Source organism: Ambystoma mexicanum, chromosome 13, assembly GCF_040938575.1.
Source record: "Ambystoma mexicanum isolate Mex_15411 chromosome 13, UKY_AmexF1_1, whole genome shotgun sequence".
Lineage (NCBI taxonomy): Eukaryota > Metazoa > Chordata > Amphibia > Caudata > Ambystomatidae > Ambystoma > Ambystoma mexicanum.
Genome location: NC_090938.1, coordinates 494,846,464 through 494,918,552, shown reverse-complemented (window position 1 = coordinate 494,918,552; position 72,089 = coordinate 494,846,464).

The following is a 72,089-nucleotide window of genomic DNA, read 5'->3' as shown; positions in this document are numbered from 1 at the left end:
AGGCCGGCCGGAGAGCTGCAGGGAAGGAGGGAGTGGGTGTGCCAATGAGTAGAATCTCAGTCTTACTGACATTAAGGCAGAGGTTATTGGCGGCACACCACTACTGGATGGCAGACAGACAGTCATAGATGTGGGAAGGAGAGGAGGAGGCCGAGGGTAGCCTGAAGATGAGTTGGGTATCATCTGCATAGCACTAAAAGTTGGGACAGAGAGTGGAGATGCGGTGGGCAAGGAGTGCAAGGTATTGGTTGAACAGCCAGGGAGAGAGGTTAGACCCGTGGGGGACACCACAGGTAGAGAAAAAGATGTCAGAGAGGAAGGACCCAAGTTGGACCTGGGAGGGTCGGTTGGAGAGGAAAGAAGTCAGCCATGCCAGAGCCTGACCAGTGATACCCAGGCTATCACAGAGAGACGGTTGCGCAGGATGGCATGGTTGACAGTGTCAAAGGCAGAGGAGAGATCAAGCAAGATGAGAACGCATGGGGTGTTAGAGTCAAGGTTGGTGAGCAGGTCTTCACGGATGTTCAGGAGAACAGTTTCCGTGCTTCTGGCAGCTCTGAAGCCAGACTAATGGTTATGAAGACAACCAACAGTTCCCAGTCTGCTTGGCTAAATCCAACGGTTTCAAATGGCTCGTTATTTGTATCCTGGCATGATGGTTTGAAAAAAGGACTTCCAGATTGATCAAAGACAGGCAGATACAGCAGTTCCACCATTTTCTTCTGAACAGCCTTTTGGCTCCTGTGCCTGCTAAAGAAGTGGTTGTCGAGGTAGGTAAACATGTTCCGATCCTTCTCAAATGAGCCGTTAACGGAGCATAAGGAAAACTATAAGCATTGAAGGACACTTCAAACTGCTAACAGCAAGTGTCCTTTAAACTCAGAATACTAATGATTGCTGAATTAGTGAACCCAGTCTGTACTGTCACCATATTGAACTAATCTGTTCCCCGACTTATTTTCGATTTAGTGTGTACATCACACTAAAGTGTGAAGGGGCTAATCAACAAGAAGTTCCTAGAGTACACATCCCATCTGCCTTTTAATGCAGCACTTGACAGGTAAACTGTCTTGCCTCTTGCCATGTGTTTCATTTTACTTTTCCATCTGGTGGCATACACGGGGGTGTTGGGTGAAACTTCCAACGCAAAAAAACACCATCCATCTCCAGCACTTATTTACTGCCGGTCTATTGAATTACCCTGATGGATTGGGACGAGAGTCAGACTTGGTTAGAAGGCCGAACTGAAAGACCATTTGTAAATGCTGTGCTGGTCATACCTAGGCATCAAGCAAGCATGATAAAATGGTGCCAACACTGTTCTCCACTGTTATCCATCCAGTACACAATACTGTATCTGACTGCCAACACGGATGACCTTGTAGTAATTGTAGATTTTTTGCAGCACTCCTGCCCCTCAAATCTTAAACAGACCTGTCCGAGTGCAGGCTAGTAAGAGCAGGGACTACCAGGGTCAGTAACTTTGCTGTGGCTGTGCTCCTCATTTGATTTGGCATGCATTGTATACTTTGTTAAAGTAATGGACAATGCCACAGGCACCTCAGAAGCCTGTGCCGAGACTTTCTTCTCTTGAAGATACCAGTGGGTCTCTTATGGCCTCAAAAACCATCCCAACTTTCCCCCCACAAGACCCCTCTAATACACTTAGACAGTAGTTTTAATCCTGTTACTAGTGCATAAAGGCCCAGGTAAATTCAGACTGCTGGAGATCTGCAACTGGCAAACGAGTAGAGCAATTTCTACCCCTCAATGACACCAGATGTAGGCACTGGTCTGTCAATGCACATGCTTTACCATTGCAATCTCCTAATATTTATGGTTAAAAATCAACTCTTCCACTTCAGAGTCCTTCACTAAACGCAGTTTGTGTAAAAGAAATGGTCTAAATTGTATCATTCTGAATGACCAGCTATCAAATTCACTGCAAATGCAGAAGCTGATCTCAGGAAAACCAATAGAATGTGTGTGTACTTAATTGACGGGCTCGTGAAAGCACTTTATTGAGACATGAGAGGACTTCAAAAGGACATGGAAGGTTTCCTTTGCCACGGTTCGCAAAATTCTTTTGGCTGCAGAAGGTAAGCAAACCTAAGCCGCACATCTCCCTTTTTTTCATTCATCATGTAAGGCTTTTGTATGAGATCTGGCAAAGAGGGCTGAAGGACCATTTTAACAGAGATAATTGAGTGAGTCAAAGACTACAACATCAAAGACCTTGTGCTGGGGGAATTGAGTCCCCCTTCCAAACGCTTCTCTGGTAAGGTGGAGCACAGCGCACCCGGGGCATCTGTCGAGGCTGGCACTGGCTTCTTTCTTGAAATCTGATAACTGAGCATAGCATACGTACCCTCCGCCCACATTAAACTTCATGTATTAAACCATTATGGCATACAAAAAAGCCCCTTGCCCTAGTTTCCTACTTCACCTTAAGTGAGGCAAGATTTTTTTGGTATTCTTTTTTTTTACCTGTTAGTGCAACATATGGGCTGTGTTCATGAAAACAAGAGGTTCTTTGCCTTCTTAACACTAGATTTGAAAAGGTTCTCATTTACTTCTTAAGTTACTAAGGTCTTTCAAGGGTGAAGTCAGCAGTTTTTTCAGCCACTTTGTGATCCATTGCATGTTGGATGCTTTCTTGAATACCAAGACACTTAAGGCAAACCCTGCAGCTCATTCTCATTGGGGGAAGGCAGCTACATGTTGCCTTAATGAGGAGCATTAATACAATTTCTGAAATTTGTAAGGTGCCATTTTAGGAAGTCTGGTCAGACCACTTTTTTTTCTCCATTTCTTCTGCTCCCTTTGTTTTCTGTGTTTGGTGCTTATGAATATTAACATCACATAATGATATTTTTGATGCTTGTGAATCTTTTTCGAGTCACATGCTGTGCATAAGGTCCCACATGGTGGTGATCGCTGAGTGTTGCGTCTTTTTTCAGGGATTGAGGAGGACGTCAACATGTGCGTGACTATAACAATGTCCCTGGCATGGCGGGTAGTGTACCCAAGATCCTTCACACGTCACTCCAACCAGATTGTTTTGTTCTGCCTATCTAGTCTGTCCTACAAATGCAGAGCTCATAAGTTAATATTGCTTGATCTAACCTCAAGCGGTTCATACTTACCTTCAAGACGGCTGCTTTGACGTCAGATCCTGCCTTGCAGACTGATTTCCACGTGGCCATGGCCACCTGGGCTTACAGTAGGGAGAGTGGGGTCCTTTTACTGACTTTCTCTCGATAATGTCTCTTATTTGCCCCTCTTCTCTTTCCTTCAGTCTGGTTGCCGTTAGTCTCTGCTATGGAGTGAACCTTTTAAATTCTGCCCCGTTTTGCAACAGCAAATTACTCTGGAAAGATGCCCATCACCAGTGCACGGTGCCTCCCTCGTGACCATGATGAGCGGCGTTGCAAGGCCTGTAAACTTTATCGGCCCCAAACCTTAGAAGACAGGCGCACTAAGTGGTTGACACCCTATGCCATGCAGGCCCTGAGTCACCCCCAACACCGGCACCTTGGAGGAGGAATCTGCCGGCAGCCGTGGCTCCGATTCGGATACCATTGACTTAATAGTGGAAGTGGCCCATTCCTGTGTGTCCATCCCCGATAAGCCTGCCATCGGCAGTGCTGTGTGTAAATCACACCCCGGTGACAAGGGCAAACACACAACACATGCTCCTAAGCACACAACCGCTAGACTTTCCTTGACAGATCCGCTGAGAAAGCCGTTGACACCTTCAAGCCGCCAAACTTCGGCAGGACCTACTGACCCTTTTTTTCAGTGGGTGCTCATGCTAAACCACTGGCCTTTGATGACATGCCGAAGTGGGCCCATTCGTTGGAAACACTCCCGAAGCTTTGGGAGAAGCTTTCTGAAGCCAGTCTACACAGCTCTGACCCCAAGAAGACTCTGCTTTACCTAAAGGCTATTCTCCTGCCCCAATTCCTCTATCTAGGGCCCTGCAGCCAACTGCCCAGCCCTTTCCTCCTGCCCTCTTACTAGTGATTCCAACCTCCAATTCAGTCAATTCAGCCAGGATTGGAGGATCCGCCTTCTCAACCTTGGCACTAACTCACTACCCCCACACATTCGACACACCCAAGACTACATGGCCTTCCGCAAAGCTCTAAAAACCTGTCTCTTTCCGTAAAACTGATTAAGACCATCTGAGGTCGCTGAAACCCTACAACACCATGGACCACGACCTCAATGACATTATACTGGAAAGTAATCGCAGCTTGTGGACAAATGTTTAAGGAGATACCAAGCAATTAAACCACTGAAAGCGAGTAATAAGTCACCAAGACAGAATCAAATGGTTACCATAGATGACAACCTTAGTGTCCTCCAGGCGCCAGATATATGACTGCTGACTATCTGCATCCTGACTCTACTACAGATGCGTAGATGCCTCCTGTGCCATCTCCCTTTGAGTGCAGCTATCGCGAAACGTGTCAATGTAATCCGGAACAGTAGGCTGGTAAGAATAACACATCCCCTCCAGACACTCACCTCTCCTATCACTATGCTCACTCCCTACTCTACATCAACACACAATAGAGTGCAGCTACACTCCTCGATCAATTTCGGCCTAGCTGCTCACATACGAACAATACTCCATTAACACCTCAACATCCTGCTAGAACGAAAAAAAATCGGCCTAGCTGCACACATAAGCGTCCTATACAGACCTAAAGCCACCAGAATGCAGTCTCGGAGACCAACCACTAGACTGCACACATTCAACTGATCTCTCAATATCATCACACCTAATGTTAGGATGCAGCTACCATCAGGCAATCGCATCAGCTGCTCACATATTGAGTGAACCCAAGCACCCTATAATACCCTACTCTCTCGATTAACCTAGACTACAGTCCCGAGGGTGTTCAAATCACAAGCGCTTTGAGGTCATACCAATGAAATATAGAGCGCTATATAAATGCCAAATAACATAACATAACATCACATGCACCAGGACCATCTGGATGGACGATTGGAAACTAAGGCTGCTTCCTCCTGGAACTTCACCTTTGACTATGTATATGGTGACCTTCATTCTCTTGTCTTTGTATGTACACGTAGCCTTGAACATTCCCTTGCAGTCTAGCAGTGTGTTTGTGCCATAGGGATATATGTCGATATCTGCCGTCTTTAAATCTTTCTTATTGTTGAGGGACTTGTAGGTCTCTTCATTGATTACGTTGACTGTGACTCTGGTATATATGAGGAATTCTCGACTGTGTCCATTTATTTGTAGCAGCATAGTAGGGCTGTATTGAGTTGCTGGTGCAAGACCAACACATTAATTTAGAAAACTGTGTCTGACAGAAGCCAAAATCTAAGGCTGTGAGGCTTCCCAGAATCTTTTGCAGGTGAGCAAGTGCAGTTTTTCAAACAAGGGTAAAATATGAATGTATTTGATCTAATTCAAGCTGCACCTGACCAGAAAGTTTGGCCCAACTCTTATGACATGTTATTGAACGTTAACATGATTTTCTGTTCCTATTTGAAAGGGTCAGAAGACACCCTCTCAAGCATTTCGCATGCCCTAGTATCTCTTCGAAACAGTAAGAGTGAAAATACATTTTTCTTTCCTCTGCTTTTTAAAATGAATCCCATTTGAGAATAATACACAGGGGAGGGAGGCAGGTTTGCCTGACATTCAGAAGCCCTTTGCAAACAAGGCGCTACTTAATTTAGTTCAAGTGAAGGCAATGCACTAGCAAGTATCTCTTCTTTTGTGCCAAATTATTTTTCATAAATCGGGCCTTAAGAGTTCAAAGTACATTCCAAATAAGAATAAACAATTAGCGCCCGGCTTCATGTAAAAACAAAATCGGTTATTTGGAATGCAGCCTTAATCCAAACACGAATGCCCGCATTCCAAGCAAGCTGTTGGCTGCTCCACTTAGCTCCCACGCCCCACCAATTGCCACCTTCCACACTCCTGAAATAAATATAAACATTAAACTTGCCACTTGCCAGCCCCATCCTCTTCTCACTGCCACCAACCACACCACTGCCATGAAAACAAACAAGGGACTCTTCGTGGCTATTTCTTGACAGACATATTGGCTATATGTTTGCGAGGTCTAGGCCAAGGCTTTTTTCCACAAAAACAAAACATTAGCACCCCAGATGTTATGGGGTTAATGCGCTTAACTCTCCTCCCCCCACCATGGCAGGTTGTACAGAGGATTAGACAGGGCAAGGCTCACCCAAAATGGCCCAGCTATATTACCTTCAGGCCGGGCATGTTCGACAGTTCTGGCTACGCCTCTGGGGTTGTAGCAGTTTGCAATGGTCCTTAGTGTCATGTTGTTCATAAGCAAAACAGAAAGTTGATGGCTGGAAGGTTTTGAATTAATCATACCCACTGGCAAAGCTCTGGGCAACCATCCAGACCATCGTTTTTCAGCCTGCCAAGCCATTACAGAAGGGGAAAAACCATATGCAAATCAGGCTTGGTCCTACCCCAAAAGGGGCAGTCCAGCCTGAACTGCTAGATCACATCCCTTCTGCACGAGACCACAAGCATCCCCAGACATGTTTCAGCCTTTTTGGGCGTCATCAGTGAGGAGTAGCCTGGGTCTCTAGGCCCAGCAGACTCGGGACCCACGTCTGGGCATACCCGTCCCACTCGGGGTGACTTTAGCAAAACAGAAAGTTGATGGCTGGAAGGGTTTGAATTAATCATAACCACTGGCAATGCTCTGGGCAACCTTCCAGACCATCGTTTTTCAGCCTACCAAGCCATTACAGAAGGGGAAAAACCATATGCAAATCAGGCTTGGTCCTACCCCAAAAGAGGCAGTCCAGCCTGAACTGCTAGATCACATCCCTTCTGCACGAGACCACAAGCATCCCCAGACATGTTTCAGCCTTGTTGGGCGTCATCAGTGAGGAGTAGCCTGGGTCTCTAGGCCCAGCAGACTCGGGACCCACGTCTGGGCATACCCGTCCCACTCGGGGTGACTTTAGAAAAACAGAAAGTTGATGGCTGGAAGGTTTTGAATTAATCATAACCACTGGCAAAGCTCTGGGCAACCCTCCACTCCATCGTTTTTCAGCCTGCCAAGCCATTACAGAAGGGGAAAAAACATATGCAAATCAGGCTTGGTCCTACCCCAAAAGGGGCAGTCCAGCCTGAACTGCTAGATCACATCCCTTCTGCACGAGACCACAAGCATCCCCAGACATGTTTCAGCCTTGTTGGGCATCATCAGTGAGGAGTAGCCTGGGTCTCTAGGCCCAGCAGACTCGGGACCCACGTCTGGGCATACCCGCCCCACTCAGGGTGACTTTAGCAAAACAGAAAGTTGATGGCTGGAAGGTTTTGAATTAATCATAACCACTGGCAGAAGCTCTGGGCAACCCTCCAGACCATCGTTTTTCATCCTGCCAAGCCATTACAGAAGGGGTAAAACCATATGCAAATCAGGCTTGGTCCTACCCCAAAAGGGGCAGTCCAGCCTGAACTGCTAGATCACATCCCTTCTGCACGAGACCACAAGCATCCCCAGACATGTTTCAGCCTTGTTGGGCGTCATCAGTGAGGAGTAGCCTGGGTCTCTAGGCCCAGCAGACTCGGGACCCACGTCTGGGCATACCCGTCCCACTCGGGGTGACTTTAGCAAAACAGAAAGTTGATGGCTGGAAGGTTTTGAATTAATCATAACCACTGGCAATGCTCTGGGCAACCTTCCAGACCATCGTTTTTCAGCCTGCCAAGCCATTACAGAAGGGGAAAAACCATATGCAAATCAGGCTTGGTCCTACCCCAAAAGGGGCAGTCCAGCCTGAACTGCTAGATCACATCCCTTCTGCACGAGACCACAAGCATCCCCAGACATGTTTCAGCCTTGTTGGGCGTCATCAGTGAGGAGTAGCCTGGGTCTCTAGGCCCAGCAGACTCGGGACCCACGTCTGGGCATACCCGTCCCACTCGGGGTGACTTTAGCAAAACAGAAAGTTGATGGCTGGAAGGTTTTGAATTAATCATAACCACTGACAAAGCTCTGGGCAACCATCCAGACCATCGTTTTTCAGCCTGCCAAGCCATTACAGAAGGGGAAAAACCATATGCAAATCAGGCTTGGTCCTACCCCAAAAGGGGCAGTCCAGCCTGAACTGCTAGATCACATCCCTTCTGCACGAGACCACATGCATCTCCAGACATGTTTCAGCCTTGTTGGGCGTCATCAGTGAGAAGTAGCCTGGGTCTCTAGGCCTAGCAGACTCAGGACCCACGTCTGGGCATACCCGTCCCACTCGGGGTGACTTTAGCAAAACAGAAAGTTGATGGCTGGAAGGTTTTGAATTAATCATAACCACTGGCAATGCTCTGGGCAACCTTCCAGACCATCGTTTTTCAGCCTGCCAAGCCATTACAGAAGGGGAACAACCATATGCAAATCAGGCTTGGTCCTACCCCAAAAGGGGCAGTCCAGCCTGAACTGCTAGATCACATCCCTTCTGCACGAGACCACAAGCATCCCCAGACATGTTTCAGCCTTGTTGGGCGTCATCAGTGAGGAGTAGCCTGGGTCTCTAGGCCCAGCAGACTCGGGACCCACGTCTGGGCATACCCGTCCCACTCGGGGTGACTTTAGAAAAACAGAAAGTTGATGGCTGGAAGGTTTTGAATTAATCATAACCACTGGCAAAGCTCTGGGCAACCCTCCAGACCATCGTTTTTCAGCCTGCAAAGCCATTACAGAAGGGGAAAAACCATATGCAAATCAGGCTTGGTCCTACCCCAAAAGGGGCAGTCCAGCCTGAACTGCTAGATCACATCCCTTCTGCACGAGACCACAAGCATCCCCAGACATGTTTCAGCCTTGTTGGCGTCTTCAGTGAGGAGTAGCCTGGGTCTCTAGGCCCAGCAGACTCGGGACCCAGGTCTGGGCATACCCGCCCCACTCGGGTGACTTTAGCAAAACAGAAAGTTGATGGCTGGAAGGTTTTGAATTAATCATAACCACTGACAAAGCTCTGGGCAACCCTCCAGACCATCGTTTTTCAGCCTGCCAAGCCATTACAGAAGGGGAAAAACCATATGCAAATCAGGCTTGGTCCTACCCCAAAAGGGGCAGTCCAGCCTGAACTGCTAGATCACATCCCTTCTGCACGAGACCACAAGCATCCCCAGACATGTTTCAGCCTTGTTGGGCGTCATCAGTGAGGAGTAGCCTGGGTCTCTAGGCCCAGCAGACTTGGGACCCACGTCTGGGCATACCCGTCCCACTCGGGGTGACTTTAGCAAAACAGAAAGTTGATGGCTGGAAGGTTTTGAATTAATCATAACCACTGGCAATGCTCTGGGCAACCTTCCAGACCATCGTTTTTCAGCCTACCAAGCCATTACAGAAGGGGAAAAACCATATGCAAATCAGGCTTGGTCCTACCCCAAAAGGGCAGTCCAGCCTGAACTGCTAGATCACATCCCTTCTGCACGAGACCACAAGCATCCCCAGACATGTTTCAGCCTTGTTGGGCGTCATCAGTGAGGAGTAGCCTGGGTCTCTAGGCCCAGCAGACTCGGGACCCACGTCTGGGCATACCCGTCCCACTTGGGGTGACTTTAGAAAAACAGAAAGTTGATGGCTGGAAGGTTTTGAATTAATCATAACCACTCGCAAAGCTCTGGGCAACCCTCCAGACCATCGTTTTTCAGCCTGCCAAGCCATTACAGAAGGGGAAAAACCATATGCAAATCAGGCTTGGTCCTACCCCAAAAGGGGCAGTCCAGCCTGAACTGCTAGATCACATCCCTTCTGCACGAGACCACAAGCATCCCCAAACATGTTTCAGCCTTGTTGGGCGTCATCAGTGAGGAGTAGCCTGGGTCTCTAGGCCCAGCAGACTTGGGACCCACGTCTGGGCATACCCGTCCCACTCGGGGTGACTTTAGCAAAACAGAAAGTTGATGGCTGGAAGGTTTTGAATTAATCATAACCACTGGCAATGCTCTGGGCAACCTTCCAGACCATCGTTTTTCAGCCTACCAAGCCATTACAGAAGGGGAAAAACCATATGCAAATCAGGCTTGGTCCTACCCCAAAAGGGCAGTCCAGCCTGAACTGCTAGATCACATCCCTTCTGCACGAGACCACAAGCATCCCCAGACATGTTTCAGCCTTGTTGGGCGTCATCAGTGAGGAGTAGCCTGGGTCTCTAGGCCCAGCAGACTCGGGACCCACGTCTGGGCATACCCGTCCCACTCGGGGTGACTTTAGCAAAACAGAAAGTTGATGGCTGGAAGGTTTTGAATTAATCATAACCACTGGCAAAGCTCTGGGCAACCCTCCAGACCATCGTTTTTCAGCCTGCCAAGCCATTACAGAAGGGGAAAAACCATATGCAAATCAGGCTTGGTCCTACCCCAAAAGGGGCAGTCCAGCCTGAACTGCTAGATCACATCCCTTCTGCACGAGACCACAAGCATCCCCAGTAGCCTGGGTCTCTAGGCCCAGCAGACTCGGGACCCACGTCTATGTTGTTCACAAGGGCATGTTGCTTTCCCTCATTGTCGTGAGGGGACAGCCCACGTTTGGGCCAGGACAGAGGAAATAGAAGTCAGATTAGGGTAAGGGCTTTGGGGGTGGGGGAGCGTTCAAGTGACACGGGTGTGCAATAAAAATGCATATAGTTGCACCGACCCGTGTCTGTGTGATTCCTTGTAGGAGGCTCCAAACGTGAGTAGTCTTCTGGGAGGCCAATACAGCACATTGGCGATGAACGCTCCCAATCAGGACCCACACTCCAGCCCGCGCCAAGCACAATCTGGAAGACACACCAAGCAAGTACACCCTGCCAGGTGAGGCCCACTGCGGAGCGTGCCACACGCACACATGGCTCAAGAGGCCATGACTTCAACCTCCAGAAGGGGCAGCTCAGGATGGTGCTGTTGAGTGCTGTCAACGCGCATTGGCACGCCTCCCAACGTAGACACCGTCTACAGGATCCAGCCTGCCTGCAGCAGTGCACAGGGTACGTGGCGAAGGGGGAGAGGACACCCTCATGCGGCACTGCCAAGACCCACCCAGCCAGAGCGCACAGAAGGGCTGCAAAAAGAGGCCTTCCTTCCACTAGTGGAGAAAAGGGACACTGGCACAGGAGGCCCCCTGTGGAGAAAAAGTGGGGAGGGGAACATGTGCACACTGGACACTTGCATAGGAGAACCACCCCCCAAGTAGACTAAGAGAAGCTATTGCGCACAACATGTCGGGAGACAAAATTGCCTCCTCATCATGAGATGGTGCCTCAGGACCCATCCTGCCCTCAGGTGGAGGGACACAAGTATGTGCATAAGTGCCTTAATGCATTCCCCGCATGCATTACACCTGCGGGATACAAGCAACCTAGAGCCACAGTGGGCAATATGGCTACAGGATTTAAAATGTTATGTGGGGGCCGTGGGGCTCACCAACGATGCACGGCTAAAGAATACATTGGGCCTCATTACAAGTTTGGTAGTAGGCTTCCTGGTAAACCCGGCAGGCTGCCGCCGAACTTACGAACTATACCGGCACCCGGCAATGGGCAATTACTGGGGCATTCCAGGCTGACAGGCACCCGTGGGCTGACCTCGTAGTTTGCTGGTCCGGTAACTACGGTACCAGCAAGCTTACCGGTACCGTAGTTACCGGATCGGCAAACTTGTAATGAGGCCATTATCCGTGGTGGTTGGACCCGCAGTCAGGGACATTGCAGGAGAACTACTCAACCTTGAAACGGCTTCTTTCCAGGACCTACACATGAAACTATCTGAATACTTTGCGTCCTACACCACCGTTGATTATGAGAGACACATCTTTCATACGACGTGTAAAGACAAAGGAGATTTCCTAGACAACTTTGTCATGAGACTACGGATAAAGCTGAAACACTGCGAGTTCCACCGGTACTCCAACAAGGAGGCGTTGTAATCTTAAGGTATTGCTGGATGTGACTCCCAAGCATTCAGGAAAAAGCTACTACAAAATCAGAGGTCACTGGAGGAAATGCTGGCACTGGCACGCATGGAAGCAGCAGTAGAGTCACAGCTGGACAACCTGAGCAAGATCACAATACAACTCAAACAGACTGAGGGCGAGACCGTCAACAAACTACACTCCACCGCGAACACCCCAGCCAGATGCACCAACATCATGTGCTTCAAATGCGGCTATGAATACCCTCACACCGGTGAATGTCCGGCACTGCGGCAAAAATGAGCCGCCTGCAGTGGTAATGACCATTTTGCACGCCGTTTGTAAAAAAGCACCCCTATCCTCATCAGGCAGGAGATCACAAAGGGAGCCTAGAAAGACACCACTGGTGAGCCCACATGACGCCAGACCTGACAGTGAACCGAGAAGACATGGGCGGGACAAGCAGGAATACAGAAGACTCCACGCACGTGAATACCACAGGTCCTATGAAGGATCTAGACATGGGGGCCGCAGACAGTACGTCTGATACATTGAAATGAGATCCCCCTCCAGTAGTGACTCTGTATCCTCAGGTGATGACCAACGGAAGAATGGATATGTCTGGGCACTGAGCAACTCCATGGCAAAATAACATAGCCCGACTTTCATGCTTCACATTAACAACACCCCTCTACAATTCCTCATAGACACAGGGGCAAAAGTTAACATCATAAGTGAAGAGGCATACAAAGCACTCCAAAACCCCCAAAACTCAAACGATCCACCATCGACATCTATCCATATGGATCGGCCTCCCCATTACCACGCAACGGGGTCGTCACCACATGCACTCACAAGTCACATGAGGCAGAAATACAACTACACATACTCAAGACCAAAGTAAACAGTGGCTGCATTCACAGTTTTAAAAATGACGTGGATATGGGTCTTGTGCACATCTTGTATCAACTGGTGGCCCACAAATACTTTGCGAGGCCGAAAGACATTGAAATGGAATTCCCAAAAATATTCCAATGACCGGGGAAACTCAAAAATCGCAAGATCCAATTGCACATCAACCCGGACGTCAAGCTGATCGCCCAACACTACAGGGGCATACCAATCAATATACAAAGGCAGGATGAAGAAGAGATCGGCAAGCTGCTGAAGCAAAATGTAATTGAACCAGTGACAGGACCCACCACCCGGGTATTGCCGATAGTCCCTGTCCCCAAATATCAGCAGACGCTCCATAAGGCTATGCTTGGACATGAGGAGGGCTAATGAAGCAATCGAGCATGAAAGACACCAGGCATCAACGATAACAGACACAATCCACCTATTGCATGGTGAAAAATTCTTCTCAAAGCTAGACCTCACAAAAGGCTACCACCAACTTGAGATCGCTCCTGAGCCCCATTATATAACTACCTTCATGACCCACATGGGCCTTTTCCAATACAAGTGACTCCGTTTTGGTATCTCATCTGACGCAAATGTTTTTCAAGATGAAATCCATAAAGTCATAAGGCACGTTCCAAACTGCCTCAACTATTCGGAAGATATCTTAGTATTCAGCAAGACCAGAGAAGAACATGAAGCTGCACTCTACTGTGTGTGCGCGGCTCTCAAAGCTGCAGGTTTAACACTCAAAAGTAAATGCGAGTTACAGAAGGGTTCGCTCAAATTCTTCGGACACATATTCTCGGAGAAGGGGATGCGCCAGACCAAGGTGGCAGCACTGAACACCACCCGGCTGCCACAGAAAGTGTCTGAACTTCGTTTGTTCCTCGGGCTGGCGAGCTTCTGTTCAAGGCACCTCCAGGACTATGCAACAATCAACACCCCCTCTGTCTACTCACGCAAAAGGACCAGCCCTTTGAATGGTCGGCAGACTGTCAGCATGCCTTCGAGACCATGCACAATAACATCTCCAAAGCCGAAGATATGGCATACTTCAATGCGGAGAGGAAGATGGAAGTAATAGTTGATGCTGGCACAGTGGGCTAGGTGCCATACTGACTCAACGGAACGCCGCCGACTCCAATTACACCTTCACCATAGCATACGCTAGCAGGAGTTTCACACACTCAGAGCAGGCATACTCCCAAGTAGAAAAGGAAAGCTTGGCCATCGTCTGGGCCTGTGAATATTAGTATCTCTTCTTATACAGCAATGCCTTTAACATCGTCACAGATCATCAGGCCCTCCTGACAATTTCTGGTGACCCAAAGGCACGAATGCCGCCTAGAATAGCACGGTGGGGCCTAAGGCTGAAGGACTATAAATTCAACATCATTCATCGGATGGGCAAAGAAGACAACCCGGCCGACCATCGAGACACCCCACATCACCAGCACAGGCAAGCCTCTCCATTCCGGACGCATACATTAACTATGTGATACATCACCTACAACCCCTGCTCGTTGATTTGACCACCCTCTTGAAGCCCACTGCATCAAAACCTGGAAGATGAAACACATAAAGAATCAAGCAAAAGAAGAATCAGAGCAAGTGAACGAGCAAGTGAACGAAAATATACGATGCGTAGAACTAGTTAGGAACGAGTTGACGCTTGTTGAAGATGACAGGGGGCTGTGATTTTATACCAAACAACTGTAAGGTCAAAAGATTTACAGTATCCAAAAAAATGAAAGTTGCCGTTCATAATTATTTTTTCAATTCTGATTAAGTTATATGGTTGCATGCTTCTTGCGGTTTATATGGAGTGTTTGGTCACATAGACAGCGGGTAGCTTGCTGACATTGCTGGCGAATTATCAGAGAGCTCAGCCTGACAAGACACGTGTCTAGTCTCAAAGAAATGCTCAGGTGTTGTTTTTCGAAAAGCCAGCGCGTCAAAGGTGTTTTCTATGGCTGTTGGATTCAATGCTGCCCACCGCCTTTGCTATGGTGGACCATTAACATCTAGTTAACTTCATCCATTCCACCGTCCTCAGAGGCTCACCCATTCGCTGCCGTCATTATTTTCTTTCAGAGCATTCAGGAGGTTTAACGTTCTACTACTGTCAATTCCTCTGTCTGCCCCCTCACTTGTGGTGTGCCTCTGGGCTCCTAGCTCCCCCTGTTCTACTTTAATGTCCAACCCCAGCATCACTCATTGAATATCATGGCCTTTCATACTTAAACCATGATGGCAACACTAATAGGTCACTCAAACAATAACACTAACTTCTCACCCATATGCTTTCAAAACTGTATGGCGAATATCACCTCCTGGATGAATAACTCCCTGAACATGAGCTCTGGTACGAGTGACTTCATGGTCTTTGGATGCAGCCCAACACTGTGGACACCTCTCATGTGGCCTCTGTCTCATCTTCCATGCCCCCTATCTGTGTTCCGTGTTAGGATTCAAGCTCAATGACAAACTCTACTTGGCTCCCAAAATCCACAACATTGCTTCACATTGCTCTCATAAATTTAGAGTGCTTTGTCGTATCCCTCCTTCCCTTACTCCCCCTGCACAAAGCACCTCTGTCACCGCACTCATACAGCCAGGGGTGTTGCTAGGTCTGAAAAGATCCGGGGCTATGCTAATGTCGGGACTGCCAGGACTCGGGCTAGCTAACCTTTTGGTTGTAGGCCCTGAGCTTCCATCCGGGGCTACAACCAAAAGACCCAGGGCTACGCCGCCCTCTAGCAACGCCACTGCATACAACCTTGGTTATAGCATATAATTACAGCTTTCTTCATCCGGTTTCACCGCCTACAAAATCCATTGTCTTGAACTAATCCAGAATGCGGCAGCCTGATTGATCACCAACACCAGTAAACATCAAGATATCACACTGATTCTTCACTTCTTCCTCTGGCTCCCCATCTGCTCATGATTTTTTTGTATAGAGATGCTATTACCAAATGAGACCAGCTTTCTATACATCCCATTTAAAAAAAAACAAGCATTGACAGTGCCAAAAGTTTGGGCTTCTGTTTAGGCAATCGAAAGGCATTTGCATGAGTAACCCCGGCCCAAATGGGGTCCTTTCAGGTGGGGGGTTATGGATAAATAGATAAAAGAAAAGACCAAGACACAAGGGGTTAAAACAATGTCTTTATTAATGTAAATGTGTATGAGACTTACCTGAAAGTACCAAGTTACCGCCATGGGGGATACATGGACCACTGGCAAGTTACACAATAGGCAGATCTCTGCTGCCAATAAAGATGGACTGGACTTGGGAGATTCCAAAAAGGAATGAGAAGCAAAAGACAGTTGGACAGGGACAGTTGGAATAAGGAAGCACCAGAGAGTCACAGACATAGAGATATAGAGAATAAAAAGTAGAAACAAAAGAAGAGAAAAGGAAGAATAGCGCTCCCTGGGGGTTGCAGCCTTGAGTGGCACCCCAGGGCATTGTGACGTATCGAGCCAGCCCAAGTATATGTCCGCTGTAGTGCGGTGTGAATTGAAGCCCCAGGCCGCATGTGGTGTGCGGTTTGGGTTAAGTTAAGCCCCGCCTGGAACTGCATGTGCGGGGCGACCCTGAGACATGAGCGTGGCCTGTGTGGCAAAGGTCTGTCCGGGGGCCAGGCCGGACAGGCCGCGAGAGATGAGAAGTCCAGGCCAACCATACCGGTGGCCCAGTGAAGAAGCATATCAGCCTGGGGCCGCTAAGAAGCGTCCCAAAACTGGGTTACGGCCTGCAGGGAAATGGTCTGCCCATGGGCTAAACTGGAAAAGGCAAAAGTCCCAGGTCTTTATGGCACGCGGCTTCCCGGGTGAAGGTGGGGTGCCCTGTGGAGACGACTAAAGGCCCGGATGGCACCAGCGGTGTGGGCGGGTCCACCAGCAGCGCCAGGGGGCCTGTGTCGCACCTGCACTACCCAGGGCTAAAAGGGGAGAGCGGCGAGTGTGGGACTTACCTGGAGCGTGACTGCATACGTCTGATGTGGCCAGAGCTCAGCACGGACAGAGCAGTGATCGGCGGAGGCTACGCCAGGTAGGCGTGACCGGGGCAGAGCCCAGCTGGGACTTCTCCGCCTGCCGTCAATCGAAGCACTGTCATGGAGGAAAGGAGAAGTCTCATAAAATGATATTAGCATTGCCACAGAGGATAAAGAAACAGCGCTGCCAAAGCCCATTGAAAGGAAAGGGCGTAGCAAGCCCTGTTATCATCCACACTGCCACAGAGGAATAGAAAAAGGCTTCTAAAGCCCCATGGAGGAGAAGGGCTCAGCACTGAGCAATCCTATTGTTCTCAACACTGACATGGAAGAAGAACAGCAGACAGCAAGGTCCCAGATAACCACTCTACCTACCCGGAGCAGCCAGCCGTGGTAGAGCATGGGCTTGGTTCTATTGGTATACCAAATCAGTAAGGGCGCAACCTGAAGGTACTGTACTTTGAAGACTTTTTACAGGACTGGCAAGTCGGGACTGGGACTGGAAAAAAGTAAGGGCAGTCTGCAGTTGGCAATGTTATTTAAATAAATGAAAACGGAAATGTGCATTGGGGAAATGGGATGCTGTGACAGAAAGAAAACAAAGCCCAAGGTGGGGAGATTGGAAACCTACTTAAGGTTCACATGTAGAGGGGTCTGTGCAAAGGGTATCTACTACTCTGATAATTTTCTCAGCAAGGAGTGTATGGTGAAAATAGAAGGGGCAAACAGAGATGGGAAGAAGGTGTTCAAAGATGACGCTGACCATTTCCTTCTCACTTCACCCCCACCCCCCTGTGCCTCCTCCCGTTTTCGCTCCTTCCAACTCTTAGCACCTCTACACTGGAACTCCCTTCCTCTTGCTATCCGATCTTCCCCCACCTTCACTTCATTCCGCACTTCCCTTAAATCTCTCCTTCTCCATTCTCCTCCTTGAAACCCCTACCCCCTTCTGCTTCCCCCTTCCTCACTCTTTTCCCCCACTCTCTCCCCTCCCATCTCCTACCTCCTCTCTTCTACCCTTCCTTTCTTCCTCCTGCCCTCCTCCTCCAATCCCCCCTAACCAGTCCCATCTCCCTTTCCTCCCTTTCCCCTTCAGTTAATTGCTCTTCTCACTGTTTTATTGTTTGATTGATTCATATTGTAATTGCTTCAACAGTTTTATCGTTCATGTTTTATGTATTATGTTGTTCCATGTACAGCGCTTTGGTGTAAGGCGCTTTATAAATCAATAAATACAAATACAAGTATGGTCTATGTTTTATATCATAATTACCTGCAAGGGTAAAAAGAACTCCCCCTCCAGTGTGCTGTGCCTTATTTAATATCAGAACCCAGGATGGCAAATATTAGCCACGTGTGTCACTCTTGGATAGATTTGTGAACATTAGCCATGTGTTATATTTAGGTCTGCAAAGGTTAGCCATGCGTCACATTTAGATACCATTGCGAAGATTAGCCATGCATCACACTTAGATTTGTGAATATTAGCCATGCGCCACACTTAGACATATCTGTGAAGATTAGTCATGTGCCACGCCGAGATAGAATTGTGAAGATTAGCCATGCGTCACATTAGATAGAATTGTGTAGATTAACTTCCTAGAAGAACTTTGAGAGTACCCAATGTAGTCACCATTCCACTCCTGCTCCCCTCCAACACACTTCCCAAGTACAATACATGCCCTATGGTCTAGCTACTACACACAAACACACACCCAACATAAGTAACACTTGCATACAAGAAACAATTCCAGGCACTGGACCTTACCCCTACAGATACAACATGCCAGTGCGCACAACCACAACCTTGAATACCAACCAGCCAATCTACACATAAAACCTACAAACACACACCCAGAATAACAGACCTTCACATACAAGAAACAACCCAGGCATGGAGCATTACCGTTACGGATAAAACAAGCCAGTGCACGCAATCAACCCAACTCACACAGATGCCGGTTTCTCCTGCTTCTAGACCAATCCTATCACTCTATCCTCACTAACACACCCAGTCCATTTTCTTGCAGAGCCACGTGATCGCCTGGAGACCGTCTCTGTGGTGGAAACGGTGCGTGGTACAAGTCAACATAACATAACATCTCCTCTACTAACAATTTTTTATTGCAGGTTGCTCAGCACCTCACCTTATCATACGGACTGAGGTGGTGGAGTGGTTCCAGTGTGGCCCATGTGGTAATTTTAGTATTACGCACCCCTGGCCAAAGCCATAAAACCAGGGTCTACACCAGGCACTGCCGTAGTGGTTTTAACTGGTTATTCATTGTAGCAGGTGAAATATGGTGCGAGTACATAGGCATCTAATAGCAATGCCTGGCAAATGCCTAAGGCTTATACACAAGCCAAAACTGTTTGCTTTGGTAAGACTCGTTTTCAGTGAAGCACATGCATAGGGCTTATAAATCGAGTGGCTGAAGGCAGACCTGGTTAAGATATTTATTCTACACAGTAGCACGTTTACAACTCCAATTAAGTTGTTAACTCTCCGTAGACTGCTTTGAAAAAACACTGGCAGGCACTTCAATTGCAAAGTTTGATAGTAAGACTTGATTAAAGTGCGTTCGGAGAGTTCCCATGAGGAGGTGTTTTGGGCGGGGTGGGGCAGTAACTGGGTGGGAATGTCCATCGGGATTATCCTGGCCATGGGCAGTCAGTGAGAGGACAAATAACCAAACACCACCTACAAGCTGTGTGTCCCTCCTCAGGTGCCATTTCCCCCTATCTGTGCTCTAATGCAATAGTTTCAACTTATAGCTAATGCTAAAGCAACACCTAATAGCCTAGATGCCGAGTGCCACTGTACCTTGTCCAAGGGCAGAAAATGGTCCCATTCCACTTCACCCCCAGCCCCCCAGAAAACATTTTCTTAGAAGATTTCAAAGCAGTGATTCATCTTTTCTGTGCATTCTGCCCAAGAATGGAACAAGCTTCCAATCCACCTTCGTTCCCTTTCTCATCAGCTGTCTTTCTGCCACCATTATTTATTTATTTTTATTTATAACATTTGTTATACGCCCAAACCCAGAAGTATCACGGCGTAAAACCCATATCTTTGCCTGTGCTTTCTCGTGGCCCAATTCTCTCTGTCAGTTGGACCCAGCACCAGAAGACCTCCCCGTGAAGGTGTGGTTGGCAGGTTTCTACAACATAACCTAACATAACATGAGAATGAATGCGCTCAGAAGGCTAAAACTTTGAACATGATGGCAGATCAAGCAACATGGCAGCCCTAAGAGTTGGGGCTTACATTTCCTTTCCAACTAGGAGTGAGCAAGCAAGTGAAGCGAATGAGAGCAACCACCTCTCCTCGCCATTACAGGCGTTTGAGGAGGTTTCCTAAAATAAAAATGTTTCAATAATTGGTTTAAATTATGCATTTCATAACACAGTTTTCAGGAGAAATTAAGTAGAATTTAAAGGCAGTTATCAAGGGGGTGAAATGTGATATTCCAAGTCTTCAAATCGTAGATCTGCCATAAAACAAAAGAACATTTATCTGCGTGAAGACACGTGTGCGCAGTAGATCACTCTGGACATACTGAAGACAAAGTACCTCATGGCGAGATGGTCGGTGCAGAATAAAATGTCCGTAATGGAATTAATTCCACTTTTACCGCACTGCCAAATTCCAACTTTGGAGCTAAAGTCTCTGAACATTCTCCAGCAATAAGCTGGATGTATTTCCTCTACTTTACTGTCAAAATCTGGAGGAAATACCACTCGTGCTATTTCCTCCAAACCCCAAAGCAGTCCAATGGGACTGCAGAATGGGGAATACCACCACCTCGGAATCTGGAGGATTTGCGTCCAGTTCTGAGGCAGCATTTATTTATTTATTTATTTATTTATTGTATTTGTTGGTAGCACCCAGACCCGGAGGTATCGTGGCGCTAGCATTATAGCAGTAACAGTAAATGAGTTTGGCAGATTTACCACAGCTTAATACGTCAAATCCAGAATGTGGGTAAAACATCTGTGGCGGATCCCTGAACACTGCCTGATACAGTGTCACTGCCACACTGGGAAATGACACCCATAAATCAAATCACAGCTGTAACTACGCTAGTTTCTAAATATTATGGAGGATATATGATTACATCTGTTGTAAATGCCATCAGGAGATACTATGCATGTCATTGCCCCTCTGTTCCTTGATTTATATATAATATAGTCATAGTTGCTAGTGCATGCTAGGGTGCTTTCAAAGAAAATACAAGATTGTTTTTAAAGTGCATCTGTGTTTGCTTAAATCATTTAGAGTGCTACAAAGAACATAATGTTCAATGTGCCAAACTGTTCAGGGCTCCACGGTTAGATAATAAGCAAGAGTTAATCTCAATATGTCAGCCTGCTTCGGGCACCAAAGTTATGAAGAGAAACCCGATTGGAAAGCTGTGTTAGAAGCGGCCGTTCTAGGTGATGCAGCCTGACGCAGTGTTGTCCCAGCGGAGGGTCCTTTCCTCTGATTCTCGCGGCTGTGGAGCTGTGAACAGTGAGTTGCAAACCCGTTCCGCGTGGCCGTCGGATGAGGTGCCGCTGCAGCTTTTTCCTTTTTTTCTCACTGGTGTGCCCTCCTGCCCTTGGCTCCCAGCTTACGGGCTTGCGGTATATGGTTGACAGTCCGCGGTCCCCGGCTTACGTAGCATTCACCCATGGGCGGCGTTAGTTTGTGCTGCAGCTGTGCCGTGGGCTGAGAGGCCGACGGTGGTGCTCTCTGGCTGTGGGGGATTGTATTTTGCCATTGTTTTTCTGGGCTTTTTTAGTCCTCTTGTCCCCCAGCCCTTCGCTCAGACTGCGTCTCGGCGGTGCGGGTGTTTGAGGTCGGGGACCTCTGTCCGTTTTTGCAGGTAAGCGCATCACACCATTTTCTCCCTGTATTGCCTCGTTGTTCTATCTATCAGGCTATCATCCAATCCTCCATCATCATACCAGTTACGAGGCTGCAAGGAATGCAATTAAAGTCCATTAGGGACAAGGACACAGATTCCCTGCCTGATCCCCCTACTGCCTCTAGCCTCAGGGAGGGGCTTGCTAGTAACCAGCCTGTCACTTTGACTATGGGTGATCCCTTCAAGCTTTCACCACGGAGAGTTCCCTTTAGGAGCGGAAATCGTTTTTCTGAAGTTTTGGCCCTGAGTGCCAAAAGAAGACAGAATTTACAGAAAGAACAACTTGTTCTTACAAACTTTCTGCGCAGCAATAAAGACCCTAAGAGCAATGATAGTTTAGCCTGTTCTCCTTTGGGTATGTTCACGCAACCACATTCAAAGGCCTCAGACCTTTACAATTTACACGGAGGGGCAAATGGGGCGCCATTGGAGGAGAAGCTTCTTGATCAAGTAGAAAGTCCTGTTTCGATGAGCTTCCAGGCTCAGTCAAATCAGCAAATGGAAAAAAGTGAGCAGTCCAAAGGAGTTACTGCAATAAGCATTGAGTGAGGGCTGGATGACCCCAAAACACCAGACAACTGGCTGCGCTTTAAGGATCTCATCCTGCGGGACCTCGCAACATGCTCCAATTTTGAGGATTTCCAGTCCTGGGTAGGTTCTGTTGGAGTAAAAGTGCTTATGCCACACCTGTCAATTCCTCTTAATTCCATCTTTACGAAGCCAACAAGAGTGGATAAAGCCTCCCAAGCCCCCGTCCTCCAGAAAGGGGTTCATCTGGGTTCTCAAACAGATCCCCTGGAACTACCTTATATAAGCTCGCTTGGGCAGGCAAAGCCAGCCTCCCCCGCCCTCTGTCCAGGGAATACAGTGTGTCTGGAGGGTTTCCCACCTACTATCAATCAATCCTGTGTCAACTTTGGCCCCACCTTCTTTCCATGGACATCAGTGGAAAAAAAACACCATGGCCATAATTGAGGACCCCAATGTTAGGAGCTTTGCTCTGGATCCAAGAAACATTATTCTAACTAATGTGGTCAAGCCTAGACAAGAGGAATCAAGGGAGTCATTTAAAAACAAAATTTTAGCGTGGCTTAACTTTAAGGTGGGCCCTATGCATGTTAGATTTGAAAGTCCTCCAGAGACTGCAGCTTTGTAACTGGTGCACCGAAGATAACACAAACTTCTCATTAGTTGTGGGTCCAGCAGCCTGCCTGTGTTTATAAATAGACTCTCAAATGTTCGGGACATGCCCTCACCTACAAAAATAAGAATTGTCTTGAACTAATTTTATTTATCCTTTTGCCTATCCCTTCTGGTAGGTTGTGGTATTTGTATGTAGCCCATTTAGCTTATGTGTTTTTTTGAGACTTTTGTGTTTCTGGATTTGTCTCATTGTTTAATGTAATTGTCTTGTTGGCACCCTTATGCCTCAGGGTCCATGACGCCCGGCACAAATAAAGTAAAGTAAAAGTAAAGTAGAGGTGGAACCAAGTAGCCCTACCCAAAGCTCCTCCCCCATGCTGCCTATATGTTGGGAGCCAGAGTGTGAGACACGTGCAGTACCAGTGAAGATACCTATACCAAAAAGAATCTTGGAAGTAAGGTTCCCATTGAGAAAGCCACACATGCATTCACGACAATATGATGGCCATTTGAAAGAAATCCCAGAAGAAGTGTGAAACTGAGCAAAAAAGAAGACTGGTGATGTCATGAGAAGCTGAGCTGATGCACCCAGAAAAGAGGCAAGAGGCTGAAGACTATGGACATTCTATAGGTCTAAAAGAGGAGGTGTCAAAGATGAGCAACATTTCGGGCTTCAGATGAAGATGCTCATGCTACCGAAATAATGAAGAAGATATTAAGTAATTCTACAATTGTACAGAAGCAGTAATGCCATCAGACAAAGTATTCTTAAAGGCTGGCTATATAGTGAATTTATTGCGGCGATGCGCCAACACATATGCTTAGGAACCTATGGACTATGAATGATTCCACAGACACACTTTAGCAGAGCTGGATCCCGTGAGCAGAAGGACTTTTTCAATGTGTCGCAGTTAGAAATCAAAAACCTAACCATGGAAGTGGATTGAAGAAAGTCTTGGCTGGCCCAGCACCAAGAAGTCAAGGCTGCCTTGAGCCTGAATATTCATACAGTACTTACAGAACATGTGAAAAGAACAAAACTCCTGTCTTAGCTGAGGTGCGAGAACAATGACGACATCAGAGGTAAATCATTTAATAGTATTTTAAATTCAGCAAGACTCAAAAACATGGTCTGGAGTCACGTGATCAGATGAAAATAGACACTAGGACGAGCTGTATCGAAACCAAGAAGGCAGAGTATGCCTATACTCCCTCATATTCTCCAGAGCAAAGAGCATTTCCAAGGCCAAGTTCAAAACCTTAATTGGCTAGCAGACTGCAAGAGTGATGATAGATGACAGGCTAATTGTTGGGAAGTTATGGTTATGACCAGCCCTCCAGCACCTGGATGCGAGCCTATGTGCTGCTTGTGCATGTGGAATATTACAGAAGGGTAACAGTGCGCCAACCAATTATAGAGGGCCACGTAATAGAGAGCCCTATAGTTTGCGTTGTGTATTCGATGACGTTCGTAGAAACCTGCACTAGAGGAGGGCTTAGTTGCCCCACCTGATGTTAGAGACCCAATCACCTTCCCTGACTAGTATGGAACGTATACCTAGATGTTCCCTGTAAGCCTATCACTTTCCCAAGTAGATTTTTGTAGTTTACCATGTAGGATGACGGCAATGATGACAAGTTTTTAGTATGTAAGCTACTTTTTTAATGAAATGCATTGAGTGAAAAGATCGAGCGAGTTCGTTGATGTTCGTTGTAACTCCCTGTTTTAGATAATTGTTATTAAAACAGACGTACTTTGCCAACTTCCTGAGTCAGTTTGATTATTGATGTTTGAGTATATTCTACATGCCCATCTATCTCAAAGTATTGCTACCCCGTCTTGGTAGCAGAGATGATGGTTAAAAATCTATCAACATAAAAAGATTTGGGGTTCCAGAAATATCGGACGTCCTCTGCCATTTAGCTGGAGGAACGTGAATCTCACTGTAGATAGCGGCCACTAGTTTAAAAAACCTACAAGTACAGGAGGGATGGGTCCCTCGTTTTCAAGCAGAATCCCTTCCCGACTTCTGCAGGAAGCTGAGCGGACCGAAGGCTGAAGCGGCTGGTTGAGGAGGATGCGATCTCGAGGGTCGTAAACCGAAAGCACGAATGGTGAGTAGGCTGGTTGAGGTGGCAAACTGAATGAGCACTGAGTGGGGAAGAGTGATAACAGGGATAAAGTAACGTAGGGTTGGTTGGGGTATTTTATTTTTTGGTTAAAAGACGAAGTGTGTCGTAGTTTAAGGATTATAGATGAGGAGCAATCTATATAGTAAGCCCAGTATCCTACGTCAAGGACGTTTAGAAGGAGCATGTCTTAAAGTCCAAGTGGAAATATAAAGGCTACAAACGACCAAGGGTCATTAAAGAGCACAGTTCATACTCCATCAGAGTCATTTATTAGGGTCAGAAATAGTCACGAGGAGCATTGACAGAGAGATATGTGGGCCGGCAAGTCTGTCAGTTTGGCTGTCTGTCTGTATATTGTATATTTTAATGTATGTGGTAAAGAAATTAAATATTGAAAATGCAAGGAAGAACTAGACTATGGTGGAAACGTTGAGATTTGAAATGTAGTTAATTATTTATATAGTTGACTGATAACGTTCAGTGGATAAGTAGATTGAAGTAAAATGTGACATAGGGGCTTGGAGCTGCTACGATTGGTGCTTGCTCATATTGTATTATTTTTCTGGAAAGCATTTATTTGTGTAAAATAACGGTAAGTAGTGGCAGTCATGATGGAGGATACAACTCTGCTTATACACTTGTGCAGACGGCTGCCAAAACACGCATCCAAGCTTAAACAGTACAGTGCAGAATGGGTTATGGGTACGGCAGATAAAATGTTCATGCCAAAGCCACAGGGGGATCACTATCCAAGGCAATTTTGCAACATATGATGACATACTTGCATGCAGAACACAGGAAAAAAGCTAGAAAAGAGGTTAGCTAGCTCAAAGCTCTAGAAGAGGTACCAGGAGGAAAGGGAAGACAGGCCTCCTGAAGACTGGATGCTTAACCAGTGTAAAGAGGGGTTATTGAGCCTTCTGCTCCTCCTACCGCGCCTGAAGTAAATGGCAATAGTACGAAAGATGAAGGATTATATCCTTTAAGAGAGTTTAAGGCAGCAACGGGGTATAGAAACCCAACATATAAGTCGCCTGCAGGTGGCAGCAACGAGAGTCCAGAAAAGCCTCCAGAAAGAGATGTGATCCCTAAAGTCCCACGGGACAGGGAGAGAGGTGATCGACCAGGTATGTCTCTAGATATACAGAGAGAAATAAAGAGATGGAAAGGAGAGAAAGATAAAGCTGACGAGGTAGCGCTCATACAGAACGAATGGATGGGTGGTCAGATATTGCTCAAACTTGATGGAAAGAGCATCGAGGAAGTAAGGCAAAAGGAAGATCAGAACGAACAGGATAAAAAAAGATGAAGAACAAGAGAAACAATCGAAAGAAGATGATGCCAAAAGAAAGAGTAGACAAAGGCGGGAACAGCTGTATCAAGATAAACAGCTAAAAAAGCAGGAAAGAGCAGAGGAGCAAAGGAAGTATGATAACAGGCAAAGAGCAATCGAAGAACGAGATAAGTTAGAAAAGAAAAGAGAGGAAGAGGAAGAACAGAAATTGAGAGATAAAAGAATGCAAAGACGCAGGGATGAAGAAATGCATAGGGCAAACGAGATAAGAGAGGTGAAAAGACAGGAAGAGGAAAGGGTAAGGGAGGAAGCAAAGAAGCAAAGAAACAAAGAGAGTTTGATGAGGAGATGGAACTGAAGAGAAGACAAAGGGCACACGACATTGATCGTATAGAGAAAGAATTAATGGAACCTAATCCAGTAGTAGCATGAGAGGACATAGAAGAATTCTTACTGACACATGAACCAATGGCAGATCTGTCTAGAGACAATTTTGATATAAGAAGCATTGGAGAGAAAATCGATAAGGTTTATCATGAAATGAGCAGTAAAAGTGAATAAAAAAATAAAGGAAAAAACAATTGATTTGAAGGTGCCTTGAGCATAGAGCCTTGCTTTATCCAGTCAGGATTCCCACTCTAGCCAGGGTGCCCACCCTAGCCAAGGTTCCCACTCTAGCCATGATGCCCTCTCTAACCAGGATGCCCATTCTAGCCAGGATATCTCCTCTAGCCGGATGTATATGATTTCACTGAATCCACTTAACCTAAAGGTGAAAACATTGAATATTTGTTTCTTCAAATGTTTTTTATTATGCGGGTGGAGGACCCCTCACATCCCCATCCCCACTTCTCCCTACCTTATCCTATACCCCTACCCCACCCACATCTATGTTTTAAAATGTAACCACTTATCCAACCCAATTTGAAGACATTTATTTTAGAAGATTTCTCATTCAGTGAAATGGTATTCAGTGAAATGTAGGTATACGCCTCCAGCCAGGGTGCCCACTCCAGCCAGATTTCCCACTCCAGCCAGGATGCCCATTCTACCCAGAACGCCCCCTCTAGCCTAAATGCCCACTCTAGCCAGGATGCCCACTCTAGCCTGGATGCCCACGCTAGCCAGGTTTCCAATTCTAGCCAGAAGGCCAACCCTAGCCACAATACCCACTATAGCCAGTATGCCTTCCCTAGCCAGAGTTCCCACTATAGCCATGGATGTATTCACCCTCTGTGCCTACTCTAACCAGGATGCCCACTCTAGCCAAGATGCCTACTCTAACCTGGATGACCACTTTAGCCAAAACGCTTACTCCAGTCAGGATGCCCGCTCCAGCTAGGATTCACACTCCAGCCAGGATGCCTACTATAGCCATCGTGCTTATTCTATTACGGATGCCCACTATAGCCAGAGTGCCCCCTCTAGCCAGGATGTCCACTCTAGCCAGGCAACACACTCTAGCAAAAATACCCACTACAGCCATTCTGCCTTCTCTAGCCAGGATGCCAACTCTAGCAAAAAAGCTTACCCATTTTAGCCATGGTGCCAACTCTAGCCAGGGTGCCTACTCTAGCCAAGATGCCCACTCTAGCCAGGAAGCCCACTCTACCCGGGATTCCCACTCTAGCCAAGATGCCCACTCAAGCCAAAATGTCTACTCTCTCCTGGATGCCCAATTTAGCCAGGGTATCAATTCAAGCCAGGATGCCCACTCTAAACAGGCAGCCAATTCTAGCCAAGATGCCTACTCTAGCCAAGATGCCCATTCTAGCCAGGATGCCCATTCTAGCAAAAAACACTACTCTAGCCAGGGTGTCCACTCCAGCCAGGATGCCCACTCCAGACATGATGCCCTTTCCAGACAGCATGCCCTTTCTAGCCAAGATGCCCTCTCTAGCAAGAATGCCCACTCTAGCCAGGATGCCCATTCTAGTGAAGATGCCCACTCTAGCCAAGATGTGCACTCTATCCAGGATGCTTACTCTGTCCTGTATGCCCACTCTAGCCAGTGAACCCAGTGACCTTGGGCCCTTTAAGACGAGGTAGAAATATTTTGAGATGGATGGAGATGCAGAAGTTACTCAAACATCAATAATCAAACCGACTCAGGAAGTTGGCAAAGTTCATCTGTTTTATTTGCAATTGTCTAAAACAGGGAGTTACAACGGACATCAACGGACATTTGCTCAATTTCTCTCAGCGTGTTACATGAAAAAAAACAGATATATAGTAAATACTTGTCATAAATGATGTCACACTATGTGGCAAACTACAAAAACCTACTTGGGGATGTGATAGGATAACTGGGATCATCTAGGTATGCATTCCATACTGACGGGGGTTGTGATTGAGTCTCTACTGTCAGGTGGGCAACTAAGCCCATCCCAAGTGCAGCTCATCTTTCATGTCACTCTAATACTCAACACTTCATTGGTTATACAATCTATAGGGGTATTTGATACCTAGCCCCCTACCATTGGTTTGGCACCTTTGTACCCTTCTGGAATATTCCACACGCTAGCAGCACGCAGGCTACCATACCAGTTGCACAGAAGGTCGGCGTGCTCATGCCTCCCTTCCAATTAGCCCCACATCTATCATCACTCTTGCAGTCTGCCAGTCAATTAAGCTTTGAATTTGGCCTTGTAGAGGCTCTCTGCGCCTGGGAAATAAAGGGAGTATCTTCTTGGTTTCAGTTTAGCTCGACCCAATAACTAATTTGATCTGACCATGTGACTGGGAGACCGCATTTTCAAGCCTTTTGCAGCTTTTAATTCTACAAAGAGATGAACTTTTGACACCTTCAGTTTTTTTTTATTCCATTTCAAACAGAAGTTGTTTCTTTCTCACATTCATTGTAACTACTGGATGGACACCCAGGCTCACGGTGGCCTCGTCTTCTTGCTGCTGGGCCAGCCAAGCCTTTCTTGAATTTCTCTTTCGCCATCAGTAATTTTCCAATTGCGTCCCACTGAAAGATCTTTCTGATCACAGGTTTTAGCCTTGCTTTAAAGTGCACTGTGGAATATCCAGGTTCTGTACATTGCGATGTATTATACATTGGCGCATCGCTGCAAAACTATTCACTACATAGCCAGCCTTAAGATTCCTTTGTCTACTTGAGTTACTGCGTCTGTACAAGTGTAAACTGATTTACATATTCTTCAGCGTTTCTGTAGCATGAGCCTCTTCATCTCAAGCCCGAAATGTTGCTCATCTTTACAATCTTCTCCTCAGAGCTTAAAGAAGATCTATATTCTACTGTCTCGTGCATTTTTCCATGTGCGCTATCTTCTGCTCTGCATGACATCACCAGTCTTCTCTTTTACTCATTTTCACACTTCTTCTGGGACTTAGTCCAAGAGGCAATTATTTCTTCGTGAATGCATGTAAGGTTTTCTCAATGGATGCCTTGTTTCCATGATTTTCTGTGGTACAGGCACCCTTACTGGCACTGCACATGTTGCAACTTCCCGGTCCCGACATATAGGCAGCATGGGGCAGAGCTTTTGGTGGGGGTACTTGACTGCTTCTCTAGACTCCCCCCTCTGGGCGGTTCATCGACCACTCTCTCATCACTCTTCACATCAAGACAGCCTCGTCTGAAGAAATGCTTCTTTGGTACCCATATCTTTATGATTCCTTTCATGCCTCCTGCTGATTTCACATGCTCATCAACACTCCAAGTAATAAGCATGCATTGTCCATTTAGGCTGCAGTAGATCCATCTCCCCACATGCTTCTTGTGGTTCTTAGGGTACAGGAACTTCGGTCCCTCAGGTGCATGGATGCTCGCCTTTACATAGTCTCTGATATCTTCATTTGTCAGCTCCTTAGGTTCCAATCCTGACTCGACATCAATCACAATCTTCATTCCAACTGCCTTTTTAGCAGTCTTCTTGCATTGTGCAATTATGATCCTGATCACACAGGTGGAAGCTTTTCATATTTGGCTTAACTCCCTTAACCCCCATCTCAAGTTCACCATGGAGAGACACAGATCCAACACACACTTTCTCGACCTGGCCATCTCAGCTACAGGCGGGCGCCTCTCTTCGAGCGTCTACAGAAAAATCACAGACAGAAACGCCTTGCTTTGCTATTCCAGCTACCACCCTAAGGCCCTCAGAGATAACCTCCCCTTTGGACAGTTCTTACGCTATCGGAGACTGTGTTCACAGACTACGGACTATACCAAACAATCCAAACAACTCCAGACGCAACTCACTGAGCGAGGGTATCCTAGGAGGATTATTAAGGACACCTGTAAACGAGCTAGGAACATCCCACGTTCAATCACCTTACAACAACATACCAAACCCAGTGAGTCGAACACCTTCACAGCAGTGTTCAGTTTCTCACCTCTTCTCAGTAAAATCAAACGAGAAGTTAAGAGACTTTGGCCGATTCTCAACACAGGCGCCTCCACCATCCCTGTCCCACGCTTCGCCCTCAAGAGACGTTGTAACATAAGAGATAAGGTTGTCAAAACACTCATACCCAATACCCCTAGGGATGAGTCTACACAGGGGACCCTTTGGAACACTCAACCCCCCAAGGGTCATGCACCCTGTGGCCACTGCTCGATGTGTGCCCAGACCTCCAGAACCACACAGATAGAGATTGGTTGGAAAACACCATGGATACAAAATACATTTACCAACTGTAATACCAAGGGCGTTATCTACATGATAACCTGCCCCTGCGCCCTGAGATACATCGGCATGACAAATAGGCCAGTACGGATCCGCATGACCGAACATAAATCATGCATAAGAACGCACAAACTTACTGCACCCTTGGTGTCCCATTTCTTGGATAAAGGACACACAGCTGACCAGTTCAAGTGGACTATCATAGAGAAAGTCACACCGCCCCGCAGAGGCGGGAATTACCACAACATGCTGTTCAAAAAAGAACAGATGTGGATTTACAGACTCAACAGCTATTCGGAGGGTTTGAATGAACAAATCCAGTGGCATGAACTGGCAGTATTGCCCTAAAGACAACACACCAGACATGCTTGCAAGTACGTGCGTTTCAGGTTCGTCATGCTTCCCTCTGTATTTTTCTAAGAGTGGTCCATCTCTCTCACATACGGGCTTAAGGGCATTCCGGTACATTGGGACCCCCTTGTACCCCACCAACTGTGCCCCACTGCTTTCTCATCCTTCCTCCGCTTTGCCACTTGTCAGCTCTTTCATTCACTTTTCATCTATTTTTACATTCATTTTCACACTCTATTTTTCATTTTCTCTCCTTTTTTAGTTCAAAAATTAGTCATTTATGAATATATTTTTTAATATATTTTCTATTTATTATTTATTATTTTTCATTTCAGCTTTTAATATTCCTTTCGTATCATCACTCACCTCCCCCTCTCCCCCCCCCCTCCCTCCCCTTCCGTCTCCCCTTTCCTCCAGACCTAGTCTCAGACCCAGTGCGGTGCCTTATCCTTTTTAGCTTGAGCGCGCTCAGTCCTACTTTCTAGAGGCGCTCGAGCTTTTTCCACCGTCACCCGACTCTTCGAGCTCGAACGCGCTCAGCCTCTGTCTCTAGAGGCGCTCGAGCTTGTCCCAGTCCTACCCGACGCTCGAGGCTCACAGGGAGCCAGCGCCGGCACGTAGACGCATGCGCGAGCGCGTTGCTCGTGGTTTCTACAGTCAGTTGGACTTATTTCAACCAAACCAGCGTTCTCGAGCTGCATTAGCCCGAAACAGCTCCCAGACAGCACAGAGGAGAGCAGATGCCCCCTTCAACAGGTACAGACCACTTTTAGGCACTATGGCACTTTGAACAGGGCAAATTCTGCCATGTATCCAGCAGTATTTACTATACCTGATATGGCTTGTTTATTCCCCATAGGTATATTTTTTACCTGCAACTCGGTGTTTTGAGCAACCAAGATTCACCGTTTAGATTCCAGCTTATATGCTGGTTTAGAGGTATGTTCAGCCTGCTTCCCCCACCCCACAGGCACCCCCCATGCACCAGTCGGGCGCGGGTTGCCACCACTTCACCCAATTTGCCTACGAGCTAGGGGCCCACCAATTCCACCCTGTAGTGCACACTTTGTATCATATTAAGTGCACATCAGCGCCTCTCACTCCCTGGCAGCATTTTAACAGTCACCTTTAGAGACTTTGTCTGGCACCTCTTTCCTCTCCCCCACCTATTGGCGAAGAATTCAACCACTGGTGTACAGGCACCTTCTACTACTCCTGTAATTTTGGACCAATTAATGGCCTTTCTCCCACATGCTCCACTCTAGGCATGTTAAAAGCACCACTCCGTAGCACTTTGCACCAACCCCTTGGTGCCCCCAAACACACCCCCTCCCCTTGTCCTTGTTCTTACCCCCCGCATTGAATGCTCTCCATTTTTCTCCCCCCTCCCTCTTTTGTCTCCCTCCAGGAGACACCAAGATCTTCATTCCGGTTCAGTAACTTACTGAACACTTGGCACACCCGCTTGCATTCTAAATTACGGTCCTGAAGAAGATGGCCTAAATCTCTTACGCCATTGAAACCGGTCGACCCCTTTCGGTCATGAGGGCTCTCATGACCCACGCTTGATCTCTTACACACCTACCAAAGAGACACAAACCTTTAACCACTACTTACTGTAGCACACTCATCACCACTGAGTGAGCCACATATTTTTATAAGAGCCTTTCTAGCCCCCCAGCCCCCCGGCTGGCCATTTTTTAGTGACCCACCAGTGGCTACTCCACCAGTACTCCTATATTCCTCAACCACAGTGACCTACGGGTATTATTAAATTTGCACACTCTGGATGGAATACAAGCAGTTGACCTGATTTACAGGTTGGATCCACGTTTAAGATCAAGCAGCCTCAAGACCCAATTCATTGTCTTGTTGTATGCTACTTAACCCTCTGGAGTCTACCACCGTTTTAAATGCCCCCCTTTGCTTTGCTTTGGACGACCCATGTCTGTTTCCAGACATTGCCATTAGTATAGAAGGTTGAGGGACAGTACTCTCCTCTATATCTTTTTAGTAGGCGATACACCACACGCCACCCAGGGACAGGCACCCCCGCTAGGATCAGGGTGTTCTTCCTTAGGGTCAGGTACGCCGAGTCGGGTGGTCCTCCCCCTTTTTTCATGGATGTTGAGTGTGAGCACTCTAATTGATTCAGTTATTTTGCAATCTTTTGATGCACTTCGAATACCTACCTTCCTAAAAAAACGCTTTTGTTGTGTTACCACACAGAATCCAAACATGATCATCACCAGCAGGGATCCAAGTAACTTGAAAATGTTCGCCATCCATTGTGGAACCCACGAGAAAATCCAAACCAGCTGTCATCACCAATGTCTTCCACTTTGTTTTCCATCTTGATGTGCAGGTTTGTCAGAAACGTTATGGCCTCTGTCAAGGTGCCCTTCTCGTCATCATGAGAAGGTTCGAATGTGCAACATGATTCTCCCGATTTTGGCACAGACGCCTCCACCCATAGCTTTGATCATGTCCAGGACATATCTATTCTGAAGAATCATTAGTCTTATGGCTCTCAGCTACACCTTGATAGCATTGAATCCCTTTATAGTGGTGTTTATCGTCTGCAAAAGCTCCCATCTGGTTATTTGTAACCATTTAGTATTTGCATATGTCTGGATCCTTGGCATGAAGATTATCGTGAATTTTGAGGAAGTTTTACTAAACAATCTGTGTTCATATGTGATGGAATCAAAGGCTTCTATTGACTTGGCTGAGAAATAATTCTCCGTCTTCATCCGATTCAGGCGCTCTACAGATCTCTTCTTCCTCAGGTGAGCATCCGCTTTGGGAAATTCACCAATGTTCCAGTCACTCTTCGGGATCAATAATACTGGAACATGAACAATCACTATAGAACATAGTCCTCCCCAATCTCTGGGCAGCTTCATGTAGGCTCTGGATCCACATGCCCAGTAGTGATCCATTATCACTGCTGTCCTGTCCTTCATTCCTGGTACATCAAATATGTGTCCACATTGCTGATTTTCTCCAACTTGTCTCGTGCTATTGTTTCTGAAGCATAGTTCTGCACTAGCCAAAGGCACTATCTGCATTGGACCTCCTCTGTCTTAGACCCATGTCAGAAGTTTTGCAATCTTTGCCCATAGAGGTTTGCACAGTTGTTCTACATTTTCTACAGTTAATTTGTACACTCCCTGTGTTGCATGTGCTTTGCATATAACCACACCTTCTTCCCATCCATCTGGAGAAAGCACTGTTCCCCAAATCTGCATCTGGCCTCTTTCTTTGCATCTTGGAATCTCTTCATCCATTTTTCCTTGACAATTAAGTCTTCTGTTGATTTCCCATTTGATTCCTCCTCCCTTCATACCAGGCTGTTCATATCTTATCACATGATTTCTGGTATGGCTCTTGCTCTTGTCTTTATGTCTTGCACACAGTCATCTTCATCAGGTGCTGACCATTCTGTTACCTATAGCAAAGATGCTGTTCGACCCTGGAATTGACCGTTTGTGAGGCAGAGTGCAAGGTGAGTGAGGCAATGAGCTGTGTGAACATATCTTTCAATAGCTATGAATATCTTGGACTTCCTCATAGCATAAGGCAGGAGTGCACACACATAGCAATCCTCTTCAGAGAGCTCTTTCCCACCTCCTTCATGTGCTGATACCACAAATGGTTCCCCAAATGTGCTGTACTGTTCAATTAATCACTCAATTCATGATTATCCTCCTTTGCACTTCTCTTAGGTCTCTGTTTCACTCTTGCCAAATGAGCTTGCACAAGCAAATCATGAAACACATCTGTATACATTGTCCCGACTGGGGGAATCAAAGGGACACTTGTCAGAGAAAATGGTGCCTTTACATGAACTACTGGAGTAGGAACAATTACACAAGGCCTTGGCTGTCTCAAAATGTCTAGCTCTGCCACGGTAATTGGAGTGGGAAGGATCAAAGGGACCACTGCTTTCTTGGGATCAATGAAATATACAGTGTGAATTAGCAGAATCAGAAAAACAATGATAAATGTAGAGCAGGCATATTATACACCAATACATGAGGCTCCACCATCGACGTCTCTCCACTCATCGTTGACTCTGCTCACTTTCTGGACCTGCAATATGCTCTATGGAAAACAAGGTTTGCCTGTAATTACTTTTTATGGAAGAAAAAACTGTTTATATTCAGGCAAACTTGTGAGATGCTCTGGTAGCTGCTGAATCTGCTCAACGATTTCCACAAGTAACTAGCTGATTGCTCGACGGTTTATAGAATCTTGCCTGAACACAAAAGTGTTAGTGTCTCGCCAAACAAGGTAAGGATGAAGTTGAAGCAAATAGTAGAAGATCAAAGCAAGTAGTTTGTGAGCATCATCGTTAGACAGGACCACCTGTACTTCCAGTAAAATGCTCAGGTAAAAGTCTAATCTGTGTTATTATTGCTTCCCATAAGCATCTAATAGCCGAGCCATTCTTAGGATCCTGGAGAAACACACGCTTGGTAGTGCTCCTCCCAGCAAGAGCAGGGTAAGTTCTGAGTATAAATATGAAGACAGCAAGAAGTAGTCTGTGTACATCGGCATCAGACAAAAGCAAAGGCACTTCCAAAAAGAAATTGAGTGAAGAACTAATCCAGAAACTGCTCCCTCTTCCAATCATCAAACATAAAGTCAAGATCTGGCATGTTTTGCTTACTTCCGCACTCCACAGTCCACAGTCCAATGTCAGCAAACCCCCTTTGGCTCAAGAACAAATAACTTTTTCACTCATTGTTTTGCAGCTACAAAGAGTGTCTCGAGGGAGCCACAGTCCAATGTACTCTTTATCTGTCTTCTGGGCAGTCTCTGCGTCCATCTTCGTCATCATCAATCTAGTTAGCATGTGCTGAACTTCTTCACCTTCACTTGCTTCTGAATGGGGTGGGGGTGATGCAGCATCTCCAGCGTAGACTTTCATGTCACCTTGGTGTATCCAAGCTCATCGCCCTAGGACCTTAACTGCTGATGGAGTAATGTCCTCCACAACCAAAGGGCAGTTGAAACGGGGCTCGTGCCACTTTCGTGTGAAATCTATAATCAACACTTGATCTCCAGGAAATAGTCTAGGTACAAATAATTCTTGAATTGTGGTTGCTACATGGTCTTCATCTGTGTTCTGAGACCGACACCCCGTCTGCTTGACTTTATCTGAAATGACAGAGATACTAGCCATCATACATGGTAAGTACGCACGTAGCTCATCTAACAATTCTGCATGTGCCTGGGCATCATTCCTAGACCTCGATGGAGGAGTTAGATGCATTCTCATTTGTCTCATTGTAACTAGTTCATGGGGTGTGAGGTGGTGGCCTGAGCTAGGCTGATTTCTTAATGCATATAATGCAAGGAGCAGGCAATGCAGCCACCCCTTCTTCAGAGTTAGTTTTAATTTGGCTATTCTGTCTTTGAGCAGACCGTTGAGTCTCTCACATATCCCATTCACTTGCGGGTGATAAACAGAAGAGAACTTGTGCTTAGTGCTCAATAATAAGCTTATTTGTTCAAAAACCTCATTCACAAAATGGGGGCCGTTATCTGATCTCAGCACCAAACATATTCCCCATCTAAGAAATACTTCTCAGACTAAGAACTTTGCAGCTCAAGTGGCATTAGGGTGTGTGCATGGGCCAGCCTCGATCCACCTAGAGAAGGGGCACACCACCACTATCATCTATTTATATCCATTACAGACTAGCAGCATGTCAACATAATTAATATGTAAATGCTCAAAAGGACCATTTGGTCGAGGAATTACTCCTCTGACTGTACGCAGCATGTGCTCAGCAATAAACCTCTGACACACGATGCAATTTAGTACATAAAAGCAACGTTTACTAACAGATTCGGTATGAACCAGTTCTCCGCAATTGTTGCTGCAAGGCTTTCCCTAGTGACATGCACGGGATAGTGTAGCTGTTCTAACGCCACCCTTAATAAGGCTACATGCATCACTGGTTTACCAGTGCTGTCCTGTCACCACAGTGCCTCAGAAGGGGGATAAAAAAATACCCCCTCTGTGTCCAGAGGTCTTTCTCTTCCGGTGGGGCTTTACCCTGAACTTCCATAAGTTGTGTTTTAGATAAATTGTTAAAACTTTCCTTCACAACCATTATCACAACAATTTTTTTCTTCAGGTCATGTGTATCAAAACTTATTATGTCACATGAATATGCAACCCTTGTTGCATCTTTGTCCGCGGCTTGGTTTCCGTATGAAATAAAGTCTATTCACTTAGTGTGCACTGCGCACTTAACTATTGCAATGGCTACTGGAAGGTGTAGTGCCTTAATAAGCATATCTAATAAAGCAGCATGTTGCACCGCAGTGCCATCCGCTCAGAGGTAGCCCCTCCTTTTCGAGTGTGCTAAACCTGCATGTACGGTTGACGTCATGTAGGCGGAGTCACTGTACACCGTTACTTCCTGGTCTGCATGTTTCTCTAGCGTGACAATCAGCGCCACTAATTCTGCAGCCTGTGCTGAAAAGTGAGTCGTAATCTTGCACTCGCCATTACTTCAAACTCCCCATTAGCCTTGTGCTTTACTACAACGTCACCTGAAAGCCTTTCTCCATCAGTTTGATCGATTCTTAAAGAACCATCAATAAAGAGAATCTCCCCTGCTGCGAGAGCATTTTCTTTCACTCTCGGGATATCGTCATAGAATTCCTCATAATTCGAGCAATCATGCACTTGTTCATCCTCTGGCAGTGGTTCAGCTACAAACATGGCAGGGTTCACCATTTGCACCTAACTATTTTGATCGCTGGGTTCGGTATGACCACCTCATAAGCAGAAGCTCTCTGAGACATCAGTTTACCCTTGGGTTTCACCAAAACAGCAAATAAATCATGCTTGACAAAAGACGTCATGGAACACCCCAATAGTATGGTTGCAGACTTCTCAATAGCGAACGCGCAGGCTGCCAATGATTGTTTGCAAGGGAAGTGACCCCTCATTACTGGGTGCAAAATCCCACTGTAATATGCCAAAGGCTTGTACCCCAACGTAGTTCTCTGCCTGAGTACTGCTGTAATAACTGTTCTATTCATATGCGAGAATAAAAAGAACTTCTTAGAATAATTGGGGATTCCGAAAACTGGTGCTGTGTGTGTTGCCTTTTTAAATTCATCAAACCCCTCCTCCATTTCCTCAGTCCATTCAATTTTTCCTGACTCACCTGTGCCTTTTTCAGCGCTTTCAACAATGGCCTTGTGTAAGAACTGTAATCAAATACTCATGCTCTGACATAGTTGCACAGTCCTAAAAACTTTTGCATTTGCTTTATCATGTGAGGTTTTGCCGTTTTCAAAATTGCCTCAGCTCTTTCAGGTGTAACCTTCTTTCCTTCGTGTGAGATTAACTGCCCTATGTACAACACCTCTTCTTGGCAATACTGCAATTTCTCTTTGTCTACCTTATACCCTTTCTCTGCTAGAATAATCATTAGCTGAATCGAGTCTCACCTGCACTCTTCTTTCGATGTGCTGCAGACCAAAATGTCTTCTACGTATTGCAGCATGACACTTGGCAAATCAATATTGCTCAGGCCCATCTGCAGGACCCTATTGAAAATTGACAGAGACTCACAATACCCCTGGGGCAATCTTGTGCTTTTCAGCTTAGTCTGACGGAACGTTAATGACATAAGATCTTCAGAGTCCTTATGCAACGGGATTAAGAAAAACACATTTTTCAAGTCAATTATCGTGAAATATCACGCCTCAACCGGGATATTACATAGGATTGTCGCCAGATTTGGAACTAGAGGAAAATGTGCCTCTACAATCAGGTTAATATCCCTCATATCTTGAATTAAATGCCACGACCCCCCCTTTAGATTTTTTGATAGGGTACACTGTGGTAATGCATGGTGACTCTGACGTCATTAAGATGCCCTGATTCATCATGGCTGATATAGTCTTAAAAATTCCCTGATCTTCCTCTCGAGACATAGGGCACCGCCTTGCTCGAGATAAAATTGCTCCTGGTTTCAACTTAATCTTAACTTATCCCACCCCTTTTAATAGGCCTACATCATAGTGGCCTGTAGACCATAAGGAAGTTGTCACTTTTTCCATATCCTCATCAAATACGCAGGACACTGCCACACAATCATCATTTTCTGTGGGATCTCTCATCTCTCTGTTCTGATCCAATATGTAATGCTCATTTCAAACACTACTTCGTCATCTGACGGGTCATCTCTAAACATATCCTTGTCAGTGACGTCAGTCAATCGGTATCCTTCCTCAATAGCAATCACTGTTCTCCATGGTCTACTATCATCATCAAATCCTTCGAGCATGGCCAGTTCCCCTCACAATACAGCTGCCTGTAACTCTAAGGGGAAACATCTGTTACCCCTCTTCGGCCAAGGCAATCTGTGGCCTGAACAAGAATTCATCAGGTATTCTCGTTACCTTGCCCACTAAACCGGTTAGCCATGTTACCAAAATGCGTAACAAACATACTTCTGGCTCTAGTCACACTCCTCGCATAGCTATTTTTCCTGTAAATGCCATTATACATTTGCCCACATCCAAATAATGTATTCCTGGCATTGAACACACTATGCCTTCATCAGTCATATTTAGCTTTGTCATTAGATCTCTGCCCCAGTATATTAACTGGTGTCTGTTTCAAATACAACAATGGAACAGACATGTCACATTCTCCTATAGAGACTGGGAATTTCTCAGTAAAATGAACTCTACTGGTAGCTCCTGAGAACCCTTGTGCATTTATGGCATTACCCGATAATGAAAGTGTTCCCTCTCGTAAACATGAGTGAGTTGCCCCAGTGTCTACTAAAAAAGAAAAGGATTTGCCTCCTATCATGACGTCAACCCTTTGTTCCTCTTGAGGATTTGGTGTCACAGGTAGTACTGAACACATCACGTCACCCAGTGAGCTGTCCTATTGTGGGTAGATACTTATTCCAGTACCTGTGAAAGGATTCCCACCCATGACAGTGACACCCCCTATCCTAGGAGTCAACACCTGTCCTGTGTTTGGGTTCTGCTGTATCTTCATGGGTGTGTGCTGCAATTGCCCTTGAGGCATATTTAATGGTGCTTGCTGTGCTTGCAAAGCCTGCTGTGCTGGTGGTACCTGTGTTTGATACACTGTCTGATCTTGGACGAACCTGTCCCTATTTTGTGTGCTATATGCTGGAGGATAACCTGTTCACCCCCTCTTGAGAATTGCCCATTCTGTACATAACCTTTGCTCCCACATGTTCTCACAACGTGCCCCGTCATTCCACATGTTCATCATACAGAAGGGAATCTTCTAACTTTCTCATCCTGCATGCCTTGATTACCACCTTGGCTATTCTGTAAACCTCCTTGATTACTCTGGATGTTTCCCTGATTATTCTGAAAGCCTCCTCTTCCACATAAGCCCCCCCACCTCTCATTATGAATCCATTCCCTCCTTGATCAAACTTCCGTTGGTTATTCACCTGTGGCAATCCTGATACTTGCTGTGATCCTGGCCCCTCTCCACTAGTCAATCTTAAATAAAATGGGGTAAGGTACCCTCTTTTTTGTTGTTGGGGGGCTTGTATCCAGAGGGAATTTAGTGAACTATATAGATACAAAAGGATGCAGGCTACCCCTCCCTTCTTCACTTGAAGGTATGCAAAAAACACTCCGTTTTAACAGACACCTAACATTGGTCTGTATTTTTCATCAATGACAGATCCTCAAATTAAATAAAGAAAAAACACAATTTTATTTGTCATCATATTGTTAAAAGAGGACCCACTGTTTGGGCTTCACACTGTAACATATAAAACATTTGTTATAGAGCTTCAATTTTTTTGTTGGCACCATATTATTAGTCATATAGTGTTTCAATAATATACAATTTGAACCATTGTGGTAAGGTAGTGAAAGTTTAGTGGAAAACAGTGACTTTATGTGATGTTGTTATTCAAAACATATTCCAAGTCGACACTGTTGGTGTTTCTGACATAAGATAAGAATAATGCTGTTAATGTCTCTCTTCTTATGCTTTCCTCAGGACTAGACTTAATGCAAAAAGAGGGTGTCTTCTTATATGAAGTTAGAAGATCCCGAAATTGCTGTGCTATGGCGTTTCAGTGAACTGGGCTGTAATTTCTTTGGGTGTCATCTGTACACTGGTCTCTCAATCCTAATTTGCACGAATCTGTGCAGGGAGAGTTTTTCCATGAGAAGCAAACAACCTTATTCTCCAAAGGACGTATGAGCAACATACAATACCTATCCTTTAACGAAGATTAGGATTGAGAGACCGGTGTACAGATGACACCTAACAAAATGACAGCCCAGTTCACCGAAACGCCATAGCGCAGCAATTTCGGGATCTTCTAACTTCATATAAGAAGAAACCCTTTTTTTGCATTAAGTCCAGTCCTGAGGAAAGCATAAGAGAGACATTGACAGCATTATTCTCGTCTTATGTCAGAAACACCAACAGTGTCGACTCAGAATATGTTTTGAATAAAAACATCACATGAAGTCACTGTTTTCCACTAACCTTTCACTACTTCACCACAATGGTTCAAACTATATATTGTTGAAACACTATATGACTAATAATATGGTGCCAACAAAAAATTGAAGCTCTATAACAAATGTTTTATATGTTACAGAGTGAAGCCCAAACAGTGGGTCCTCTTTTAAAAATATGATGACAAATAAAACTGTGTTTTTTCTTTATTTAATTTGAGGGACCTGTCATTGATCAAAAATACAGACCAATGTTAGGTGTCTGTTAAAACAGAGTGGTTTTTGCATACCTTCAGGTGAAAAAGGGTGGGGTAGCCTGCATCCTTTGTATCTATATAGTTCCCCCTCCACTAGTCAACATCGCCCCTTCTATGGCATACTTTGACAGTTTCTTCTGCACTAACTTAGCTTCCTCAAGCTTCCGAGCATCCTCTCGATTTCAATTTTTGTCTTGCAACTATCGGCAATGATGCGCGATGGTCCGCTGTATTTCTGCCCATGGTTTCGCCTACAGGCCGACCAGTTTCTTGAGCTGTCTCTGTACCTGGTCTGGCAACCCCTGACATAACATATGATAAAATAAATGTATAGATTTTCCCCATGGCTCTCGAAGTTTCCAAAGACCACTGCTCTTGAAAATGTTGAATGTAAGCAAGCAGATCTTCCCCTTCCTGCAACTTACATGCCATTATAGCTCCCATATCTGACGTATTAAGATAGTGTACTATGAGCGCTTTCCAGACTGCCGCTCCACAATCATTGAACGGTGCGCCATTGTGCACTGTGTTCTGTGCTGTGACACTTGCATATCCTGCTCTTGTCCAAATGTCATGAGCCCTCTCCCCAATGATAGCTGCCAGAAGACCCTTAATGTCCCTCATAGCTAACATATTTCCTCCTGTAATTTTTTTAAATTCATGAATCCATTTTCCAGCACCCGAAGTTAAACCTTAAATTATCCTTATCCATCTGAGGCCACGGAATACTGTGGTCTGGCCCCTCCTTTTTCTAACAAGGGAAACTGCGAGATCCCAAAATCGCAATCGGCTTCCATTGTCTGCCTATCCATAGTAGGGACAATGGCTCCCTACCGCCTTCTTCCTAGTTATGACCTTAGTCTGCTCACATATGGTGGCAAACCTCTTCCTACACTATTGGATCGCCCTTTAGGTCGACCTGGGCACACCACAAGCTCTGGTGTCCTCAGTTTAGGTCGGTCCAGATCCGACCATCTAACCTCTTTATCTGTTGGAAAAAATCCCTCGGACGCACATGCACCAGCTCCCTCCTCCCCACGGAAGGTTTCCCTGGGCCTCATTCCGACCCTGGCGTTAACCAAGGCGCTATTAGCGCCTTGGTTGACGCCGTTATCTTTCCGTCTCCGCCATGGTGAATGGCGGAATTACCGCCCCATTCCAAGGTTGGCGGGGTCGGTAATTGCCCATTCACCAAGGGCCCTTCCCCATTCCCATTTTTGCCCCATAGAGCTCAATGGGAATGGGGAAGGCGCTAATTATGGCACCGTAAATTACGGTGCCGTAATTAGCTCCTAGATCCCTTTGCGGGTTGGTTTTTTAACGCCTGCAAAAAGCAGGCGTTAAGTACCAACCCGCAAAGGGAACTCGGAATAGGGCGGTAAGGGTTTAACGGCACCGGTCTCGTTAACGGTGACCGTTAACCCTTACCGCCCTACTCGGAATGACCCCCCCTGTCTTCGCCTGACATGTCTTGTCCCCAACTCATGTTGCTATCCTCCTTCTCGTCTCTGTTTAGAGTCAGCCCATCCCAAGACAAAGCTCTATGCTCAAAACTAAATGAGCTTTCTTCCTTACCTCGTGACTGGTAAATCTCAAATCGATCATCTTTCCCTTTATTTTTTAATTCACCTTTTGTCCTCATCTCTTGATATACTTAATTTCATCTCCTACATATCCTATCTCAAAATCCTCCTCTAGGTTTACCCTGGAGGGTCCTGCCATTGGTTCTTGCAATGGGAAGAACTCCTCTATGTCTTCCAATGCTACTACTGTATTTGGCTCTCCTAGCTCCTTTTTGATGCGATCAATGTTGCATGCTCTCTGTCTTCTCTTTTGTTCCATCTCCCCATTGAATGCCTTTTGGTTTTTTGCTTCGTCTCTGATCCTCTCTTCCTCCTGTCTTTTTGCATCTCTCCTCTCATTTACACTACGTACCTCATTGTCTCTGCGTCTTTGCATTATTTTCTCTTTCAATTTCTGTTCTTCCTCTTCTTCTCTCGTCTTTTCTAGCCTGTGTCATTCTTCGATTGCTCTCTGCCTGCTGTCATATTTTCTTTGTTCTTCCACCTTTTCCTCTTTTCTTAACTGCTCTTCCTGATACAATTGCTCTCGTCTTAATCTACTCTTCTTTTTAGCCTCGTCCTCTTTTAATTGTTTCTCTTGTTCACTGTCTTTTTTACCCTGCTCGCCTTGGTCTTCCCCTTGCCGTACTTCCTCAATGCTCTTTCCATCAAGTTTGAGCAATATCTGACCGCCCATCCATTTGTTGTAGATGAGCACTATCTTGTCAGCTTTGTCTTTTTCTCCTTTCCATCTCTTAATTTCCCGTTCTATATCTAGTGTCATATTCGGTCGTTGACTTCTCTCTTTGTCCCGTTGGACTTTAGAGATCACATCCCTTTCTGGAGTTTTTCCAGACTTTCATCACTGCTATACGCAGGCGGCTCATGCGTCGGATTACTGTATCCTGCCGCTGCCTAAAGCTCTCTTAATGGATATACTCCTTCATCTTTCATACTATCCTCATTTTCTTCAGGCACAGCAGTGGGAGCAGAAGGCTCAACACCACCCTCTTTACACAGGTTAAGCATCCAGTCTTCAGGAGGCAGGTCCTCCCGTTCCTCCTGGTACATTTTCCAAAGCTCTAGGCTAGCTAATCTTTTTTCTAACTTCTTGCCCGTGTACGCTGCGTGCAGGTATGTGGTCATGTGTTGCAAAACTGGTTATGCCAGTGATCCCCCTTGTGGTCATGGCATGAACATTTTATCTGCTGTGCCCTTAATCCATTCTGCACTATATTGTTTAAGCTTCGGTGAGTGTTTTGGCAGCTGTTTGCACAGGTGCCTGAGTGGAGTAACATCTTCCATCATGACAAGTCATGATCAACTGTCAATACTTACAGTCGTTTTACACAAAAAATACTTTTCAGAAAAATAATACAATATGAGCGTGCACCAATCGTCGCTGCTCTATGTCTCACTTTACTTCAGTCTACCTGTTTGGTCAATACCTTTATCAACTAAATAAATAAATAATCTGTTCTCAGCCTTTTACCACAATCTATAGGTTGTCGCTCTTCGACATTTCATCATTTCTTTATCACGTATGATACATACAATATACAGACAGACAGACAGACTTCTGGCCCACATATACTTCTGCCAACACTCCTCATGGCTACTTTTGCCCCTAATAATGACTCTGATCAGGGTGTGAGTTGTTCTCTTTAACAGATCTATTACCTAGGTATATCCGTTATGGGTTTTAAAACAACTCCTTCTAAACTTCCTTGACGTAGGATACTGGGCTTATCTAGTGGATCGTTCCTCATCCACAACCAAATACTTCTACTTGACGCTCTTCATCTTAACCTCAAATACCCCTCCAACCCTCCGTTACTTACTTCCCATTATCATTTTCCCCATTTGATACACATTATGGTTTGCCAGCTCTCTCAATCTACTCTCCATTTGCCTTTCAGCTTCTGACCCTCGGGATCGTCTCCTGCTCAACCAGCCGTTTCAGCCTTCGGTCCTCTCAGCTGCCCGTAGAAGCCGGGAGGAGAATTTTGTGAAATAGGGACCTGTCCCACCTATCTTTTAGTGACTTGCAAGTTTTTACTACTGGCCGCTATCTACAGGGAGCTTCACGTTCCTCCAGCTAAATGGCGGAGGACATCTGATATTTCTGAGACCCTTAAAAGCCTACTGGTTCGACGGACCTCGAACCATCATCGCTCTGCTACCACATGAACCCAGTGACCTTGGGCCTTTTAAGATGAGGTAGCAATACTTTGAGACGTATGGGAATGCAGAAGTTACTCAAACATCAATAATCAAACCGACTCAGGAAGTTGGCAAAGTTTGTCTGTTTTATTTGCAATTGTCTAAAACAGGGATTTACAACGGATATCAACAGACGTTCACTCGATTTCTCTCAGTGTGTTACATGAAAAAACACAGTTACATAGTAAAAACTCATCATAAGTGACGTCAGACTACGTGGCAAACTACAAAAACCCAATTGGGGATGTGATAGGATAACAGGGAACATCTAGGTATACGTTCCATACTGACGGGGGTTGTGATTTGATCTTTACTGTCAGGTGGGCAACTAAGCCCATACCAATTGCAGTTCATCTTTCATGTCACTCTAATACTCGACACTTCATTGGTTACACAAACTATAGGGCTCTTTGATATGTAGACCCCTACCATTGGTTTGGCACCTTTGTACCCTTCTGGAATATTCCATACGCTAGCAGCTCGCAGGCTACCATACCAGGTGCACAGAAGGTCTGCGTGCTCATGTGTCCCCTCCAATTAGCCCCACATCTATCATCACTCTTGCAGTCTGCCAGTCAATTAAGCTTTGAATTTGGCCTTGTAGAGGCTCTCTGCACCTAAGAAATAAAGGGAGTATCTTTTTGGTTTGGGTGCAGCTTGACCCAATGACAATTTCGATCTGACCATGTGACTGGGAGACCGCATTTTTCAACCCTCGCCTTCAATGTTTTTCCATTCCATTTCAAACAGAAGTTGTTTCTTTCTAATGTTCATTGTAAATACTGGATGGACACCCAGGCTCACAGTGGCATCGTCTTCTTGGTGCTGGGCCAGCCAAGGCTTTCTTGAATTTCTCTTTCACCATCAGTAATTTTCCACTTGTGCCACACTGAAAGCTTTTTCTGATCACAGGTTTTAGCCTTGCTTTAAAGTAAAGTGTAGAATATCCAGGTTCTATACATTACTATGTATTATACATTGGCACATCGCCGCAAACCTATTCACTACTACTACTAAAATTGCTTTGTCTACTTGTTTTACTGCGTCTGTACAAGTGTAAACTGATTTACATTTTCTTCAGCATTTGTAGCATGAGCATCTTCATCTCAAGCCCGAAATGTTGCTCATCTTTACAATCTTCTCTTCAGAGCTTAAAGAATGTCTATATTCTACTGTCTCGTGCATTTTTCCATGTGCGCTATCTTCTGCTCCGCATGACGTCACTAGTCTTCTCTTTCACTCATTTTCACACTTCTTCTGGGACTTTGTCCAAGAGGCCATCATTTCTTCATGAATGCATATAAAGTTTTCTCAATGGAAACCTTGTTTCCATGATTTCTTGTGGTACAGGCATCCATAATGGCACTGCACTTGTCACAACTTCCGGCTCCCAACATATAAGCAGCATGGGAGCTGAGCTTTTTGTGGAGCTACTGGACTCCTCCTCTACACCAGGGTACCAATTTTAGCCAGGATGCCCATTCTATCCAGAATGCCTACTCTAGCCAGGGTGCCTACTCTGTTCTGGATGCCCACTCTAGCCAGAGTACTTGCTCTAGCTAGGATGACTACTCTAGCCAAGCTGTCTGCTCTATCCAGTAGGCCCACTCTAGGCAAGATGCCTGCACTATCCAGGATGCCCATTCTAGCCAGGAAGTCTCTGTGCCTACTCTAACCTTGATGCCCACTCTAGCCAGGATGCCTACTCTGGCCAGGATGCCCACTCTAGACAGGATGCCCACTCTAGCCAGAGTGCCTAATCTAGTCAGGATGCCTACTCCAGCCAAGATGGCCACTCTGGTGAAGGATGTAAGACTCAAATATGCCCACTCAAGCCAGTATGTCCACTCTAGCATTGATACCCACTCTAGCCATGATTACAACTGTAGCCCAGGTGCCAACTGCAGCAAGGATGCCCATTCTAGCCAACATACCCACTCTTGCCAGGATGCCCACTCTAGCCAAGATCCCTATTCTAGCCAAGATCCCTATTCTATCCAGGATGCCTACTGTAGTCAGGATACCCACTCTAGCCAGGATGCCCACTGTAGCCAGAGTGCCCACTCTCACCAGGGTGCCTACTCTTGCCATGGTGTCCACTCTAGCCAAGATACCCACTCTAGACAGGACACCCACTCTAGCCAGGTTGCCTACTCTAGCCATGGTGCCTACTCTAGCCAAGATGCCCATTCTAGCCATTCTAGCCAGGATTCCCACTCTCGCCAGGATGACCACTGGCTACTCTAGTCAGGATACTCACACTAGCCAGGATACTCACGCTAGTCAGGATTCCCACTCTAGCCAGGGTGACTACCTTCACCAGGGTGCCCACCCTACCCAGGATACCTACTCTAGCAAGGATGCCCACTCTAGGGAGTACTTCTCTAGACTTTGCATATTTGGATTTTCTGTCTAGCTCCAACATGGTCAAAGGGGTGAATGTTTAAAACCTTCCTCTGCCTCACTTGACTCTTCCCTAGCTATCTTTTTGAAAGATTATATTTGAGGCATGTCAGAGGATCTACCAGTCATTGGTTGCAGTGGGGTAGCGCATGCAGTATGTACTCAGTGGTTCTCCACGTAGGTAAGAAATAATATGCCCCTAGAGATGGTATTTAATTCGTGGTTTTTGGATATTATTTGGAAGGGAGTAATGAATCTGAAAAATTAGTTGCAGGTGTGACACAGAGAAGTGGGTATACAACAAATGAAGAAAGCCGCTCCTCTCCACATCTGGCTCTATGGATACCCCTTTGTGGATAATGATAGGTTCCCTATCACACACGTGTTACAGTGAGTCAATTGAATAAGGAGTTATGCAAGTCCAGTCAGGTGCCAGCTTTATTCACCCAGGTGAATGTGGGAAATGAAATACTCCCCTGAAACAAGAGAGGCCATATTACTATTCTGTATCTCCACACTGTGCTACTCACATATAATGCATTCACTCCTGCACCTCCTGCTGTTCCTCCTACTCACCTCTCCCTAAGTTTTCTCCAATCGCGCTGCAACGTCCTCCTTTCCTTTCCCTATTATAAAATGCACAACTTGAAATTCTCACTACTCAATCTCTTTTCCACCTCCTTCCAACAAACATAGCCGATGAGCTAACCATACATCCTCTAACAGCTATCCACCTTACCACTCTTTGTCTGAGACTCAACTTCTCTACTCTTCCTTACCTCATCACCTGAACATTGCACTCTGGAATGCTCAGTTTGTATGCAACAAAACTTCCTTTATCACTGATTACTTTCACTCCAGCTCTCCTGCCCTAGACCTTCTTGCTATCACTGAAACCTGGATTCCTCCATCTGCCACTGCCACTCTGGCAGCCCTAGACGACTCCACACTATCCTTCTGTCACTCACCTCGACTGACTGGCAGAGGTGTCGTACACTCTTCCCGCCTCAATTTGAATTCACCATCTCTACTATTGCTCTCCCTCACTCAGTTCACATCATCTCCATCTATTGTCCTCCTGGTCCCACTGGACAATTTTTTGATGATCTTTGATAACTCCTTGATTTTTTTACCACAAAAAATCACCTAATTCTCTTAGGAGACTTTAACCTCCCTCTCCAACCACTTCTCAGAAATCTGAACTTCATTCTTTGCATAGTGACCACGCTCGGCACCCTATCCATAATCTACCTACCCACACAAGGGATAACTCTTTGGATCTCTTATTCATCTCCACCTCTCTCTCAGCCGCAAATACTACTGACACACCGCCACATCTGATCACTCTATTGTTTCCACCACCATCTCTTTTCCAGCCCTGACCTTTCCTCGCCACTTGATTCACCTATTACTAAAAGGAACTGTAACTCTCTGCCATTCCCCCTTTATCTCCAACCTACAGTTCTCACTCTACTCCTTCACATGCAATGCCTCTTCCACGAACACTGCCTTCTACAGATTCCAATACCTACAATATGACAAATTCTCCTCTCGCTTCCCACTGCTTACTTTCACCCCTAAGTCTGAGCATCCTCAGCCATGGGTCACCCCATTCATATGGTCTATCCCCACAGACATGCATTGGCTGCTGCACAAATGGAGGTGTACCCACTTACTTGAAGACCTGCAACTCTACCTCTGTGCCCTGAACTCCTTCAAGTCCACTCTTGATAGAGAGAAAAGGGAATTCTACCTAAATCTCATTGACTCTCACTCCAACCATCCTCGCCGGCTACCGAGCACCCTGAACTCACTCCTCACTCCTCCTAAGTCTATGATTATCAACTCCACTCTCACAGCTAATGATCTAGCCGAATACTTTGCTGCAAAATATTCTAAAATTAGAGACGCTCTCCTGACCTTCCTCACACTCTGTCCTCCTACATTTTACACTCGGCCTACTCTACCATCTTCTGCCTCTATCTCCCATTTTAGTCATACTAATACTGGCAAAATTCTATCTCTACTGATGAAGGCTAACCCCTCTTGTGCCCCATCAGACCTACTTGCTCCTCGGCTAGTCAAGCCTATTGCCCCTTTATTGGCTTCTCAACTCACTGAACTCTTGAACATGTCTTTTTACTCTGCTTACTTTCCCGCTGTTTTCTAATCAGCCACAGTCATCCCTTTCTTAAAAAAGCAAGGAGCTGACCCAAACCTTCCAACTTTCACCCTTTGTCTCTCCTTCTGCACTACAGTGCTCAAAAGGGTTGTCTTCAACCATCATACCAATTTCTTAGACATCGACAAGCTTCAAGACCCCCCACAAGCAGGTTTCCACTCCAGTCACTCCACAGACCTGCTCACATGAATGTGTCCAACTTCATTGCCTCTGCTAAGAACTCCAACCTATGCTCTTTCTTAATTCTCCTTAACCTGTCTTCTGCCTTTGACACCGTCGATCACTCTGATCTCCTTAATATTCCCCTTCTTCTTGAGATTCGCAATCAAGCTCTTGTCTCGATTGAATCCTACCTTGCTCCTCGCCATTTTTATGTCTACTGGAGGGTAAAACATAATTACATTGCCAGGCTTGTTTTTGTGGCATTTTTTGCTGAAAATGTTTGGCTGAAAAACTCATCCAAATATAGGGGGTGGGTGTGTAAGGGCATATAAGGGTTAGGGAGGTGTGTGGTATAGGGACTACAAAATAGGGAAGGGAGATTGGGGGGGTGTCCCCCCAAATATTAAAAAACAATTTCAGCTGAAGATTTTCGGCAAAACACTCCACAAAAAAAGCCTGGCGATCTAAGAACATAGAACCTCCTGGAGCAACAACATCTCTCAACTTACTCCTCTAACTGTTGGTGTTACACAAGGCTCTGTCTTGGGTCCACTCCTCTTTACACTCTACACCTCTGCTCTTGGGGCACTAATCTCCTCCTTTGGGTTCTCGCACAAACTCTTCAGGGACAACACCAAAATCTTCTTCTCTTTTCCCGAACTCTCCTCTAATCTCATTATCAAAATTTCAAACCGTATCTCGGCCATTAAATATTGGATGGCTTTGGACGGTCTGATGTTAAACTCTACCAAAACAGAAGTGCTCTTCTTCCTGCCTAAAGCCTTCTCTCATCTCTTCCTCTGCCTATCCAGTTCCCACCCGACTCTCTGCCCCTACTCTTCTTCAACTAGAAACCTCAGGATCATCTATAACCCTTCTCACACCTTCTTTACTTTCATATCCAAAACTGGAACAGCAGCTCGCCTCAACCTCTTAAATACTAGGAAAATTAGGCACCTCCTTCTTTTCAACACCATCAAGCATCTCTTAACCACTCTTGACTTCTCTAAACTGGACTACTGTGCCAGCATCCTCTTTGGTCTCCCCAACTGAGCTTTCTGTCTTCTAGACAAGATCATTAACTTTGTTACAAGGACTCTCTTTGAACTCCCCCGCTTCACTCCAACTTCCGTGTACCGTCACCAGGCTGGATGGCTGACGATGCAAAACAGGGCCAGATTAAAATGTCTTCTCCTGGTTCACAAATCTGTCCACAGTAAGGTACCGCTGTAGCTATCCTCCTCTATCCAACTCTACAAGTCTTTTTGTAATCTCTGCTCTTCCTCCTCGACTACCCTTGTGGCTCCTCATCGTCCCTATAATTTGGCATTTAATGCTATGCTTCCTCTTGCTCCTGCTCTCTTCTTGCTCCACTTGCATGGAATTCTCTTCCCCCTTACATCTGAGAAACAGTCCACATGGATTTGTTAAAGACCAAAAAGTCTACCTCCTCACCTCCCAGTTACCCTCTTAATCTACCTCTCATCTGCTTGCTAGGTAATATTTTTCCCTCGCATCTAACCTGCCTCTGTCCTTCACTTCCTCTGCCTCCACTTTAGCACTTCACCCATCATGGTCACATCCCCAAGCACAGCTAGCCGTACCGCATAGCTGCACTTAAAAATATCCAATGTTCATTGTCTTTAATTTATGTATATCCGCTTATGTATTGCCCCCGGTGACCATTCCATTTGCTTCCTTCCACAACCTGGTCGGAATGTCCCTGAAATTCATCCAATTGTAAGAAGCTCACCTCTTCCTGTCAAATGTGATTTCTTATCTATTGTACATTCTTTTGTGATCAAAAGAGCATTGTTCCTCCTTTAAATAAATAAATAAATAAATATGAGACTGTTCTTACATTTCTGTATGGACTGATTCCTTAAAGACACTGATGATGTTACAATTGCTCTCTTCACAACAGCTCGAGATTAGAAGGCTATCCGGTCTTGTATACGTGTGTCACATTTTTGTATAGAATTATAAACTGTACTAAAATGAAATAAGTATGCGTAAATTGTCATGCAAAATCAATGAATTGATGTTCATTTGGTAAGTATGAGTATCTTGATGCAATGCATTGGACTAAAGTGTAAGAATCACTAGACAGTTGTACAATTTTTTTTAATAAATAAGGACAGCATAACCTTCAGAGTGAACTGAAACAACGCCTATTACACAAGGTTGTGGGTGAACCGGCAGCTATAACCATGGCATATGTGGAAAAAGAGAATTATTCTCTGTGAGCATATATGCAAATTACACTTGAATAATTGCTCTGGAATAAATCCCTTCATTTCCCTCTGTTGAAATGAAAGGTTCTATTCGAACCATGTCAGAGGATCTGTCATTCATTATTAATGCCTCTTTACAGAGGGGCACATTTCCAAACTATCTTATTAGTTTCACCCATTAAAAAAAGAAAAAAAGTCTATGGTTAATAAATTGATTCCTAACAGTTTTAGACCAATTTCAAAACTGTCCTTCATAAGTAAAATCTTTTACGGTGAGGCGACCGCTCAGCTGTCCAGCTATTTCTAAAGGAAGAATCTGTTGGCTGTCAGATGGCTCTCATCTTTTCCAGAGTGCAGTGACAGCTCCCCTGCTGCTGGTAGAAAAGTAACTGGACCGGGGGCATTGGTGGAGGTTGGGTGCTTTGATACTATTTGATCTGTCTGCAACGTTTGACACCGTGGCCAATAGGAAATTAACCCAATGCCTGGATCATCTCATGGGTGCAAACTAAGGATCCAGGGTTAGCCTGGATTAGCTCATTCTTGCGAGGTAGGGCTCAGAGTGTAGCATTGGCGTCACTAGTGGGGGCTGCGGACCACACTTCGTGATACCTCTCACAGGGGGGTGACACCAGGGGCACTGAGTACGCCTCCCCAACCCCTAGTGAAGCCACTGCAAGTTTCACTGTCGGGCCGGTAAACATCCCCACCCGGCCCGTGTCACAGGGCGGGCAGGGATGTTTACTTCACACTGCGGCAACAGACGACACTGAAACGTGCTAAATGCTAATTAAATGAAGCAGCAGGGGTCAGCCAGCGCCGCAGAGGCAGGGGTGGACTGGGACAAGAAATAGACCCGAGTACCTAAAAAAACATCAGCTATGTTCAATTCACAACTTTGCATGCACCGGTAAAATAACCAAGTGGGTGACTACCCCTGCTGCAGATATCTGTGACCTGCCCTACCTGGGAATCCCACATCCTGGAGGCTGGACTTGAGTACCTTGCACACAATGTCTACATGTACCCCATTTTGTTGGTGGCACCTAGTAACGCTGGCGATCCCATAACTCTCTGAACTTGCAGAGCACAGCTCCTGCAAGAACAGGTTATACTTGATAGCATGCACCTGTATGATAATCCAGTGGGTGAAAACATCTGCTGCCAAAATCTGACAAATTAGGTTAACAGAAGAATAACAAATGCACCCCATGTTCTGGATGTGAGTACCTGGGCTGGCCCACTCTCCCTGAATCTACTGCTCTACATTGGTGCCACCAGGTACCCCAAGGCAATCCGACAACTCACCCTGCAAGAATAGGCTATGTATGAAAAGGAGTGGGTTATTGCACGTGCGAGACAATTTTGGTGACTGTGATGTGTGCAGTGGTAGAAGTGGAAAAAAGAAACTAGTGGTACTCTGGCTGCATCCAAAAAGGAGGTAGTGGGATGTCCGGACAGCTGGCAGAGGGGGTGGGGGAAATAGACTAAGAGAATCACAAGCTTTGGCTGAACAGCGAAGCGCCACTCTTCAAATGTGACCACATTCCCTCCAAGCTTCACTGGGTACAAATAGCTTGGATTTCAAGGCCTATAGTAATAATTTTGTATAGAGTTTACTTACAAAAAACACAAATTGCATAAACGAGCCACATGACAACATGTAAATCCTTATAGCAACATGTTAAGCCAAAAAAATATAATTGTGGCGTTTATTAACACATCCTGAATAGTAAACCAAAAGAATATCATTGTGGCGTTAATTACCAGATCCTGAATAGTAAACTATAGGTCCCAGAATGCAAAATAATGCCAACCTGAAAAATCTATTTAGGTCCACTGTACTTTCAGTGATTTAAAACATGCAATAAAATAAGTTGTATAAGAAATTCTGATATGTGTTTATAACCCGGCGTCCCCAAGTGAACAGGTGAGCGCCTGGAGCCCCCTCAGCCCCTTAAAATCGTGGGCCTTGGCCTCCTCTGCCTCCAGCCCACGCGTGCTGCCTCGTACACCCGGCCCCCTTCCCGATAGGTTCCTTCCCTAAACCTGCCTCCCGCCACCTGTGATTGGCTGGCCTGCAGCAGGCACCGAGGACCATGCCCACGGCACTGGGGATTACGCCTTTTTAAAACCCGGCATCCCCAAGTGAACAGGTGAGTCCCTGGAGCCCCCTCACCTTCTTAAAATCGTGGGCCTTGCCCTCCTCTGCCCCCAGGCCCCGCGTGCTGCCTCGTACCCCCGGCCCCCTTCCCGATAGGTTCCTTCCCTAAACCCGCATCCCGCCACCCGTGATTGGCTGGCCTGCAGCAGGCACTGAGGACCATGCCCACGACACTGGGGATTACGCCTTTTTAAAACCCGGCGTCCCCAAGTGAACAGGTGAGCATCTGGAGCCCCCCAGCCCCTTGAAATCGTGGGCCTTGCCGTCCTCTGCCCCAGGCCCCGCGTGCTGCCTCGTACCCTCGGCCCCCTTCCCGATGGGTTCCTTCCCTAAATCCGCCTCCCGCCACCCGTAATTGGCTGGCCTGCAGCAGGCACTGAGGACCATGCCCACGACACTGGGGATTACGCCTTTTTAAAACCCGCGTCCCCAAGTGAACAGGTGAGCCCCTGGAGCCCCCTAAAAGTGTGGGCCTTGCCCTCCTCTGCCCCCAGGCCCAGCGTGCTGCCTCGTACCCCTGGCCCCCTTCCCGATAGGTTCCTTCCCTAAACCCGCCTCCCGCCACCCGTGATTGGCTGGCCTGCAGCAGGCACCGAGGATATGCCCACGGCACTGGGGATTACGTCTTTTTAAAACCCAGCGTCCCCAAGTGAACAGGTGAGCCCCTGGAGCCCCCTCAGCCCCTTAAAATCGTGGGCCTTGCCCCCCCCTGCCCCCAGGCCCCGCATGCTGCCTCGTACCCCCGTCCCCCTTCTGATAGGTTGCTTCCCTAAATCTGCCTCCCGCCACCCGTGATTGGCTGGCCTGCCGCAGGCACCGAGGACCATGCCCACGGCATTGGGGATTACGCCTTTTTAATACCCGGCATCCCCAAGTGAACAGGTGAGTCCCTGGAGCCCCCTCACCTTCTTAAAATCGTGGGCCTTGCCCTCCTCTGCCCCCAGACCCCGCGTGCTGCCTCGTACCCCCGGCCCCCTTCCCGATAGGTTCCTTCCCTAAACCCGCATCCCGCCACCCGTGATTGGCTGGCCTGCAGCAGGCACTGAGGACCATGCCCACGACACTGGGGATTACGCCTTTTTAAAACCCGGCGTCCCCAAGTGAACAGGTGAGCATCTGGAGCCCCCCAGCCCCTTGAAATCGTGGGCCTTGCCGTCCTCTGCCCCAGGCCCCGCGTGCTGCCTCGTACCCTCGGCCCCTTTCCCGATGGGTTCCTTCCCTAAATCCGCCTCCCGCCACCCGTAATTGGCTGGCCTGCAGCAGGCACTGAGGACCATGCCCACGACACTGGGGATTACGCCTTTTTAAAACCCGCGTCCCCAAGTGAACAGGTGAGCCCCTGGAGCCCCCTAAAATTGTGGGCCTTGCCCTCCTCTGCCCCCAGGCCCCGCGTGCTGCCTCGTACCCCTGGCCCCCTTCCCGATAGGTTCCTTCCCTAAACCCGCCTCCCGCCACCCGTGATTGGCTGGCCTGCAGCAGGCACCGAGGATCATGCCCACGGCACTGGGGATTACGTCTTTTTAAAACCCAGCGTCCCCAAGTGAACAGGTGAGCCCCTGGAGCCCCCTCAGCCCCTTAAAATCGTGGGCCTTGCCCCCCCCTGCCCCCAGGCCCCGCATGCTGCCTCGTACCCCCGTCCCCCTTCTGATAGGTTGCTTCCCTAAATCTGCCTCCCGCCACCCGTGATTGGCTGGCCTGCAGCAGGCACCGAGGACTATGCCCACGGCACTGGGGATTACGCCTTTTTAATACCCAGTGTCCCCAAGTGAACAGGTGAGCCCCTGCAGCCCTCCAGACCCTTACAATCGTGGGCCTTGCCCTCCTCTGCCCCCAGGTCCCGCGTGCTGCCTCGTACCCCCAGCCACCTTCCCGATAGATTCCTTCCCTAAACCCGCGTCCCGCCACCCGTGATTGGCTGGCCTGCAGCAGGCACCGAGGACCATGCCCACGGCACTGGGGATTACGCCTTTTTAAAACCCGGCGTCCCCAAGTGAGCAGGTGAGCCCCTGGAGCCCCCTCAGCCCCTTAAAATCATGGGCCTTGCCCTCCTCTGCCCCCAGGCCCCATGTGCTGCCTCGTACCCCCGGCCCCATTCCCGATAGGTTCCTTCCCTAAACCCGCTTCCCGCCACCCGTGATTGGCTGGCCTGCAGCAGGCACCGAGGACCATGCCCACGGCACTGGGGATTACGCTTTTTTAAAACCCAGCTTCCCCAAGTGAACAGATGAGCCCCTGGAGCCACCTCAACCCCTTAAAATCGTGGGCCTTGCCCTCCTCTGCCCCCAGGCCCCGCATGCTGCCTCGTACCCCCGGCCCCCTTCCCGATAGGTTCCTTCCCTAAACCCGCCGCCCTCCACCCGTGATTGGCTGGCTTGCAGCAGGCACCGAGGACCATGCCCACGGCACTGGGGATTATGCCTTTTTAAAACCTGGGGTCCCCAAGTGAACAGGTGAGCCCCTGGAGCACCCTCAGCCCCTTAAAATCGTGGGCCTTGCCCTCCTCTGCCCCCAGACCCTGCGTGCTGCCTCGTACCACCGGCCCACCTTCCCTCCAAAAAGGAAGCTGACCTAGGTGAGTCACCCACGGAGCCCTGCCCCAGAGGCCTCCCAAACAATTTTTTTAAAAGTGTTTAAATGGCATTTTTCGCGCGCGGTGCTCCAGTATGCCCCTCCTCCCCCAACCCAATTCCGCCTCCCAAACCTCCCCTGCACACTGATAGGCTACTCCCCCCATATCACCACCCATCCCAGGGCAGCCCTCTGCCCAGCAGCCCCTGCGGCTAAGGACCCAAAGGCCAAGGGCGGCTCCTACATTGGCGGCTCCAAGATGTGTCTGCAGGTGTCCACGGGGGAAGCCAGTGAAGCCAGCAGTCAACAGACACCAACAAAAACTGTGGGCCTCATTACACGTTGTGCGGTAATGGAATACCGTTACCGGTAATGATTTACCGGTACCGTTAATTCCCTAAGCAAATCACGACCCGGACCCACCGCTATCTGCGCACCCGTTAATTACGGTGCCACTAATAGCGGCAAGGCCGCGGGCGTGCGACCCACATGCCGGAATTAGCGCCATGGCGCTAATACCAGGCCATCACAAGCAATGCGGACATGGTATTAGCGGCATGTAAAACACCCAAAAACCCCTTACCGGCATGGCGCTAATAACGGCATCGAAAAGCACCCGTTAAGAGACCTGAGCAGTGTACCCATCAACTACAGGTGGACACAATCAGCACAGGTGCATGCTATGGGGACAGGCAGTACAAAAGAGCACACCACACCCCTACCCACACCCCTTCCCACACCAAGATGGTCCCAATAGCAGCAGCATGACATGACAGCCTTGACTACATGATAGCAGTGCAGCACCTACAACAACAGCCACCACCAGAGGTGAGCCGTAACAGGCACCCATTACCCACACCATACAGGCAAAGACAGCCATCCACTGAGGAGGTGGCTCCTAACCCCTGTACGGAACCCACAGAACCATCAGGAAGAGGATAACAATATAGTACAACCTTCCAATGACAGTGCTCCGCTGCCTAAGCGCCCTGGGTGTGGCACTCCTGTACAGCCGTGTCAAAGTGGCAAAGACAACCATGGCATGTGTAGAGCATCACAAAATGTGCATATGATGGAATGTGCCTATGCCACTTGAAATTGACATGCAACCACCAGAAGAGTATGATGTGGCTGGGGATGAGTGCGGGTGGAATGCCCCAGCAGGACATGAAACAGGCAGTGCCAAGGAGGCACACGATGTGCATCAGCATCTGATTCTGGAATCTCATCATGCACCAAGGTGAAATAGCATGGACGTAGATGGGAATTGTTGCCCTGGTGCATGTTTCGAGGCCCACAAAGGACCCTGTCCACAATGAATGACACATACACAATAATGGAGACCACGCTTGGGTTTCAAACCCTGAACAGTGTATATTGAACATATTGTGGTACTAAAGTGCATAACCCAAACTCCCAAAATACACCCTTACCCCCCTCCCCCCTCAACACACCCAAATACACCCTTACCCCCCTCCCCCCTCAACACACCCAAATACACCCTTACCCCCCTCCCCCTCAACACACCCAAACACACCCTTACCCCCCTCCCCCCTCAACACTCCCATGTGAGTCTCTTGACGTGAATGTGTCCATTGCCACATGTGGCACACGAATCCTGGTGGCCCTATTTGCCAGTGCCTGCATCGTCATCTGGTGGCTGTGAAGCCGTGCGCCGCAGGTTCCGCATAGACCGGCGCAGGGGACTAGTCTGGCGTGAACTCCCAGACGAGGAGGGGCCTGGTTCTTCCTGGGCCGGGAGTGGGCACCGACGCTCAATAGCGTCTGCTATGCGGTTCATGGCCTGCCGCAGTTGGGCCATTTCACTGCAGATTCGGCTGGTGCATGCCTCCATGCCCTCCCTTGTCTGCTGTGCAAGTGTAGCAATGTCCTCCCTCAGGCGGGCTGTCTCTGCCACATGTTGACCTACTAGGCCACTCATCTCGGTCTGCCTCTGGTAGATGGTCGAGAGGTCATGTCGCATGGTGGGTGCTGGTGGGATGGCTGATGCACCTGGTCCCATTGCACTTGCATCAGGAGAGGATATCTGGGGGCTCCATATCCCTTCAGGGGTGGGTGAATCTCCATGACTACCCGGACCTGAGGAGTACCTCGGGCTTGCCAGTAAGGGGCTTGTTGGTCTGGGGCTCTGGCTATCAGCATCAATGGCAGGTGTGTCCTCCTCATCTGAAGGTGGGGCCGTAGCTGCTGCTTCACCCGTTGAGCTGGTGCATTCCCTCGATGCTGCCCTCACCTGCTGGGAGACGCACTTCCGTGGGTGCCACGACGGGAGCAGCCATGGCCTGTGGATGCGTGCAACTGGTGTTCCGGCTGCTTTTGTCCCTGTGGTCATGGACACTCGTCCTGGCTGCCCTTGTGGATGTGGCGGTGTCCCCTGTGGCATCCCTCCTTGCTTTTTTGCTGGATGTGGGAGCAGGTGTGGAAGTGCGTGCCTCCTCAGTGTCAGTGTGTGATCCTGCAAGGGTGAGAAATGTTGACAACCATCAGTAATGGGTCGACCTGCCTTGAGCAAAATGAATACGTCATGCCGTTCTATGCATTCCGGGCTCTTTAGTGTGGATGCAGGTAATGGGGATGTTGGGTGGGTCATGCATGAATGGGTCTGTGTTGTACGGGCATGTGGTGATGCATGCATGTCTGTTTGTGGCTGGAGCCACGGCATTCATATGGACACATGATTGGGGGGAACATCACACTTCACTGTGCATTGTTTGAGGCATACACTCACCTCCATCGGACGAAACGGCCACGCCATGCTCCATTTGTCCAACTCCCTCAATGCATTCCACCCCAATGGTTGATGCACATGTCTCCTCCCACTCAGTGAGCTTGATTGGCGATTCACTGCCTCCTCCTGTGCCCGTAGCCAGGTTGCGGTTCACGGATAGAATGTTCCGCACACGGAGCCGGAGGTCATCCCACCTCTTTCGGCAGTCTTTGACTGTGCGGGTTGTGGTGCCTACCGCGCTGACCTTGTGGGCTACCTCTTCCCAGATGGCCTTCTTCTTCACAATGGTCTCCCGACGCATGTCGTTGTTGAAGACGACATGAGCATTGTCTGCTAGTGTCTGCGTTAGCATGAGGAGCTCCTCCTTGCAAAATTTCTCCTTGCGTTGCCGCTCAGACGATTTTTTAACGGCCTTGGGCATCTTCACAGTGTCCTTGGTGTTTTTCCCAACGTGGTTTCTGGTAAGGTGTCCTGGATAAGGAGGATGGCAATGGATTGTGTTTTTAAAGATGGCCGCCGTGCTCTTTCCCGTTCCGGTGCGATGACGCTATTTCCGGTTCCGCAATATTACGGTGACCGCTAATAGCGGTCACCGCTATTTGCGGAAACCGCTATTTGCATGTGGCGGCAGGTCGGAAGTGCTAACAGCGCTTTCGAGGATGCCGTTAAGGGACTTTTTGGGGAGTTTAGCGGCATGGCGGTAGGCTCATTACCGGCATGGCGGTAGGCTCGTGCCCGCGATCTCGTAATGGCATGCAATTTGCGGCCTCTTGCGAGGGCGGACACGCTAATTACGCCATGCCAGTAATTGCCGATTTTTACCGCCTACCGTGTAATGAGGCCCTGTGAGTGTGGCATGGGTGGGGAGTGGAGCAATTACTCTACTCCAGAAAACCACTGCCACTCTATCTTACCTCCCAATAACATAGAGTGCCATAACATTAGCATGTCCGCACTTAGATAGAATTGTGAATATTGGCACGTCCACACTTAGGGCCTCATTACACGGATGGCGGTAGGGATTTACTGGTACCGGTAAAATACCGGTACCGGTAAATCCCTACCGCCTTACTACGAGGTCCCTTAGCGGGTTGGTGCTTTAACGCCTGCTTTTTGCAGGCGTTAAAAACCAACCCGCTAAGGGACCTCGGAGCTAATTACGGCACCGCAAAATTGTGGTGCCGTAATTAGCGCCTTCCCCATTCCCATAGAGCCCTATGGGGCAGAAATGGGAATGGGGAAGGGCAATGGCGGAAGGGGGATTTACCGCCCCACCAACCTTGGAATGGGGCGGTAAATCCCCTTTCCGCCAAGGCGGTGCCGGTATTTTACCGGCATGAGCCATGGCGCTAATAGCGCCATGGCTCACCGCATTCCGTGTAATGAGGCCCTTTGATAGAATTGTGAATATTGGCACGTCCACACTTAGATAGAATTGTAAATATTAGCATGTCCGCACTTAGATAGAACTGTAAATGTTAGCATGTCCACACTTAGATAGAATTGTAAATATTAGCATGTCCACACTTAGATAGAATTGTGAACTTTAGCCTTCGTCGCATCTAGATGGAATTGTGAACATTGGCCTGCGTCGCGTCTGGATAGAATTATGAATGCTAGCATGTCCGCACTTGGAAAGAATTGTAAATGTTGGCATGTCCACGCTTGGATGGAATGGGAAAATCAGCCTGCGTCACATATAGATAGGTTTTTGATAGAAGGATAGCATGACTGCGCCCAGATGAAACTTGAATGTTAGCATGTGCCACACTTAGAACTGTGAACACCAGCCTGTGCCACTCCTAGATAGGATTGTGAATGTTAGCATGCCCACAGCTGGATAGAGTTCTGAACATTGGCCGGCGCCGCTTGTAGATAGGACTGTGAAGGCCAACAATTGCCACACTTAGAGAAAACTGTGAATGTTAGCATGCTAAAGGTCAGGTAACCCACTAACCAATATAACCTCAAACTCTGCATACTTATCTCACTCAAAAACTCACACAACCTTCTCTCGCACCACAAGTCGCATGCACTTCACAACACTGCAACAACACATAAACCGGAGCTACAGCACACGCGGACTGACACCAATCCAATACCTGCACCAAAGCTCAGCACCCAGTGTATACCGAGTTGAAGCTGTCAACAGAAAACCACTCCTCTCACTATCCTACTCCCTCTTCACCTTACTAACCCATCCCACCTTATCGTTTACAGATCCGCCAGAGCGCCTGGGGACCAATTCCGTTGGTGATGGTGCGCGGTACAAATACCTTTAACATTTAACATTTAGCATTTAACATATGGAGATTCTTTGTCACAAATCTCCAGCTCGCTCAACACCTGTCTGCTCATCCATCCATCCATCCATCCATCCATCCATCCATCCATCCATCCATCCATCCATCCATCCATCCATCCATCCATCCATCCATCCATCCATCCATCCATCCATCCATCCATCCATCCATCCATCCATCCATCCATCCATCCACGGATCCATTAATATATAAACCAACCTATGCTGTCCATTCATTCATTCATCCATCCATCGGTCAGGTCTCTCGGTAGTGCATACAGGAATTCAGGTTGGAATGCATGAACCTTGAAGAGCATTTTTTAAACAGGTGCTTTTGGTCGGTCAAGCTCTGTTGCTGGCACACAAATAGCTGCATCAAGAGAGCAGCAGATTAAACATGTAGACTTTGTGTCTCAATGATGCTTCTGACTTTGCTCGGTTAAGGGAGCCCACTTAAAAAATACACAAAATTAGGATAAGAAATAAAGGAACTTTTTGGCTCCATATTTACAGTCTCGTTCACAGGATTGAGAAAAATCTGCAGTAAAGTGCCTGCACCTGCAGTTTCTGGGGCATTTTCGTGTAAAGCGCACTGACATGCTGAGCGGCCGTACACGGGACTCTATGGCTAAAAAGTTCACATTGCTATCAATTCTCAGATCCTCCAGCACACAGCTGGCACTGGCAGCAGTAGTGGCGGAAGAAGGGTGCATCACACTGGCTGTGCTAGCCCGAAACTATGTGCAGTGTACTCAGCTCTGAGTGAACGTGCTACGTTTCAAGAGAGCTAAAACTGCACAGATCTAATCTTTGGCCCTGCATTTCCATGCACTAATTCAACTTACTTTTTCATCAGAAGCATAAACATTGAATCACCATTCTGCAATTTGCCTACCTACCCCTGGGAACCACAAGGTACTCTCCCCATAGAACCGCACCGGATTCATCCACAGATTAATAATTGCTGGAATGCCTCATCCACTCGTTGTTATTCATGAATATGACTTTGAAAACATTTGATTAGTGACATAAAGCAACTTTATTTGTTTGCACATGTCAAGCTCGTAGTCATCATGGATAGAAACAAATCTTGAAATGGGTGCTTACCTCCCAATAACATAGAGTGCCATAAAATGAGCATGTCCGCACTTAGATAGAATTGTAAATACTAGCATGTCCTCACTTAGATAGAATTGTGAATATTGGCACGTCCACACTTAGATAGAATTGTGAATATTGGCACGTCCACACTTAGAATAGTGAATATTGGCAAAACCACACTTAGATAGAATTGTAAATATTAGCATGTCCGCACTTAGATAGAATTGTAAATGTTAGCATGTCCACACTTAGATAGGATTGTAAATATTAGCATGTCAACACTTAGATGGAATTGTAAATGTTGGCATGTCCACACTTAGATAGAATTGCGAACTTTAGCCTTCGTCACATCTAGATGGAATTGTGAACATTGGCCTGCGTCGCGTCTGGATAGAATTGTGAATGCTAGCATGTCCGCACTTGGATAGAATTGTAAATGTTGGCATGTCCAAGCTTGGATGGAATGGGAAAATCAGCCTGCGTCACATATAGATAGGTTTTTGATTGAAGGATAGCATGACTGCGCCTAGATGAAACTTGAATGTTAGCATGTGCCACACTTAGAACTGTGAACACCAGCCTGCGCCGCTCCTAGATAGGATTGTGAATGTTAGCATGCCCACAGCTGGATAGAGTTCTGAACATTGGCCTGCGCCGCTTCTAGATAGGACTGTGAAGGCCAACAATTGCCACACTTAGAGAAAACTGTGATGTTAGCATGCTAAAGGTCAGGTAATCCACTAACCAATCTAACCTCAAACTCTGCATACTTATCTCACTCAAAAACTCACACAACCTTCTCTCGCACCACAAGCCGCATGCACTTCACAACACTGCAACAACACATAAACCGGAGCTACAGCACACGCGGACTGACACCAATCCAATACCTGCACCAAAGCTCAGCACCCAGTGTATACCGAGTTGAAGCTGCCAACAGAACACCACTCCTCTCACTATCCTACTCCCTCTTCACCTTACTAACCCATCCCACCTTATCGTTTACAGATCCATCAGAGCGCCTGGGGACCAATTCCGTTGGTGACGGTGCGCGGTACAAATATCTTTAACATTTAACATTTAACATGTAACATATGGAGATTCTTTGTCACAAATCTCCAGCTCGCTCAACTCCCGTCTGCTCATCCATCCATCCATCCATCCATCCATCCATCCATCCATCCATCCATCCATCCATCCATCCACGGATCCATTAATATATACACCAACCTATGCTGTCCATTCATTCATTCATCCATCGGTCAGGTCTCTCGGTAGCGCATACAGGAATTCAGGTTGGAATGAATGAACCTTGAAGAGCGTTTTTTTAAACAGGTGCTTTTGGTAGGTCAAGCTTTGTTGCTGGCACACAAATAGCTGCATCAAGAGAGCAGCAGATTAAACATGTAGACTTTGTGTCTCAATGATGCTTCTGACTTTGCTCGGTTAAGGGAGCCCACTTAAAAAATACACTAAATTAGGATAAGAAATAAAGGCACTTTTTGGCTCCATATTTACAGTCTCGTTCACAGGATTGAGAAAAATCTGCAGTAAAGTGCCTGCACCTGCAGTTTCTGGGGCATTTTTGTGTAAAGCGCACTGACATGCTGAGCTGCCGTACACGGGACTCTATGGCTAAAAAGTTCACATTGCTATCAATTCTCAGATCCTCCAGCACACAGCTGGCACTGGCAGCAGTAGTGGCGGAAGAAGGGTGCATCACACTGGCTGTGCTAGCCCGAAACTATGTGCAGTGTACTCTATGAGTGAACTTGCTACGTTTCAAGAGAGCTAAAACTGCACAGATCTTATCTTTGGCCCTGCATTTCCATGCACTAATTCAACTTACTTTTTCATCAGAAGCATAAACATTGAATCACCATTCTGCAATTTGCCTACCTACCCCTGGGAACCACAAGGTACTCTCCACATAGAACCGCACAGGATTCATGCACAGATTAATAATTGCTGGAATGCCTCATCCACTCGTTGTTATTCATGAATATGACTTTGAAAACATTTGATTAGTGACATAAAGCAACTTTATTTGTTTGCACATGTCAAGCTCGTAGTCATCATGGATAGAAACAAACCTTGAAATGGGTGCTTACCTCCCAATAACATAGAGTGCCATAAAATTAGCATGTCTGCACTTAGATAGAATTGTAAATACTAGCATGTCCACACTTAGATAGAATTGTGAATATTGGCACGTCCACACTTAGATAGAATTGTGAATATTGGCACAACCACACTTAGATAGAATTGTAAATGTTAGCATGTCCACGCTTAGATAGAATTGTAAATATTAGCATGTCCACACTTAGATGGAATTGTAAATGTTGGCATGTCCACACTCAGATAGAATTGTGAACTTTAGCCTTCGTCACATCTAGATGGAATTGTGAACATTGGCCTGCGTCGCGTCTGGATAGAATTGTGAATGCTAGCATGTCCGCACTTGGATAGAATTGTAAATGTTGGCATGTCCACGCTTGGATGGAATGGGAAAATCAGCCTGCGTCACATATAGATAGGTTTTTGATAGAAGGATAGCATGACTGCGCCTAGATGAAACTTGAATGTTAGCATGTGGCACACTTAGAACTGTGAACACCAGCCTGCGCCGCTCCTAGATAGGATTGTGAATGTTAGCATGCCCACAGCTGGATAGAGTTCTGAACATTGGCCGGCGCCGCTTCTAGATAGGACTGGGAAGGCCAACAATTGCCACACTTAGAGAAAACTGTGAATGTTAGCATGCTAAAGGTCAGGTAACCCACTAACCAATATAACCTCAAACTCTGCATACTTATCTCACTCAAAAACTCACACAACCTTCTCTCGCACCACAAGCCGCATGCACTTCACAACACTGCAACAACACATAAACCGGAGCTACAGCACACGCGGACTGACACCAATCCAATACCTGCACCAAAGCTCAGCACCCAGTGTATACCGAGTTGAAGCTGCCAGCAGAACACCACTCCTCTCACTATCCTACTCCCTCTTCACCTTACTAACCCATCCCACCTTATCGTTTACAGATCCGCCAGAGCGCCTGGCGACCAATTCCGTTGGTGATGGTGCGTGGTACAAATACCTTTAACATTTAACATTTAGCATTTAACATATGGAGATTCTTTGTCACACATCTCCAGCTCGCTCAACACCCGTCTGCTCATCCATCCATCCATCCATGCACGGATCCATTAATATATACACCAACCTATGCTGTCCATTCATTCATCCATCCATCGGTCAGGTCTCTCGGTAGCGCATACAGGAATTCAGGTTGGAATGCATGAACCTTGAAAAGCGTTTTTTAAACAGGTACTTTTGGTCAGTCAAGCTCTGTTGCTGGCACACAAATAGCTGCATCAAGAGAGCAGCAGATTAAACATGTAGACTTTGTGTCTCAATGATGCTTCTGACTTTGCTCGGTTAAGGGAGCCCACTTAAAAAATACACTAAATTAGGATAAGAAATAAAGGCACTTTTTGGCTCCATATTTACAGTCTCGTTCACAGGATTGAGAAAAATCTGCAGTAAAGTGCCTGCACCTGCAGTTTCTGGGGCATTTTCGTGTAAAGCGCACTGACATGCTGAGCTGCCGTACACGGGACTCTATGGCTAAAAAGTTCACATTGCTATCAATTCTCAGATCCTCCAGCACACAGCTGGCACTGGCAGCAGTAGTGGCTGAAGAAGGGTGCATCACACTGGCTGTGCTAGCCCGAAACTATGTGCAATGTACTCAGCTATGAGTGAACGTGCTACGTTTCAAGAGAGCTAAAACTGCACAGATCTAATCTTTGGCCCTGCATTTCCATGCACTAATTCAACTTACTTTTTCATCAGAAGCATAAACATTGAATCACCATTCTGCAATTTGCCTACCTACCCCTGGGAACCACAAGGTACTCTCCCCATAGAACCGCACCGGATTCATCCACAGATTAATAATTGCTGGAATGCCTCATCCACTCGTTGTTATTCATGAATATGACTTTGAAAACATTTGATTAGTGACATAAAGCAACTTTATTTGTTTGCACATGTCAAGCTCGTAGTCATCATGGATAGAAACAAACCTTTAAATGGGTGCTTACCTCCCAATAACATAGAGTGCCATAAAATTAGCATGTCCGCACTTAGATAGAATTGTAAATACTAGCATGTCCACACTTAGATAGAATTGTAAATATTAGCATGTCCGCACTTAGATAGAATTGTAAATGTTAGCATGTCCACACTTAGATAGAATTGTAAATATTAGCATGTCCACACTTAGATGGAATTGTAAATGTTGGCATGTCCACACTCAGATAGAATTGCGAACTTTAGCCTTCGTCACATCTAGATGGAATTGTGAACATTGGCCTGCATCGCGTCCGGATAGAATTGTGAATGCTAGCATGTCCGCACTTGGATAGAATTGTAAATGTTGGCATGTCCACGCTTGGATGGAATGGGAAAATCAGCCTGCGTCACATATAGATAGGTTTTTGATAGAAGGATAGCATGACTGCTCCCAGATGAAACTTGAATGTTAGCATGTGCCACACTTAGAACTGTGAACACCAGCCTGCGCCGCTCCTAGATAGGATTGTGAATGTTAGCATGCCCACAGCTGGATAGAGTTCTGAACATTGGCCTGCGCCGCTTCTAGATAGGACTGTGAAGGCCAACAATTGCCACACTTAGAGAAAACTGTGAATGTTAGCATGCTAAAGGTCAGGTAACCCACTAACCAATCTAACCTCAAACTCTGCATACTTATCTCACTCCAAAACTCACACAACATTCTCTCGCACCACAAGCCGCATGCACTTCACAACACATAAACCGGAGCTACAGCACACGCGGACTGACACCAATCCAATACCTGCATCAAAGCTCAGCACCCAGTGTATACTGAGTTGAAGCTGCCAACAGAACACCACTCCTCTCACTATCCTACTCCCTCTTCACCTTACTAACCCATCCCACCTTATCGTTTACAATCCGCCAGAGCGCCTGGCGACCAATTCCGTTGTTCCGTTGGTGATGGTGCGCGGTACAAATACTTTTAACATTTAACATTTAGCATTTAACATATGGAGATTCTTTGTCACACATCTCCAGCTCGCTCAACACCCGTCTGCTCATCCATCCATCCATCCACGGATCCATTAATATATACACCAACCTATGCTGTCCATTCATTCATCCATCCATCGGTCAGGTCTCTCGGTAGCGCATACAGGAATTCAGGTTGGAATGCATGAACCTTGAAGAGCGTTTTTTAAACAGGTGCTTTTGGTCGGTCAAGCTCTGTTGCTGGCACACAAATAGCTGCATCAAGAGAGCAGCAGATTAAACATGTAGACTTTGTGTCTGAATGATGCTTCTGACTTTGCTCGGTTAAGGGAGCCCACTTAAAAAATACACTAAATTAGGATAAGAAATAAAGGCACTTTTTGGCTCCATATTTATAGTCTCGTTCACAGGATTGAGAAGAATCTGCAGTAAAGTGCCTGCACCTGCAGTTTCTGGGGCATTTTCGTGTAAAGCGCACTGACATGCTGAGCTGCCGTACACGGGACTCTATGGCTAAAAAGTTCACATTGCTATCAATTCTCAGATCCTCCAGCACACAGCTGGCACTGGCAGCAGTAGTGGCGGAAGAAGGGTGCATCACACTGGCTGTGCTAGCCCGAAACTATGTGCAGTGTACTCAGCTCTGAGTGAACGCGCTACGTTTCAAGAGAGCTAAAACTGCACAGATCTAATCTTTGGCCCTGCATTTCCATGCACTAATTCAACTTACTTTTTCATCAGAAGTATAAACATTGAATCACCATTCTGCAATTTGCCTACCTACCCCTGGGAACCACAAGGTACTCTCCCCATAGAACCGCACCGGATTCATCCACAGATTAATAATTGCTGGAATGCCTCATCCACTCGTTGTTATTCATGAATATGACTTTGAAAACATTTGATTAGTGACATAAAGCAACTTTATTTGTTTGCACATGTCAAGCTCGTAGTCATCATGGATAGAAACAAATCTTGAAATGGGTGCTTACCTCCCAATAACATAGAGTGCCATAAAATTAGCATGTCCGCACTTAGATAGAATTGTAAATACTAGCATGTCCTCACTTAGATAGAATTGTGAATATTGGCACGTCCACACTTAGAATAGTGAATATTGGCAAAACCACACTTAGATAGAATTGTAAATATTAGCATGTCCGCACTTAGATAGAATTGTAAATGTTAGCATGTCCACACTTAGATAGGATTGTAAATATTAGCATGTCAACACTTAGATGGAATTGTAAATGTTGGCATGTCCACACTTAGATAGAATTGTGAACTTTAGCCTTTGTGGCATCTAGATGGAATTGTGAACATTGGCCTGCGTCGCGTCTCGATAGAATTGTAAATGTTGGCATGTCCACGCTTGGATGGAATGGGAAAATCAGCCTGAGTCACATATAGATAGGTTTTTGATTGAAGGATAGCATGACTGCGCCTAGATGAAACTTGAATGTTAGCATGTGCCACACTTAGAACTGTGAACACCAGCCTGCGCCGCTCCTAGATAGGATTGTGAATGTTAGCATGCCCACAGCTGGATAGAGTTCTGAACATTGGCCGGCGCCGCTTCTAGATAGGACTGTGAAGGCCAACAATTGCCACACTTAGAGAAAACTGTGAATGTTAGCATGCTAAAGGTCAGGTAACCCACTAACCAATCTAACCTCAAACTCTGCATACTTATCTCACTCAAAAACTCACACAACCTTCTCTCGCACCACAAGCCGCATGCACTTCACAACATTGCAACAACACATAAACCGGAGCTACAGCACACGCGGACTGACACCGATCCAATACCTGCACCAAAGCTCAGCACCCAGTGTATACCGAGTTGAAGCTGCCAACAGAACACCACTCCTCTCACTATCCTACTCCCTCTTCACCTTACTAACCCATCCCACCTTATCGTTTACAGGTCCGCCAGAGCGCCTGGGGACCAATTCCGCTGGTGACGGTGCGCGGTACAAATATCTTTAACATTTAACATTTAACATGTAACATATGGAGATTCTTTGTCACAAATCTCCAGCTCGCTCAACTCCCGTCTGCTCATCCATCCATCCACGGATCCATTAATATATACACCAACCTATGCTGTCCATTCATTCATTCATCCATCCATCGGTCAGGTCTCTCGGTAGCGCATACAGGAATTCAGGTTGGAATGAATGAACCTTGAAGAGCGTTTTTTAAACAGGTGCTTTCGGTCGGTCAAGCTCTGTTGCTGGCACACAAATAGCTGCATCAAGAGAGCAGCAGATTAAACATGTAGACTTTGTGTCTCAATGATGCTTCTGACTTTGCTCGGTTAAGGAAGCCCACTTAAAAAATACACAAAATTAGGATAAGAAATAAAGGCACTTTTTGGCTCCATATTTACAGTCTCATTCACAGGATTGAGAAAAATCTGCAGTAAAGTGCCTGCACCTGCAGTTTCTGGGGCATTTTCGTGTAAAGCGCACTGACATGCTGAGCTGCCGTACACGGGACTCTATGGCTAAAAAGTTCACATTGCTATCAATTCTCAGATCCTCCAGCACACAGCTGGCACTGGCAGCAGTAGTGGCGGAAGAAGGATGCATCACACTGCCTGTGCTAGCCCGAAACTATGTGCAGTGTACTCAGCTATGAGTGAACGTGCTACGTCTCAAGAGAGCTAAAACTGCACAGATCTAATCTTTGGCCCTGCATTTCCATGCACCAATTCAACTTACTTTTTCATCAGAAGCATAAACATTGAATCACCATTCTGCAATTTGCCTACCTACCCCTGGGAACCACAAGGTACTCTCCCCATAGAACCGCACCGGATTCATCCACAGATTAATAATTGCTGGAATGCCTCATCCACTCGTTGTTATTCATGAATATGACTTTGAAAACATTTGATTAGTGACATAAAGCAACTTTATTTGTTTGCACATGTCAAGCTCGTAGTCATCATGGATAGAAACAAACCTTGAAATGGGTGCTTACCTCCCAATAACATAGAGTGCCATAAAATTAGCATGTCCGCACTTAGATAGAATTGTAAATACTAGCATGTCCACACTTAGATAGAATTGTGAATATTGGCACGTCCACACTTAGATAGAATTGTGAATATTGGCACAACCACACTTAGATAGAATTGTAAATATTAGTATGTCCGCACTTAGATAGAATTGTAAATGTTAGCATGTCCACACTTAGATAGAATTGTAAATATTAGCATGTCCACACTTAGATAGAATTG